The sequence below is a fragment of the Tamandua tetradactyla genome, chromosome X, assembly GCF_023851605.1.
Source record: "Tamandua tetradactyla isolate mTamTet1 chromosome X, mTamTet1.pri, whole genome shotgun sequence".
NCBI lineage: Eukaryota > Metazoa > Chordata > Mammalia > Pilosa > Myrmecophagidae > Tamandua > Tamandua tetradactyla.
The window spans coordinates 2,023,982-2,096,070 of record NC_135353.1 but is presented as its reverse complement, the minus strand read 5'-3'; the positions used below and the strand labels follow the sequence as shown (position 1 = coordinate 2,096,070).

General features: G+C 42.0%; 1 protein-coding gene and 1 long non-coding RNA gene across 2 annotated transcripts; both read right to left on the bottom strand.

Moving 5' to 3' along the window:
* Window positions 1-40,759: 40,759 nt before the first annotated feature.
* On the bottom strand, window positions 40,760-60,260 carry LOC143671226 (uncharacterized). The gene is made up of 3 exons (XR_013169508.1): window positions 59,675-60,260; window positions 58,600-58,658; window positions 40,760-51,615 (listed from the first exon to the last, which is right to left on the bottom strand). It is a non-coding gene; the product is annotated as an uncharacterized LOC143671226 (long non-coding RNA).
* A 4,113-nt stretch (window positions 60,261-64,373) lies between these two features.
* LOC143670177 (heat shock transcription factor, X-linked member 3-like) lies at window positions 64,374-66,116 on the bottom strand. Its single transcript, XM_077144817.1, has 2 exons — window positions 65,518-66,116; window positions 64,374-65,047 (listed from the first exon to the last, which is right to left on the bottom strand). Exons 1-2 carry the CDS (start codon window positions 66,007-66,009, stop codon window positions 64,481-64,483), a joined length of 1,059 nt encoding a protein of 352 aa, XP_077000932.1. The 5' UTR covers window positions 66,010-66,116; the 3' UTR covers window positions 64,374-64,480.
* Between the last annotated feature and the right edge of the window lie 5,973 nt (window positions 66,117-72,089).

Here is a 72,089-nt window from a genome sequence, read left to right as displayed (position 1 = left end):
GATAACTGCTGTTCCCAGAGATGGATTGCTTCTTCAGCCTGTGTCCCAGAGAATAAAAAAAGACTTGGATAGAGCTGCAATTGGCCGATGAAGGACATATGACATGAGTAAGAAAGAAATCTTGTTGTAAACCATTGCTGTTTTGGAATCATTTGCAATTACAACATAACGTACTAAAAACAAATGCACTTCCCATACACCTTTACTTATGAAGCTATCAGAGCACTGCTACACAAAATGAATTAGTAAATTTAAAAAAAAAGGATGAAAGAAGGGGACTCCGAAAACTAGGGCCCTAACAAAAGAAACTGGCAAAGGGAAGTCCAAAGCCATATTGGACTCTCTAACCTCTGGCTCACACCATCCCTAGGACTGAGGGTCATTGTTTCAACTTTAATAGCTTTCTCTTTCACCTTCCATTAGACTAAACAAAAGACTGAAGAATGTCAACAGAACTGTTACCTTGGATCCAACATCCTAAGTTTAGGGGATACCAACATACCCTCTGAAAGCTAAAAGTCTCAGCTCTTCAAAATCTGACCCTGATCTACCTTCCAGTCTTTTCTCCAGTCGCTTCCCGCCAGTACCCACACCACACTCCACCACGCCACATTATTCTTGTTTCCCTGAACAAACCACTGCACATGCCAGTACCTTGACCTCAACTTTTCTGCCCAGCTCTTAGACTGTTAGAGTTAGAGTTGTGTGTCTCTCTCCCACTAGACTGGGAGACAACGTGGGAGCAGGAACTGTACATTTTACATCCCCAAGCATCTAGTACAGCACCTAGCTCAGAAAAGATACTCAATAAAACCAGTTGAATAAATCTTAAAAGGCATCACAAACGATTTGCTGATGCTTAAAGTAACAAATATGCCAAATGAAGCCTACTAGTCACCATGCTGCCTCAAATAGCCGTGTATGTGAGTTAATGAGCAAAAAAAGCCAAAAAAAAAAAAAACTAAACTAAACAGAGATCATCTCAGAGCTCAGCCTTTTAAAAAGGGTGAAACCACCTCTCCAAAACTACTTCAGTGTGGTCAGAAAGCTGGAGGTACTCCTGGAAGCCTTCCAACTCCAAAACAAAAGTGCAATGTATGATTTTGGACCCTCCATGTATTCTGGGCCTGGAACAAATGTTCTGCTCTAGATAGGATTCTGTTCCTCACCTGGGCATTGAGAAATATAACAGGAGGAGCACAGGCAATGTTCTTAATTAAAGGGTCTGTGACGCTCACTGTGTGAAACAAGCACATTGTATGAAACAACTGCAAAATATGAGGGAACAAAACATACTCTTGGGGAGAAGCTCCACCAAAGGATGGCTCAGGAGTCAATTGAAAAAGACCAAGTGTCAACATTTACTACACCCACGGGGAAGAAATGCTACATTTCTCCACTACTAATTGCTTCAAGGGCTAAGCACAACAGATGTCATTAAGAATTTAAAAATTAGATAGGCTGTGGATAATCTACAATTATATGATGGAGAACTGATGGTTGTATAGATGAAATGCCACTCTACTTCAGATACGTTAGGCACAATTTTTACAGAAAGGCTTGGAGTTCTTTCAGGAAAATCACCTACAATCCTATATGGAAGTAAGTGGGAGGTGTGGGTGGGATGGACAGCAGGTTGATTGCAATCAACAATGATTTGCATAATTGGATTTATCTGGCCTTCCCAAAGACCTTGAAATAAACCTAGCTGCCAGAGGACAGAAGCAGCAGCAATTCAAGTCCATTTACCAGCAAGGTGGGACAAATTCTATGGGTAAAGAAACCCATTTGATCTCCAAAGAGGGACCTGGGAAGAGCAAATATTAAGAAAATTAAAAAAGTAAATGATTTTTTAAAAAGATATGTGGCAGTGCCTCTTTAATTATCACAATATCCAGAGATGAAGGTGGATGGTATTTGGAAGATAATCAATAACCTTCCTTAACAGCTTTCAGGGAAAATGGTGGTAATCCTTTTGTTGGCTTCTCCTCAGCAGTGTACCAATGGCACACAGCAGCTCCAAACTTCTTCCAATGACAAGTCACCCCCAGAGAGTCTAATTAGCAATGGACTACTAAGGAAAATGAAAATTGTCCAAAAGTTAGAGCTGCCAAATTTTGTTAATAAATCTGGACAGTGAGTTGTTTGGTATCAGCATTTTATTTCATAGGAGACTTGCAAATCCTCCTGCAACTTCTCTGAGGGAAAAGTCTAGCAAATTTTAGAATGGATGCTAGAGTGCCAGACAAACAGAATAGCCTTCAATAGGGTCCTGGAACACAAATCAGAAGCCCAGTTATCCCAGCTTCATCCACACCACAGTGTAAGGAGGAAGACTGCAGACTGGTGAGCCTTTATGGGCCCCAGGGCCTTTTCCTGGGGGTGCTTAATACTAGAGGCAACGGACTAATTCTCATCACTTATGGTGCTCGGGGAACTTCTACTCCTGCTAAGTTTAGTTCTTCAGTCTTCTGGTACAGGGAGGCACTGAGTCTTCATGCTGCTGGCCTCGAGTGCCCACACCAGATCAGAGCTGGGACAGTCAGAGTCCAACGACCTGGTAGGTTTAGAATGTGAGGTCCATCAGACCACTGTGCTCTGATGAGAAGATCATCAATCCACTGTGCAGGGAATGCAGTTCCATGTAAGAGAATGGAATTCAGCCTTTGGTCCAATGACCCAGGGCACTGGCTCGCATTATATCAGTATCTAAATGGTACCAGTAGATAAAAATCTAAATGAACATTTTAGTGTCAATGGTCTCAGAGAGAGCTTCAACATATGTACCAGATGGATTCACTCTCTTAGATTTAGTTCCCTTCTCACAGCAAACTCCTCCAATGCCAAAGGAATAATTACCACTCAGTGGAATACTGCAGAGTGCTAGCCAAAAATAAAGTCACATCAATTTAAAACAGCAAATATGAATTTTGGGAAGAGAAATGAATTCTCTTTCCAGAGGCAATTATTTGTCTCCAGAATTTCTTGCCAATGTTAAATCCCCCTCCCCCACTCATGTTACTCAGAAAGGAGAATCATAGCAGTGTATCTGCTTGGATGGGGCTGGTGGGTGCCAAGCAGGGGGACAGAGCTGGCTCAGTGCAGAGCCTGGTGCATGGCCACAACTTGAAAGCTGCAATGCTAAGGTGAGGATAGCATAAACCGAAACCTCATATACAGCTGAAGGCACACTCACAAAGTAAAGACAGCAAATGGTGAGTGATGCTCATTTCTTCAAGTGTACCCCCACTTGACAGTTACAGAGCACTTAGATCCCCACTATCTCAGTGTCTCTGCCAGGTAAAAACAGGTAAGGACTGTTAAAGCCATTTTACTGATAAGGAAGCTGACATCATAGCATCTCCCAGGTGGCAGTGGACACAAAATGACAGACTTCACCGCTCCACTGGCCACCCCACCAACCATGTCAGCCACTGCTCTTACTTCATCAAGGAATACTGCCTGTTTATAGGAAACTATTCAAAACCCTTCACACCAGCATCTACCTATTTCCTGCTGGAGGCTGATAGCTGATTGAACTGAGTTTTCAGCAGGCACTATAGGTGGTATCTTCATTGTATACTGTCTACAGGTAGGTCAACAAATGTGTCTCCCTAACTACCAATGAGTTTGCTTACAACAGTTCACTTTGATTTTCTCTTAAAGCAGTAATGCCCCACCATAACTTCCGAAAAACCCACAGAGCCACCAAGGTGCTGGCAACCATCTAGCACCTCAAGGAAGTATGAACATTACCCATTCCATCCCCATGCCCACAGATATTTAGGACATCTTTCAACAGCATTACATTTAAATTCAGACAACCAGGTTCCTTCCCTAGTCCCACCTTCTAGAGGGCCTTGCTCTGGCCATCCTCCAGCCACACCTCTCCCCATAAGGCAAGGAGTCTATGGGTCCAAGACTGTTTTGGACTTGCCAACCCAAAGCCCATATTTCCTCTTCTAGACTACTCTCAGAATATCCAAGACTTTTAAATTCCCTGCACGTATGTCCCAAACATGCTTCCAGGGCTGGTGTAATCCTCCTGTGAATCATCTAGGGATCTTAGTAAACTCTAGATCCTGATACCATAGGCCTAAAGTAGGACCTGAGAGTCTGCAGTTCTAACCAGCTCCCAGCTAATGCTGATGCTCTGGACTGGTGTCCACACTTTGAGGAGCAAGGCTGGTGTCTACAGGCATGTGTGGAAAGTCCTTTAGTATAAGGGACAGAGCCAGGAGGTTGGAGAGGAGGGGAAGGTAGAAGTGAGCCTCCATTTCCACTCTTGCCCCAGACCCACCAAAGTTAGGGGTGGCTTTGCCTTTCATCATGCTAAGAAGTATCAAGAGTATGCCCACCATCTCTGGACACCAAAGGAAAATTGAAGGAAGGACAAATGGTATCTCCCACTTGACTAAGCCCCTATATCCCTCCCATTCCTACCTTCCATGCCAGAGATTGGAAGCCTACCCCTGGTACTCTTCCAAATCACATCATCAATTCCATGGCCTATCAACATCAGCTTCCTTCCATGGAAATACAGTCTTTTGCTCTACCTCAATGCCTGGCCTTCAGAAGTCATACATTGAATCTTGCTCACCAATAGTCAGCACCAAAGACCAAAGATGGGGAATTCAAGTAAGCCAGAGCAGAGATACTACATTCCCAATTACAATGCACACTCCACCAAGCAATCCCCTTAACTCCTTGGCATGAGGGAGAGCAGGATCTGTTAGGTGGGTCTGATCCTCCCATACTAACACATAGCCAAGAGCATAAACCCCAGCCTCAGGCACTGGTCCACTAACTAGTTCCAATCTATATTCAAATTGTCATGCCCACATGAGGAACCCTGGATGTTTCCTACATTTTTATTATTTCAAAGAAAAGGGCAAAAATAAAAATAAGCACATAGGGTTTAACAAATGAGTATGATTGCTGAATCATTATACTGATTTCTTTTTAGTCTCCAGTATCTTAGAGCAGCTAGAAGTAAAAACCTAAAATTTTGGAATTTGTAATCCATACCAAACTCTGAAATCTGTTCCACAACTAATTGTTGCGATGTGCTTTTGAAACGTATTGCTTTTTTGTATATACATTATTTTTCACAAACACAAAAAAAGAAAAATATTTATTTCTTCTAGCCTCCAGTGCTTTGGAGCAACTGGAAGGAAAAATCTGAAATAGTGGAATGGTAACACATGACAAAGTCTGAAATCTGTTCTGTAACTACTTTTTTGAAGTGTACTTTGAAAATCATTGCTTTTTTCTTTCTTTTCTTTTATATATGTTACACTTAACAATAAAAATGCTAAAAAAGATTAGTACAAGAACCTCAGGTATATTGTTTATTGGAATATTCAACTCAGGGAACAAACTACAAAGTGTATTGCTAAGACACAGTAGCTTTTAAAACCTTTTCAAAATGAAATCACTTATTTAAATCAAATGGTACTGGGAGCCCATATAAAACAGATTAAAGCAAAGCTATCTGGCTGAAATGGGGGTTGGCAGCTCAAGGTACGCAGCTCAAGGTACTATTTACTTGGTAGCCCATTGATCACTACACACAGAAGTGCCTGAGGCAGCTCTGAGAAATCCCGTGGTGCTCTGAGGTGCCAAATTTGAAAATCACCACTGGAGCATATGTAAATGTATTAAGTTCAAAACTTTCTTCCTAATCTCACTGATTAGCACTCAGGCACAAGAGACGGAAAAAATGGTCAGATGAAAGAAGGAAACCCTGCCACAGTGGTCCATGGAGCACGTCAGAGAGCTACCAAATGTTTTAATAACACATTGGAATGAAACCTTGTGATCACTCAAGGAGTACACAGACCTGGGTCTGAGTCCTTATTCTACAGCTAACTTACTCTGTAACCTTAAATAATGCCCTTTCTTTTTCTAGGTCTCAGACATAGGATCCAGACAGCCTTTGTCCAACTCTGACAGGCAGGGATTTTATGATATTTCAGGATTCATATTTAAGTGAAGATTCATGGTCAAATCATCCATCACAGTTGATGTTAGAGGAAAATAAAGAAAGGAAACCTTTATGTTGTTCCTGCTGGCAGTTATGTAATTTCATTCAGACCCTCAAGGTATTTTAATAGCTTATTCCATTGGATCCGTAGCAGAAAAACAAAAAGGAAATTAATCTTGAAGAAATCATATCTAAAATATTTGAATACCTCTTACTCAGTAGGTTCCAGCTATTTCTGCACATGGCCAGTTCTTACTGACTGTGGGATACAGGAAGAGAGACAGTATTTGAGGTGGTCTTTAGGGAATAAGACCCAAGGGGCAGGGAGACCAATCAGGAAGCAAATGCAGTAGTCTAGAAAAGAGATGCTGAAGACCTTAACCAAAGCCATGTTAACAGAAGTGGAAAGGAGAACATAGATCCAAGAGACTTTCAGGAGGACACACTGACAGAACTGGGTGCTGAAGTGGGGGAAGTGGAGGGAAGAATGAACGTCCAAGGTCTTACTAGGTGGTGAGGTGCACAACGATGTCTAAGGTGGTTTGGAGTTGTGTGCACCCCAGAAAAACATGTTCTTAAACCTAATCCATTCCTGCAGGTGTGATCCCAATATAAGAATGACCTTTTGATGAGGTTACTTCAGTTAAGGTGTAGCCTACCTCAATCAGGATGGGTCTTAATCCTATTACTGGAGTCCTTTATAAACAGAAGAAAATTCAGGCAAGAGAGAAAAAGTCACAGGAAACAAGCAGCTGAACATCCATGGAACATGGGAGAGAAGAAACCACAGACACCACTATGTGTCTTACCATGTGACAAGCTGAGGACCAAGGATCACCAGCAGCCAGCTCCAGAATGCCAGTCTTCAGGAAGAAAGCATTGCCTCTGTGATGCCCTGATGTAGACATTTTCTTAACCTCAAAACTCTGAGCAAATAAATTCCCATTATTTAACATGACCCGTTGCATAGTATTTGTTTGATCAGCCCAGGACAACTAAAGCAGTACCATCAGCCAAAGTATGATTCCAAGGAAGGGAAAGAGATTTGCGAAGCAAGAGGATGAACTGGAGATTGGAATGTTGTCTACGAAATGCCTGTAGGTCATCAGGTGGGGGAAAATTCCAGCAAGCATTTGGGTATACTGTCATAAATTACGCAGGCCTAGGCAGGGTCCAATGCTAACACAAGATTCATTTGGAAGTCCTCAGCATATAGGGCCCATGCCTCCTTGAAATCCCACCACCTTACCTCGTTTAGTCATATAAGTATTTAGAGTGCCAATTGACTTTACTAAGCAAGGGGATCCACAGGTGAATAAAATGACAAAGTCCCTGCCCAAGTCTGGTAGGGGTGGGACAATTAACAAGAAAAAAATATAGGTATAATTTTAAATTGTGATAAATGTTATGAAGGAAACAAATGGGTACAGTGATCAAGAATACTAAGGGGAAGAAAGTAGATCTGTCTGAAAAAGCTTTTAAAATGAGATTTGAAGGGTATTCCTGGACAAGGGAACAGAATCTAAGAAGACCTAGAGGCAGGAAGAATTGAGTCACAAAGTGGGACACCGACTACTTTGATTTCTATGGAATGCCTAGAATATTTACTGCTGTCATTACTGATATTTAAATTCTAATAATCAAATAGTACAATAAGACATCATAAAATTGTACCAAAGCCGAAACACTTTATGCCTATGGAATAGTGTTTAACAATTGTATGCTGTCTCTGATGGACCAGGATACAGGTGGCTACATTTGTCAAATATAATAATAACTTAAAGAAAACTTTGAATAAAATCGTTACAGAGCTCTGCATTCTATTACTGATAACTCTCAGCTCCTTAATCACACCAGCATGTTGAAGTCACACTCTGGGCAAAAATCACCATAATGAAGGATTCTAGTCAAAAGCTGTTATTGAGGAAACTTTCCTTTTGGTGATTAAAGAAGAGAGCTGGCACAAACTGCAAAACAGGAAAAAAAAAGTAGCCTACATAGCTATTAGGGAAAGGGTAAGTAGGCTGTGTTTTGTCATTCTTGCCTGGCAGACTTACAATTATGCCATAGCATGGCAGCTAAAATACATAAGAAATCACTTACCTGAATCTCAATAATAATTAGTCCAATATCCTTTATATGTTCACCATGAGTTTTGTTGACCTCTCCACATGGAAAGATTGAACTTACCCACTTACAGTTCTAAGTATTTATTCCCTGAAGGCAAACAAAAGTATGCTAGGGTTGAACAATTTCTGGTCAGCAGCATGTATTTTAACTTGGATGTTTAAGATGCATCAGTTGAATAATTAATATATAAATCTTAGCTAGCTGGGTGAGGAAAATGAAAAAAAATTACTTGTTATAGACAGAGATTTAATTACATTAAAGTCTTTCTGGTTTTAAAATGAAGCTGCTATGTCAAAAAGCCAAGAGAAAGAAATACTCTTGTTTGTAATGCAATTTAAAAGGTAAATTAACAAATTCTGTTAATTTGTTGTGCCTGCAATTTAGTTGAAAACTGTGGCACTGCAGTATTACAATTTGTGTGTGTAATAGCATACAAATGAAGAACCCACCAGCACTTGTTCACGATTCACTTATTCCCTCATTCACAAAATTACTCAGAAATGTGTGGCCTACCTGTGGTAAGCTATAATGAAGACTATTTTTTTATAATTAAGGCCTACTTTTAAATTAACATATTGAAGTCCACTGGCAGCCTTATGTCTCTGATCACACACTGGCAAGGACCAACAGGGTGAGCTATTTAGAAAGGGCACTTAAGCTTATCGTGTCCCCCAGCCAATGAGCTATGTGTGTAATTCTGGCAAGGGACGAAAGGTCTCCAGCTTGCTGGTGGTGTGTGCGGCACTAAGGGCGCTCAGACCCATCGGAGTCCCAGAAACACAGCAGACCTCTAGTTTAGGCCCAGTATGTGAACGATTGAAATCACAGAGGCCGGGGAGCACAACTACTCAGCCCTATTTCAGTTTGCCCAACAGAACAAATAGTCTTCAATACTCTCGCTCTAACAAATCAGAAAAGTGCTCACTATTTATAGTTTGACTTGGACTTTCGAGTTTTCCATAGGTTCAGCTCAGTGCAATGCCTAGGGTGTATTTATTTTTTCTCAAGGCCAATAAACCAAATGCTAAAGATCACGGAATGTTTTCTACCCTTTAAAACTCCCAAATGATGGATGTACTCCTTGATCCTCATTACACTTATGGGAAAACTGAGGCCCTGAAACAGGTTAGATGACTTGCCTAAGATTCCATGGCCAACTAGTGGCAGCAGGCCTCGGCCCTTAGGCAGGGCTCTCTCCAGCACACTACAATGACCCCTGAAGTTGGGCTGCTAGAAGAAGTCAGGGCAGTGAGTCATATGAAGTAATGTGCAGGTCTAAGGAGAGATCTATGGGATTGGAAGTGAACGACTCCAAGGCTCTTACAGAACCACCTAGTTACTGAGCTTCTCAGCCTCCCTCTGGGGTCAGACCAAAGCATAACAACCTGGTTGCATTGAGAGAGACCCTGAGGAGCCACAAAGGAGGTGGGACACCATGGCCCAAAAAGGATTTGTCTGGCTCAGTCTTTGATTATGCCCCATTGTACCTTATGTCTGTTCCTGCTAACTGACCCATTACTATCCTTGGCTGACCCCTGTGGCTTGTTCTCTCTTTCTCCCTCCCTCTGAATTTCCTCCAACCTTGAATCTCCTACTTCTGCAGCTGCCCCACCCTGCTCCTTCATCGGGGGATTTGAAGGCCTCCAGAGTCAAATTCTTTCCCTACACCCCTCAGGCTATAAGTTCCAGTGGAAAAAGAGAGGTGGGGAAAGAAAAGGCAAAAGTATTTAAGCACTTTCACTTTCACTTTTTAAAAATATCAATGATATTTATTACAATAAAAAAGGATAATCAAAAACTGACCCTGGGGCCTTGCAAAGATCCTGGAGGGCCTGGTGAATCATCAGGAAAAGATGAAAGTAGGTTCCACCCACAATTAGGTCTGACTGTATTTCTTATAGTCTTTGCGTTTCAAAAATGTTCACGACTATATGGTTTATAGTAATTTTTCCTAGCCAAAATATTTGCTTAAAACTTTGCTCTTTGTATGACGTTATTATCATTTAGGAAAATTGTTTTGGTGATGTTTTTGAAAGAGCCAGAAGTCATTTCAACTATCATAAAGGTAATTCCTCATAAAACAACACAGGTGGAAAACTTTCATTTAGAAAAATAATCTTTGTGTAGAGAAAGTTAGCAAGAAAATTAGGCCTCATTTAGCAAACGTGTGTTACAACAGTGATTGACACCAAAATAAACACAGAAAAATGTAATTCAATTTAGACTACTTTGAAACTTGCGATAATCCAATCATGGGGGGCATCTTTTTGCCTTTCCTCTATCCATTAAAAAACAGCAACAAGTTTCTGAGTAAATAAGAGTATAAACATGAGCTCTTAGGGGATATTTAACCCAGTTAAGAGAACAAACTATTAACAAGCTCCCTGACAACATTCACTTGCATACAAATATGTATACATATTTCAAATGATCTTTACCTACTCATTAGCACGTACCCAGTCAAGACCTCTACTTGGAAATATTTTCTTGGCTAGTTTATATTACCATTTCTGCTTGAAAATAATAAAAATTGATCTTTTTAAAGTAGTCTATTGTAGAGAGCCGCTTTCCGGGTTTGGCCTAGTGGACACGCTGCAGCCTGCTCTAGAGTTCCCCCCGCCCATCGAGTGAGCCAAGATGGCGCTCACATCCTGCTTCCGCAAATGACGCACACGCCCACCAACCCTATCTTCCAATCACCTCTGTATACGTGGCACTAACCTATTGGGTTTGGGCACAGTATATAAAAGGTTACCCGGACGGGGTGGGTGGAGACGACCCACAGGGAGCCGTGCCTGACGGCCGCATAGAGGTTGCTCCCCCGCGGGGTATCCTGTCCCGCGCGGAACCTGTAACAGAGAATGCAAGCTTAACTCCAGTAAAGGTCTGTGCTCACAACTGCTACGTGTCTTGGATCTGTGTTTCTCACCAGCGCGGATTTGTCTGCGTCTGTCTCTCTCTCCTCTGTCCCCTTCGCCGGCCGGGGGCTTGACGCTGAGTGAGAAGTCGCGGACAGTCTATAAGTCAGAATTGTCACCTCTGAATGCCTAAGGCCCCCCTCATTAGAGAAGCCTACCTGCACTACAGACTGCCTGCCTTTCAGCACCCACCAACTCTTCATTAAAGAGCATTTAAATGTCTATAAAAGTCCGGAGTAGTGAGATCCTGGAGCAGTCTGCCCAGTTATTAAGGGTATGTAAACCAAAATCCCATGTAGGAATCTAAATGGTGCTTATGGCACCCCACACCCCCAGCCCAGCCGCAGAGTTGCCCCTGTCCCAAAGCTCCTCCCCTCATCCAGCAGCTGGAAGCACTAGATACTTTTTCCTTACATTGGGCCAAAATCTGCCTCCCTGTATTTCCTCCATATTGGTCCACGTTTCTAAGAGGGAAAAGCACTAATGTTGGAGAAGCCATAAAATATCACTACCATGGCTGCCGTGGCTGATGCAAGGCAACACGAAATGGCTGACCTGAACTCTGCCCTCCACCCTAGCAACAACAGTGACCAATCCCGGTAATCTGCCCTCCAGCCTAGCAACAACAACCACCAATCCTCATCCGACACATGTCCCTGCCTGCTTCCCAGCCTATATAAGCCTGTGCACTTCCTGAATAAAGCAGACGCCTTCCATTTTCCCCTGCAGGTTGTCTCCTGAGTCGTGTGCTGTGTGTCTGTGTCTGTGTAAGTGACTCAGTACGGCCGCTTACCCCCAGCCATCAGCTAACCAGCCACCAGAGAGACAACACACTGATGTTCTTGTGGTCCTTGACATGGCACTTTTCACACACATGATCTCAATGGCCCTTCTCAATAACCCTGTGAAGCAGATATTATTAATATCCCTGTTTTATACATGAAGGCCTTGAGGCTGAGAAAGGCTCAATGACTGCTGAGGATTGCAGTGTGGTAAAGTGGCACAGACAGGGCTTACACCCAGGTTCTCTAACTCCACCTCTTACGCCATTTTCACTACCCTACCTTGCTTCTTATCCATTTTAAAATTAAAAAAAAAAAGGTGGCTCCTGCTTCCCAACAAGGATAGATCTTAAAAGCAGGAATGGGTAAAATAATTTAAGGTACCCTGTCTACCCATTCTCCCTGAGAGATCTCTGCTAATCATGGGTCTTTTAAAAACCTTATGCGGAGGGGTTCAAATCTAAATTTCCAGACCAAACACTTTTCCTGAGCTCGGGAGCAAAATGACCACTCTCTATCTGTGTGTCTATTTTGGGTGTCCCATTGTACCCTAAATTCTGCAGCTTCCATGCTGAACTTATCAACTGTCCCCCATTCTCTCCCTACCCTCCATTCCTGATGTCAGTCAGAAATACCACCCTCTACAGAGACAGCCATGCCTCTCTCTTTCTCCCACCTGCCCCACAACATCATAAGGATTCTACCACTTTGAACTCATTATCTAACTCTTGCTCTCCATCCCCACTGCCACTACCTTCCTCATTCTACCATGATATCATATCTATGTGAACTCAACAGCCTCCTAAATGGTGACTCTGCCTCCGGTCACATCCTCCTCAAATACACCCTCCTATGTAGATGGTCACCAGAGTGATCCAATATGGTAATCTATGTCCTTCCCCTGCCACCAAACCTTCCAATGGTTTCCGGTTGCCTCCAGAAGTGACTCTCAAACCCACCTGATCAAGAAAATCACTGAGTAGCTCAGACATCTGTATATATATTTCTTAAGTTCCCCAGGTGATTTGAATGATTCAGCCATGTTTTGGAGCCAATGGTGTAAAAGGCAAAGTACCTCCTCGATGATCTTATTCCTGCCTCCAGTCATCATCCCTCTTGCCAATTAGCACACTAGCATTCCTAGAGATATACCATATTGGCTCATACCTCAATGTCCATACTGGGGCTGAACTCTTAGCCTAGAATGTTTTCTTTACCCTTGGCCAACCTCTACCAAGTTTCAAAACTCAACTATGTCACATTTTCAGGAACCCTTTCCTAACCTCATCAGACTGCATTAGGTGCCCCCATACGTGGCATTACATGGAAATCTCTATCATAGCACTTAGCACTTTGTGTTGAAATTATTTACTTATGTATCTGATGCCCTGATAAGCCTATAAGTTCCTTGAGTCCAAGGTACATGTTTATTTTCTCTGGCAAGTCACATAATAGATGCTCAGTAAAAGTTGACCTGAAATGAGCCTGATTTCAAGTCCAGGCTCTATACTGACTAACTGTAGCTTTGGAATTCAGGCAAGTCAATACAGCTGCTGGGGCCTCACTTCCCTCATCTATAAAACAGGCATAATAAATCCCCATGCTCATTCATACAGAAAACATGTAACTGTGCACTAACTGTCAGGCACTGAATTCTATGAAGACTGAATGAATCAATTAATGTAAGTGAGGCTATTTTGTAAACTATCACACAGTATCTGAAAGGTGTTTCTGCAATTTTGGCTTTCACTTAGTCTTTCTAAACCAGAAATAACAATTTCTTTCCATGCAACCAAAGTCTCCTAAGCTTTAGTCTCCATTTGGCTCACAAAGGTATCAAGGCAAGAAAGTCACTTAGCTCAAAGGGAAGAGGAACCCATTCCCACGCCAACAGGGGCACCACTAATCTCCCATAGACAAGGGCTTCACAGCTGAGTATCATTGAGGAAAGACCACAGAGTCCCCACCCTTCTCACTGACTTCTGCCTGCCTTCTGCTTGGGTTTCCACAGTAATGGGTGGAACCAGATGCAGCAGGTTGAACTGGGCTCAACAAGCTGACTTCCTGAGGCTCATCCAGGTCTTCCTAAAACCTGTCTACTCAATTGAGTACTGGGTCTCCTGAGATTTCCCTGGGGAGGTCGTTCTCAGGGGCATCAGTCTTAAAGGTCAGCTCACAGAGCACAGGGAAATCAAATTGGTGTACAGACCCTAGAGAACTTGAGCCTGGAATAGCTCTGGCTTCTTCTTGACCAAACTACTACTTCTGTCTCTGAAATCCTGTATCCTGCAGACCCATAGGGGGCCATAAAACTCCCCAAATCCTTAGATTAAAGGTTCTTGGGCCTGTCCTGAACTCCCACTCTCTCCATAGAGCTGTTCATTCTCTTAGGGGAAGTTTCAGTCCATAAACTGCTTCTCAGAACTCCAAGCTCTACAGGGATCTAGCAATGACATCATATAACCATCATACCCCACTAAGCACAGGGAACATATTAAATGTCTCACAAGAATATCAGTGCAGCTCTGAGATAAGGTGGGGAATTAAGGAATCTGATTCCTCCTCCATCCAGAAGTGACTCCTAGAGCTTAGGAGCTATGAGAAGTTATACCAAGAGAGGGGCAAGGAGGGGATGGAAGCACTTCTTTTATATCTAGAACCCCCAAAAGGTATCAAACAAATTCTTATCAATCACCTCCCCTGGATTCCAGCTAAGTGATCATCCTTACACCTAAGAAATCTCAAGGTCTGGAGCTTTTTGGTTAAGAGAGAAAGTACAAAAGATGAAACCTGTTTGACACCAATGCTCAAGAAGGCCACCAATGCCCACTTTGCAGTAATCATGTTAGTTCATACTTAATGCCACAGATAGTTAAGCTTGAGGTATCAAGTTCAGTACATGGGACATCTGAATCATTCATTTAGTAAATATTTATTGTGCAACTACCATATAAGTGATAAATCACCCTTCCTTGGAGAGCTCACATCCTAGTATGGAAGACATATATTTACAAAAGAGTTCTATAAAAAGTACAGAAAAAAGCCCAGAGCTGGATGTAATTCATTGTTCCTAGAAGCCTCAGAAAATGATTTCCAGAAGAGGGGACAAGGTTTTAAGGATGAATGGTGGTAGTTCACTAAGCAGGCAAGGCAGGAGGAGGGGTCCAAGCAGAGGGAACACATTAAAAGTCTCACAAGAATATAAGTGCAGCTTGAGATAAGGTGGGGAAGTAGTGAGAGAAGAGGCAGAACAATAGGCAGGAAGCAGATCAATATGCCAGGCTAGGGAGCTTGAACTTTATCCTTTAGAAAAGTGTTTGTCCTTTGCAGTGAAATAGCATGACCAAATTTTCAGTCTGGAAAACCACCTGTGTCAGTGGATTGGGTAGAGAGGGTTGTGAGGACATGGTAAGAGACTAGAAGAAGGGAGGAAGTTTAAAAATCATTGCAATAGTCTAAATGAGATATGATAAAAAGCTTGGACAAAGAAGTAGCTTATGGAAAAAGGCAGTAGGTTTCAGATAATAGTTCCAATCTTGGGATTGGCCTAAATATCCTATAGTAGCAGATTGGCCAAATAAATTGTGGTATTTTCATACAATGGAATGTTATGCAGCCATTGAAAGTGTTGTAGAATAATAATTAACTTAAAAGGATACATTCAGTGAAAAAGCTTATGAAAGAGTATATAGAGTATAATTCCATTAAATGTATGCATGTGAGTATATCTACACATATTATCATGTCTTTGTATAGAAAAGAAGATTGGGCGGATATAATAAAATGTTGATAGTGGTTATCTGCAAATGGTAGCAATATGGGTGGTTTTATATTCTCTTTTTGCATATCTGTGTTCTCTAAATTTCCTATAATAAATATGTATGTTTTGCTAAAGAAAAAATTTGAGAGCCTTTTAACGTTCATATCCTTTAACTTCGAAGTTTCACTTCTAGAAATTTATCCTGATATTCAGACATACACAGAAAGATTTATGTACAAGAATATACATTGTTTGTAATAGCAAAAAAGGAAACAACTAAATGTCTAGCAACAGGAATTATGAAGTATGATACAGCTAGAGGATGGAACACTGAGCAATATTAAAAATCATGAGGTCAAAGAATATTTAAAGACCTAGAAAATTAAGTGAGAAGGGCAGATTATAAAATAGTATCTACAGTATATATGTAATTTTAAAAAAAACAGAAGGGAAGCATGCCAAATGAGCATCAACTATCACTGTCTCCAAGTGGCAGGACCGTGGTGATTTATTTTCATATTTCTGCATTCTACACATTTTCTACAATGAAGTTTCAAACCCCCCCAAATCTTAAGTTTGCATTTGAGAAACAAGGAGAGAGAAAAGATAGAATAACATAATAATTCTCTCTGTTGCCATTACACTGTGAGATATTTTTTTCCAAGCATGCTGGCTCCCATCACTGAAACCAAGAGCTGGTCCTATGTGGATGGGAAGGATCACAGATTAAAACAAAAGAGAAAATAGTCAATGCGTCAGTATGCTGTGTAGTTTTTATAAAGTAAAAATGTAGAAAAATCTGGAAACTAATATATCAAGTTGTTTATAATGGCTCATTCTTGTTGGTAGGAGCATGGATGATGGCTAATTTTTTTTAGTACAATTTTCTGGGTTTTATTTTCCAAAAAAGGAAAAAAGAACAAGAAAACAAAGCCAAACGAGGGAGCTATAGAGATTTCTACTCATTGGTTCTGAGGCAGTAGTGGCACATTTGATACTCTCTACTTCAGAGACCATGGGAAAGCCCAGTCAGTTCTAGGATGGGAGGGAGAATGTGTGGCTAGTGCTTTCCTCCCCTGCTCTCTGTAGATGAACACAGGCCATGATGCTAGTCTCTTCAATTCCTGCAAGTCAAGGAGACCCTTACCATATGCCAGTAGCCCCACAAATTAGGGTCATGGACCCCTAGGGCTACAGAGCCTCCAGTCAGTAGCATTCTCCCCCATGCCATAGCTCTTCCTCTTCTCCAGCTCTTTTGTCATCTGCCCCTACCACTAGACTATGAGCTCCTAGCAGGCAGAGACTGTGGTTTAGCTCAAATCTTCTTTCTGTCCCTCCCATAGTGCCTCATGTAAAGTAGGTGTTCAATGAACACTTATGAGAGTTTGAAAGGCAAACAGGTATGCAACGGCATCTTCATGCCTTACTTGGAAATAGATGACAAGGATACCAGCAACCCAGAGGTGTTTCATTCTCAGGAAAGTCCAACCCAGCCCACCACTCAGTCAGGTCTTGAAGTGCACGCAGCTGCAGGAATCTCATGGGTAAGACTGCCACCTAGTGGAAGGAGGCAGGCATAGGCAGTGATGAAAGCAGGTCAAGGAAGAAATAAAGGCTGGTTCAAACGGATCTTTTTTAAAATAAAAATATAAAAATCAACACAATATGTGAAACAATGGGCACCAGATGAAACTGTGTAAGGACACGACAGCAACAAAGTCAATATAGCATTAACATACAAACTTACCTAGGATAGATCAAGTTTCCTCTTTTTCAAAGTTAAGGAACACATCTCATCTCACTGCCAAAGACTTACAGACTAACCCTAATGGTCAGGGTCCAGGTCATCTACTCAAGGTTCCCGTGGATGCTATGGAAGTCCCATAACTTTAAAATTATTCTACCTTTTTTAGACATTATTTCTCTTACTTAGTAGGGAGATGATGGAAGTTGTCTGTCAGAAGAACCACATAACAGGAGAAATCTCCTTTGCTAAAGGTTCAGATGAAGCTATAGAAAATCAAATTTCTCCATTAGAAATTAATTCTTCAAATATACAATCCCAAGGCACTATAAAATGTTCTTTAGAAAGCTTTTAAGGGGGGGTGCAAGGGTAGTTCAGTGGTAGAATTCTCACCTGCCATGTGGGAGACCTGGGTTCTATTCCCAGCCCAAGCATTTCCCAAATAAGCAAACAAACGAACAAAAAAACAAAACAAACAACAAATCAACAAATGGTGCTGCAATAAGGGGGCACTCACATGGAAAAAGAATTAACTGTGACCCCCACCATACAGCGTATGAAAAAAAAAGCTTTTAAGAACAGAGAAATTCAAGTTAAAACTACACAGCACTTATCTTTCCCCCTCAAATATAAGCCAAAGAGTGGCTGTCAAATTCCTCCATTTCCTCTGTCTAATATCATACTGGAATGTGTCCCTATTGCTCAAGCTCATACAGAACAGGTCTGAAGACCTGTGTGGGTTAAATATCTCAGACTCGGTCAGTCTGAGTGATGTTCTCACTTTCAACATGATAAACTGGAGGCAGTCAATCTGAACTCGGACCTTCATGAAACTCACAGACTTGAAACCAAAAGCACTACAAGCAGCTTGAGAGGCCCATTCTAAATGAGAGCCTTTGCAATGCAAGGCAAAGGATTGTTCTCTTTTTGGTGGTTGAGCCAGGAGAGATCTTAGCCAGTATAACTAGAAAGAGCCCATGGATTTCAAGAGGTAGCATTTCTCCTACTTTTTAACACTAGTACAGTAACAGAGCTCACGATGAAGTTGGTCAACCTCCAAAAGGCTTTTTACTCAGATTCTTGCAATAGTTCCCAAATGATCTGTCTTCACTCATCCCAGTTTGGCCCAACTTACACATTCTAACCATACTAATAATATTCCTAGAGTCTAAATCAGTTCATTTCATATTTCTCCTCCAACCCCTTCTCAAAAATCAATGACTCCTTATTTCCTACTGAACAGAGTCAAAACACCTCAGGATGGCTTTCAAAGGCCCAAAAATGTGGCTCCAACCTACCATGACAAATATATTTTACATAATTCTTCCATCATCAGCCTGTTCTCCAGCCAAGACAAATTGCTCAGTTCAAGAATATCAATATATATTTTTTCTCTTCTCTAACCATAAAAAAATCAGGTCACCCCCAAAAGACTAGGATAATTCCCAAGTGCTATGAGAAACCTGCCCAAAAGAGAAGCAGCCTCAGAAGTGCAATCACATAAAACATTGCCTTTGAAAAAACAGATCCATGGAAGGTAACTCAAGAGTTTATACCTCTCAGTGCCTAATCTGGTTTATTTTAATGCTTGTTAGAATACTGACCAGCCCACTGCTTTCCAAACATTTTTTTGAGTTTTGCCATTTCATTTTTTCTTACCCACCCCTAAATGCTACAACTTTTTAAAAAACAATTAAAGTGAATTTGGCTTTGAGAATTTTAGAGCAATTTTGTGAGGCACCTTGAGAGCCTATAGGACACTCTGCAATGTCACTAAAATGGAGTTGAGAATCACTGGTTAGACAAACACGTTTTTGCTCCATGTTTTGTTGTTTCTTCCTACAAAATGGAAACTAATGGCACTCCTACTTTCTCCCAAGCTTCTTGGCCTGGGATATACAGAACACATGCTGTATATAAAACACTTTTGTTTTCCCCAGAATAAATGCATTATATATAACCCAGGTAAAGCAATTTAGGTATAACCTTAAAATCTTATGATAGTAAACATTCCAAATATTACTAGCAAAATATAACACATTATAACATTTCTCAATAACAGATATAAAGTGGCTACCGAAAGACATTTATGTTTCTGAACTTACATTTGAGATAGTTACCACAACACTTGGCAAGATGTGCAACCAATGTTCCAACAGAACTGCCCTTGGGAAGGAACTTACTTTTAGGGATGGCTTTAGCTTCTGTAAAAGAGGAGTCCTTTGTGAGGTAGGAATGGGAGTTCAAGATTTTCAGAAGATAATATGTCTAAATTTTTACTTGGTTCTCTGTTGAAATGTTTCTTTCTGCAGAAGAATTAGAAGTGAAGCATTGGGAGGAAAGGCTGGAAAATAAACATAAGGCTCCCTTGTCAGGAGTACATTTTGTCCCCACAAAGCTATGTTGTTTGCAATCACAATTCAGCAAATTCTTTTTGATGGAATTCCTTTACTGCGACTGTCTCCAAGAGGTGGAACTTCTCTAAGCAGCAGTCTGTAGAGAATTCCAACATTACATTGCAACTGCATATGAAAGTTCTACAAGTCACCAGAGAGTCCTACTTCCAGACTAAAGAAAAGGGGACAAGAAGCCCATCCCAAGTAGACTGGAAAAGAGTCCAAGTCATTCTAAATGAATTACAGGAAGGAAGAAATTCAAGAATTGAAGACCTTTCTTAGGGCCAGAAAAAAACTCTAGGGATCACTTTTTGAAGGCCCTTTACAGAAAGCAAAGGTATTATGCTAATTTCATGCAGGCCTAATGTTTAGAAGGTATCATTTGACAACTCAGATGAAAATAAATTACATGAAATAAACATCACACATTGTACAATCTCAAAAAACAAAATAATTTATTAAGTACCTATAGCTATTTTTTGCTTACAAAAAAGGTTAGCGTAAATTAGTCAGCTAACCTGGAAGTACAAAACAATCTTGCTTCTTAAGTATTTGTTTTTCCCCTTCCTGTTGTGCAACCACTAAAGGCCTCCAGCTCTTACCCAGAATCACAGATAACTTTAAACTTTCAGGGGAAGAACCTTCCCAAGGATAAATATACCTTACAGGGATGGACTCATACTTCATATTCTCTAGGAATTTCCATGCATATAGAGAGGTGACTACACATCTCAACAGGAGACTACAAGTTCCCTGGGTCACGAGCTACGCAAAACCAAACACACAGCATGGCTCTGGGCTACTGTACTCTTCACTGTTTCCCCTTCTCAGCCACAGTTCCCCAGAAGCTTCCCAAGACTGGGGACTTAGGCTTGCAGGCAAGTACAAGGGCAAGCTACCCCATTCCTGATAGAGTTTGATGTGTAGAAGCTAGAAAGCCACCTGTCTGGGACATTGAAAAGGTAATTACTGCATTGGATAAAAGAAGGGATTCGACCTCTTCCAGTCCTGGGACTCCAGGAACATTCCAAGCCCTGACAAGCATGCTATACACTGAAATTTATAAATGACTCTCCCCTATTAATTATTACAGTGTGATAGCAATTGATCTTCACAATAACCATACCAAGCCAAAATTGTTAGAATGATTTTAGAGACGTGGAAATTTGTGCACAAAGAGGGTGAGTGAGTGGCCCAAGGCCATGCAGCTGCTGAGTAATAGAGCTAAGTTCCAAATACTCTTTTCATGGCAATACAGGGCCTGTGAACAGAAGATAGTTCCCAGTTTTTCTATAGCCCTATTACCATTTCTGGAGAGTCTCCAGGATGAAGACTTTGCAGGAGTCACAATTTCATCTTCTCTTGAAAACTCTCTGCACAGCTGTGGAACAGAGAGTCAAGTGTGTCTGTGGCGCCATGGCAGAGAGCATGATGACTAGCAGAGTAAATTCTCTCAGAGTTCTCCTTCCCTGGTAGATTTCTCAGCATGGAGTTCTCTATCTCCAATGAGATAAATGGCTCCTGTGAGGTACTGTTAGTGATTTTGCCTGAGTGCTTGAAAGCCAGGTAGTGCTTGAAAGATTATTTGATTTACATCAGGACAGTTAATACACCAAGAGGAAATAACTTTGAATAACAGCACTGTGGACTTCATAATGACCACAGAGTACCACTGCCTCATTCATTCAGACCCTAAAAATGGAAAAATTAGGACAATGCTTATCGCTGCAGTTTCTATGAAAAACTAATTTGGTAACCTAATTAAACTGGTATTAACATAAATAATTCCTTGCCATTTCCAACCTAAAATGGTGATCAGGGAAATGATACTATAGTGTAACAATCTTCCTCACTCGCTACCATATTTGTTCATTTTTGAGAGTCTTTCTTCTTGAAAGGAAGTGAAGAACTTATTCCAAAAGGAATCTCTTAAAACATCTCTCTTCTTCAGCAATTTCTACAGTTCATGAAAAGTAGATTTGACTTGCAAATAATTAAAAGGCAGTGTGAAACTCAGCTTCCGGGAAGATGATGGAGTAAGTTAGGCTGGATTGACCCCTGCTCCATACAATAACATAGGGGACAGAAAAAAATGATTGGGCTAAAGTCCCAGGGAGTGAATAATCAAAGAGGGTCTTCAGTTTTCATGGGGAGAGCAGGGTGAGGCTGTTAGGCTGTGACCCCCACCAGGGGTGGGCGGCTGCACAGGGAAGTACAGATTAGATGGAAGTGACCAACTGTCTGCTCCAGCCTGGCCCAGATGCTAGTTGAGACCTCCCAGAGGCACACCTGGCCACCCACTGCAAGAGATGGGGCCCCAGCACTGAGATGAGTTGCCCCTCCAAACATTGTGACTAGCTGTCCTGTCAGGCACAGTGAACAGCACATCCACTGGGTGCCAGACGCTGTGATCAGTTGCTTAGCTGGAAGCACCAATCAGCTCCCCTGTCCCTCATGCCAGGAATGGACATTCCACCACCCTGCACCTGGAGCAGCGACCCTGACTGATTGCCAGCCAGCCACAGCAATGGGAGAGGGGTGGGCCTGAGGGGAGGAGGTGCCTTAGGAGTGCCACCTGCTGGTGAAAAGTAGTAAGTACAGTCTGGCAAAATCCCTATCTGCTGAGGTTTTTTTCCCCTTTAAATATATTTGTATATATTTTTATTAGTAATATCATTAATTTTATGTTTTTATTTATATATTTATTTAAAATTATTTTTCTGTGGACACCCAATATACCTTGCGGTGACAACTTCTGACATCAGGGCCTACTATTGCTAAGGTGTGGGGTATTTTGTGGGGGCTGCATGGACCAAGAGCAAGTCCAGGTCTCCCACATAGCAGGCAACCATGTGCAAAAGGGAACCTTCAATGAAAACCAAAGTAAATACAAAACATTAGACAAATGAAGGAAACAAACTTGCAAATTAACCTTATTAAGATAATCAAATGCCCCAAACACAACAGAAAATCACAAAGCACATGAAGTTCCAGGCAGAAAAGGCCAAATGACCAAATCAAAACACAGGAGGAGACACAGAATGTAGAACAACTATTCAAAGCTATTTGCAAAGAAATAAAGGCAATCAGGAAGACATTAGAAGAGCATAAAGAAGAATTCAAAAGATTAAATAGAAAAATGGCAGATCTCATACAAATGAAAGATTCAGTAGACCAAATTAGAAATATATTAGAGACACAATAGCATATTTGAAGAAACAGAAGGAAGAATAAGTGAACAATTCAACAAGAGAATACAAAAGGACACAAGAGTACACAAGGAGAAGAGAAGAGTAAATGGCTGGAAAGGTTAGTTGAAGACATAATTGGGGAAAACTTTCCAACCCTTATAAAATGCATAAACATGCAAATCAAAGAGGACCAATAAACTCCAAATAGAATAAATACTAATAGGCTTACTTTGAGATACATTCTAATCAGACTGTCAATTGTTAAAGAGAAGCAGAAAGCCCTGAAAGCAGCATAAGAAAAGTAATCTATTACATACAAGGGAAGTCACATAAAACTGAGTTCAGAATACTCAACAGGTACCATGGAGGTGAGAAGGCAGTGGGATGATATCTTTAAGACCCCGAATGAGAAAGAATTCATTATCCTTCCAAGCTGTCCTTCAAAATTGAGGGAGACAGAGTGATTTGAACAATGAATAAAGAAGTATTTGCACAGTCCCCTTGGGAGAATGGTGATAAAGAAGGAAAATTCAATTTCCCCAAGTGGAGAATTTCTGATAATCTCACAAGCAGTGGGAACACCCAAATCAAGAGGCTGAACTCTCAACCTTGGGGTCTGTTCATATGAAACTTATCACCGCAAAGGATAGGCTAAGCCTACTTAAAATTAGGTCTAAGAGTCACCCCCAGAGACCCTCTTTTGTTGCTCAGATGTAGCCTATTTGTCTCTCAACCAACAGGTCAAGCAAACTCACTGCCCTCCCCTCTCTCTACGTGGGTCATGACTCCCAGGGGTGTGGACCTTCCTGGCAATGAGGGACAGAAATCCTAGAATGAGCTGGGATGAGCATCAAGGGATTGAGAAAACCTTCTTGACCAAAAGGGGAAGAGAGAAATGAGACAAAATAAAGTGTCAATGGCTGAGAGATTCCAAACAGAATCGAGAGGTTATCCTGGAGGTTATTCTTATGCATTAAGTAGATATCACCTTGTTATCCAAGATGTAATGGAGAGGCTGGAGGGAACTGCCTGAAAATGTAGAGCTGTGTTCCAGTAGCCATGTTTCTTGATGATGATTGTATAATGATATAGCTTGCACAATGTGACTATGTGATTGTGAAAAAACCTTGTGTCTGATGCTTTTATCTATGGTATGGACAGACGAGTAAAAAAAATATGGATTAAAAATAAATAAATAATAGGGTGAACAAATATTAAAATAAGTTGAGTAGATTGAAATACTAGTGATCAATGAAAGGGACTGTTAAGGGGTAAAGAAAAAAAATAGGGGGAACAAAGGTTAAAATATATTAGGTAGATGGAAATCCTAATGGTGAACAAGAGGGAGAGGTAAGGGGTATGGTATGCGTGAGTTTTTCTTTTTTATCTCTTTTTCTGGAGTGATGCAAATATTCAAAAAAATTATCATGGCAATGAATACACAACCATGTGATGATATTGTGAGCCATTGATTGTATACTATGTATGGAATGTTTGTATATTTAGAATGTGTTTGTATGTTGTTTTATTAATAAAAATATATATATATTTTTTCTTATATATTTTTGTATTTTTTATTTTTATTTTTATTTTTTCTCTATATTATCATTTTATTTCTTTTTCTGTTGTCTTGCTATTTCTTTTTCTAAATTGATGCATATGTACTAAGAAATGATGGTCATACATCTATGTGATGATATTAAGAATTACTGATTGCATATGTAGAATGGAATGATTTCTAAAAATATTTTTTTTAATTGAGGGAGAGATTAATATCTTCAAATACAAACAATGACTGAGAGACCTAGTCAACAAGTGTGCTGGTTTGAAATGATGTATGTCTCCTAGAAAAGCCATGTTTTAATCTAAATCCCATTTCATAAAGGCAGAATAATCCTTATTCAATACTGTATGCTTGAAACTGTAATTAGATCATCTCCCTGAAGATGTGATTTAATCAAGAGTGGTTGTTAAGCTGGATTAGGTGACATGTCTCCGCCCATTTGGGTGGGTCTTGATAAGTTTCTGGAGTCCTGTAAAAGGGGAAACATTTTGGAGAATGAAAGAGATTCAGAGAGAGCAGAGCAGAATGACATAGCCACAAGAAGCAGAGTCCACCAGACAGTGACCTTTGGATATGAAGAAGGAAAATGTCTCCTGGGGAGCTTCATGAAACAGGAAGCCAGGAGAAGAAGCTAGCAGATGATGCCATGTTTGCCATGTGCCCTTCCAGATGAGAGAGGAACCCTGATCATGTTCACCATACGCCTTTCCAGATAAGAGAGAAACTGACTGTTTTTACCATGTGCCCTTCCACTTGAGAGAGAAACTGTGAACTTCATCGGCCTCTTGAATTAAGGTATCTTTCCCTGGATGCTTTAGATTGGACATTTCTATAGACTTGCTTTAATTTGGACATTTTCTCAGCCTTAGAACTGTAAACAAGCAACTCATTAAATTCCCCTTTTTAAAAGCCATTCCATTTCTGGTATATTGCATTCCAGCAGCTAGCAAACTAGAACAACAAGAGACCAGCCCTACAAGAAATACTAAAGGGAGTCCTGTCAGCTGAATAAAAAAGGAAAGAGAGGAAAGTCTGAAGGAGAACAAAAAATTGAAGAGATTCAGTAAGGGCAATTTAAAGGTTAAAAAGAGAGAGAAGGAAAAGAATATATAGATCTGACAAATAAAAACTAAAGGATTACTTTGAAAACTAATGCTTTTTTCTTTCTTTGCTTTGTATATATGTTATATTAAACAATTGAAAAAGTTAAAAAAACAAACAAACTAAAGGGTAGATGGTAGATTCCAGAACTGCTTTTACAGTGATAACTTTGAACATTAATGGACTAAATTCACCAATTGAAAGATACAGATTGGCATAATGGATTAAAAAATATAATCAATCTATATGCTGTTTACAAAAGATGGATCTTAGGCCCAAGGACACTGAAAGTGAAAGGATGGAAAAAGATGTCCTAAGCAAGCTGTACCCGAAAGAAAGCAGGAGTAGCTTTGCTAATATCAGACAAAATACACTTTAAATATAAAGATGTCATAAGAGACAAAGAAGGACACTACAGATTAATAAAAGGAACAATTCACCAAAAATAAAAAACAATAATAAATGTCTATGCTCCCAATCAGGGAGCTCCAAAGTACATGAGGCAAACATTGGAAAAACTGAAGGGAGCTATAGATGTTTCAACAATAATAGTAGGAGACTTCAATACACCACTCTCCTCTATAGATAGAACAACCAACCAGAGGATCAACAAGAAAATAGGGTACTTAAACAACGCAATAAATGAATTAGACCTAATAGACATATATAGTTACACCCCCAAACAGCAGGATATACATTCTTCTCTAGTGCCCATGGAATATTCTCCAGGATAGATCATATGCTGGGACACAAAAAGTATTTATAAATTCAGTAAGATTGAAATTACCTAAAGCACTTTCTCTGACCACAATGGAATGAAGCTGGAAATTAGAAATCAACAAAGAAGCAGGACTTTCAAAAATATGGAGATTAAATAACACACACTTGAATAACCGGTGAGTCACAGAAGAAATTGCAAGAGAAATCAGTGGAGACAAATGATAATGAGAATACAACATTTCAGAACTTATAGGATGTGGCAAAGGCAGTGCTGAGAGGGAAATTTCTTGCCCCAAATGCCTATACTAAAAAGGAAGAGCAAAAATTGAGGACTTAACTGGTCACCCAGAGAAATTAGAGAAAGAACAACAAACTAACCCCAAAGCAGTAAAATATGAGAAATAGCAAAGATTAAAGCAGAAAAACCACATGAAAAAAATTACATTTACAATAGCAACCAAAAGAATTAAGTATTTAGGAATAAATTTAACCAAGCCCACAAAAGACCTATACACAGAAAAATACAAGAAATTGCTTAAAGAAATCAAAGAAGACCTAAATAAATGGAAGAACATTCCATGTTTGTGGATTGGAAGACTAAATATAGTTAAGAGTCAATTATACCCAAATTTTTTATAGATTCAATGCAATCCCAATTAAAATCTCAACAACTTACTTTACAAAAATAAGAAGATCAACAATAAAATTTATTTGGAAGGGGTGGTGCAATGGTGGCTCAGTGGCAGAATTCTTGCTTGCCATGCCAGAGATCCAGGTTCAATTCCCAGAGCCTACCCAAGCAAAAAAAAAAAAAAAAGAAAAGAAAAAAATTATTTTGAAGAACAGTGTGCCCTGTATAACTAAAAATATCTTGAGAAAGAGGAACAAAGTGGGAGATCTCACACTAACTGACTTTAAAGCATATTACAAAGCTAGAGTGGTCAAAACGGCACTGTATTGGTATGAAGATAGATATGCTGACCAATAGAATAGAATTGAGTGTTCAGAAATAGATCTTTTAATCTAAGGACAACTGATCCTTGGTAAGGTGGTCAAGCCAACTCATCTGGAACAGAGTACCCTCTTCAATAAATGGTTTGGAGAACTGGATATCCATAACCAAAAGAATGAAAGAGGACTCCAATTTCACACTTTATGCAAAAATTAACTCAAAATGGATCAAAGACCTAAAAATCACGGCTAAGAATACAAAACTTTTAAAAGAAAACGTAGGGAAATATCTTAAAGATCTTGTGATAGGAGGTGGTTTCTTAGACCTTGTATTAGTTAGGGTTCTCTAGAGAAACAGAATCAACAGGGAACACTTGCAAATATAAAATTTATGAAAGTGTCTCACGTAACCGTAGGAGTGCAGAGTCCAAAATCCACAAGGCAGGCTGCGAAGCCGATGACTCCAATGGATGGCCTGGATGAACTCCACAGGAGAGGCTCACCAGCCAAAGCAGGAATGGGACCTGTCTCCTCTGAGTCCTCCTTAAAAGGCTTCCCATGATTGGATTTAGCATCACTAATTGCAGAAGACACTCCCCTTTGGCTGATTACAAATGGAATCAGCTGTGGATGTAGCTGACATGATCATGACCTAATCCTATGAAATGTCCTCATTGCAACAGACAGGCCAGCGCTTGCCCAATCAGATGAACAGGTACCACAACTTGGCCAAGTTGACACCTGTCCCCAGCCATGACAGACCTTTACACCCCAAGCACGAGTAATAAAAGAATCGATAGATAAAAGGGATCTCCTCAAAACTGAACACTTTTGTGCATCAAAGAACTTTGTCAGGCAAGTAAAAAGGCAACCTACACAATGGTAGACAATATTTGGGAACCACATATCAGTTAAGGGTTTAGTATCCAGAATACCTAGAGATTCTTCAACTCAACAACAAAAGGACAAACAACCTATTAAAAATTGGACAAAAGATATGAACAGACACTTTTCAGAAGAGGAAATACAGATGGCTAAAAGGCACACGAAAAGATGCTCGACTTCACCGGCTATTAGGGAAATGCAAATCAAGACCACAATGAGATATCATTTGATACCCACTAGAATGACCATTATCAATAAAACAGAAAACTACAAGTGCTGGAGAGGATGTGGAGAAAGAGGCACACTTATCCACTGCTGGTGGGAGTGTCAAATGATACAACCACTGTGGAAGGCACTTTAGTGGTTCCTCAGGAAGTTATGTATAGAATTGCCATATGATTCAGCAATCCCATTATTAGGTATATATTCAGAAGAACTGAAGGCAAGGAAACAAACAGATATTTGCACACCGATGTTTATAGCAGCATTATTTATGACTTCCAAGAGATGGAAAAAGCCCAAATGTCCATCAATGGACGAGTGGCTAAACATGCTGTGGTATATACATACAATGGAATATATGCAGTTGTAAAACAGAATAAAGTCATGAAGGATGTAACAATGTGGATGAACCTTGAAGACATTATGCTGAGTGAAATTAGACAGAAACAAAAAGATAAATACTGCATGGTCTCACTAATACAAACTAACATTAATGAGTGAACTTTGAGAAATGAAGTGAAGAACTCAGGTTATCAGGAGATAGAAATAGCGTAGAGATTGGGCAATTGGTGCTGAAGGAATACAGATTGTACAATAGGACTGATTATAAACCTCAGAAATGAAAAGCACAATACTACCTCATAGCACAATAATAAAAGGACACTGAATGAAGCTGAATATGAGTACAATTGAGGTAGCAGGGCTGGGGGCACGTATGAAACCAGAAGGAAAGATAGAGGATAAAGACTGAGATGGTATAACTTAGGAATACCTAGAGTGTACAATGATAGTGACTAAATGTACAAATTAAAAAATGTTTTTGCATTAGGAAGAACAAAGGAATGTCAGTATTGCAGGATGTTGAAAATAGATGGTGTTCTAGTTTGCTAGCTGCCAGAATGCAACACACCAGAGACGGACTGGCTTTTAATAAAAGGGGATTTATTTTGTTAGTTCATCAGAGGAAAGGCAGCTAACTTTCCACTGAGGTTCTTTCTTACATGGAAGGCACAGGATGGTCTCTGCTGGTCTTCTCTCCAGGCCCCTGGGTTCCAGCAACTTTCCCTGGGGTGACTTCTTTCTGCATTTCCAAAGGCCTGGGCAGAGCTGCAAGTGCTGAGATGAGGAATGCTGAACTGCTTAGGCTGTGCTACATTGCGATCTCTCATTTAAGCACCAGCCAATTAAGTCAAATGTCACTCATTGCAGCAGACACGCCTCCTAGCCGACTGCAGATGTAATTAGCAACAGATGAGGTTCACGTACCAATGGCTTATGTCTGCAGCAACAAGACTAGGTGTGCGCACCTGGCCAAGTTGACAACTGAATCTAACTAACACAGATGGTATATAGGAAAAAGTACAACCGATGCACGCTAGGGTCTGTAGCCAACAGTAAGACTGTAATATGCTCCCACCGAATGTAACAACGGCATTATACCAAAACTAAATGTCAACTGGTGAGGTCACAGAGGAGGGGTATGGATTCTTTGTGGAAGAAAAGGAAATGTCTTCATACAGATTATGGTGGTGAAGGCAAGACTATTTACTTAGGTTGGATTGTATGATGTGCAAATAAAACTGTTTAAAAATGAACAGAAACATGTGCTAGAGAAAATATGGAGAAAGAGATGTACCTATTCCCTTTTAGCAGGGAAGCTGAGAGGTGTAGCCCCTTGGAAGGCAGTGTGGTGGTTCCACAGGAGGCTGTGGTGAGGTTGCCAGATGATCCTGAAACCCCATTGCTCAGTATATGCCTGGAAGAACCGGGAGTGGGGACCCAAATGGACATTTGTATACTGGTGTTTCTGGTGGCAGTGTTCATGATTTGCAATGGATGGAGGTGGCCTACGAGTACAACTGCTGAGGAATGGAAGGAGGAACTATGGTGTATACATACAATGGACTACTGAGCGGCCACAAGAAGGAAAGGGAGTTTGAGGCATACAACTAGGTGAATGAACCTTGAGGACAGAATGTTAAATGAAGTGGCAGAAACAAAAAGACAAATATTATTATGCCTCAGTCATATGGACTAACTATAATATAAAAACTCAGTGAAGTAAAGTCAAGAGCATGAATTATCAGGTTGGGGCCTATTAAAAAGGATCTTAGATTTTAAGTTCTTATAGCAGTCACACATATTCAGGAGTTGTAACCGTTATTTCTAAATTCTGAGAAAATGAACTGTTTGTATCTAACTTGGTCATTTTCAAAAACTTAGGGTATTATGTGATAATTGAGAGTCAGAGCTCTGAAGCTATGAAAGGCAGCACTACCCCATGCAGGAACTGACTAAAAAGTTGAAAAAGGGATCAGACCTCAACTAGAGATATGAAGGAAGCTGATCTGGATAGGACTAAGGTAGATCAGAACACAGGGTCAAGGATGATATCATCCATATCTTAAAACATCAATTTCTGTGTGAGACCAAGGGGGAGATGTTTATTTGGTGAAAAATTTTTATTTTGGGTAGTGCACTACCTAATTTAACTTGTACAGTCAGTTTAGTTGAACACCGTATAAGTGCACAGGCTCTAGAATAAAGCAAGAGATTTTGTTGCTTTGTCCAAGTTAGTGTGATGCCTCAATATGAATAAAGTATTTGCAAGTCCTCTTGAGGGACTGGGGAGAAAGGAGGAAATATTCAACCTCCCCATTTGGAGAATTTTTGATATTCTCACAAGGAGTGGAGACAATCAAATTGATAGACAGAACCCTCCGTCTTGGGGTTTGCCCCTATGAAACTTATTCCTGCAAAGGAGCGGCTAAGCCTACTTAAAATTAGGTTTAAAAGTCACCCCCAGAGAACCTCTTTTGTTGTTCAGATGTGGCCTCTCTCTCTAAGCTGACATGGTAAGTGAATTCACTGCCCTCTCTACTATGTGGGACATGATCATAGGGGTGAAAATCCCCCTGGCAAGATGAGACAGAACTCCTGGAATGAGCCAGGACCCAGCATCATGGGATTGAGAAAGCCTTCTTGACCAACAGGGGGAAGAGAGAAATGAGACAAAATAAAGTTTCAGTGGCTGAGAGATTTCAAACAGAGTCGAGAGGTTATCCTGGAGGTTATTCTTATGCATTATATAGATATCCCTTTTTAGTTTATGGTATATTGGAGTGGCTGGAGGAAAGTACCTGAAACTGTTCAGCTGTGTTTCAGTAGCCTTGATTCTTGTAGACAGCTGTATAAAGATGTGTCACTGTGATTTTTTTCAATTTATTTATTAATTAAAAAAATAAAGAAACAAAATAACACAACATACATAATCAGTAATTTACAATATCATCACTTAGTTGCATATTCATTTCTTAGAACATTTGCATTAATTCAGAAAAAGAAATAAAAAGACAATAGAAAAAGAAATAAAACGAACACAGGAAAAAAAAAAAGATTATACCTACCATACCCCTTACCCCTTGCTTTCATCAATCACCAGCATTTCAAACTACATTTATTTTAGCATTTGTTCCCCCTATTATTTATTTTCATTCCATATCTTCTACTCCTTTGTTGACAAGGTAGATAACAGGAGCATCAGACACAAGGTTTTCACAATCACAGTCACATTGTGACAGCTGTATCATTATTCAATCATCCTCAAGAAACATGGCTACTGGAACACAGCTCTACATTTTCAAACAGTTCCCTCCAGCCTCTCCATTACATCTTGAATAACAAGATGATATCTACTTGATGCGTAAGAATAACCTCCAGGATAACCTCTCGACTCTGTTTGTAATCTCTCAGCCATTGACACTGTCTAATTTCACTCTTCCCCCTTTTGGTCGAGAAGGTTTTCTCAATCCCTTTATGCTAAGTCTCCATTCATTCCAAGATCTCTGTCCCATGTTGCCAGGAAGGTCCACACCCCTGGGAGTCATGTCCCACGTAGGAGAGGGGTAGGGTGGTGAGACTGCTCATTGTGTTGGCTGGAGACAGAGGCCACATCTGAGCAACAAAAGAGGCTCTCTTGGGGGTGACTCTTAGGCCTAAATTTTAAGTAGACTTGACCTATCCTTTGCGGGGTTAAGTTTCATATGAACGAACCCCAAGACTGGGGGCTCAGCCTATAGCTTTGGTTGTCCACACTGCTTGTGACAATATCAAGAATTCAACTTGGGGAAGTTGAATTTCTCCCCGTTCTCACCACTCCCCGAAGGGGGCTTTGTAGATACTTTTCCACTCACTGATCGAATCACTCTGGGATTCATCGGGGCATCACTCTGGACAAACCAGCAAAATCTCATGTCCTACCTGAGATTCCAAGTACTTATGGTGTTCAATCAAACTATCTACATAAGTTATATTAGGAAATGCACTAGTCAAAATATAATCTCATGTCCTACCTGAGATTCCAAGTACTTATGGTGTTCAATCAAACTATCTACATAAGTTATATTAGGAAATGCACTAGTCAAAATATAAATTTTGTAACAAATAAACATTTTTTGCTTTAGTCTCACACAGAACGTGACTTTTTAAAATATTAATTACCATCTATTTTCAGTACCCTGCAATAATGACATTCCTTTGTTCTTCCTCAGACTGTGTGATTTTGAAAGCCTTGTGTCTGATACTCCTTTTATTCAGGATATGGAAAGACAAGGAAACAAAATATGGATAAAAATAAATGATAGGGGAGATAAGGGGTAAAATAATTGGGTAGATGGAAATACTAGTGGTCAGTGAGAGGGAGAGGTAAGGGATATGGGATGTATGAATTTTTTCTTTTTTCTTTTCATCTTTTTCTGGAGTGATGTAAATGATTAAAAATTTATCACAGTGATGAATACAAAACTATATGATGAGCCACTGATTGGACATCATGTAAGGACTGTACATGTGTGAAGATGTGTCAATAAAAATATATTTTTTAAAATGGGGAAAAGACATGGACAGACACTTTTCCAAACAGGAAATACAAGTGGCTCAAAAACATCTGAAAAGATGTTCAATTTCACTAGCTATTAGGGAAATGCAAATCAAAATCACAATGCGATATCACCTCACACCTACTAATGTAACTATTATCAAAAAAACAGAAAGTTACAAGTGCTGGAGAGGATGTGGAGAAAGAGGTAGGCTTATCCACTGTCCGTGGGAATGCAGAATGGTGCAACCACTCTAGATAGCAGTTTGGCAGTGTAAAAGTTTAGCTTCCACACACAATAACACAAGAAAGGGCTGCAGGACAGTTCAACCCTGTCTTGCAGACAGGGAAGGAGAGTGCCTCTGTTGTAAGCCTAGAATTGGCACCAAATAGGTGGAAACAAGTTTAAATAAAGGCCAGGGTCACTGAAATATAAAGCATAATCAAAGGAACCCAGGCAGGACTCAGAATGGCAGTCGGCCAGCCAGGGAAAAGGGGAAGAGGTACTATAGAGTTCCCTGGGAACATTCCCATGGATAGTTCACAGGGAGAATGTTGGAACATTGGACTGTTAGTAATCAGACTAAGGGAAAGAAAAATGTACATTTGGACAAAAGAAAGCATTCTGCCACCTGATGTATTCTGGCCAAAATACGAGGCAGGCAAGGTTTGGCTTTGTGCTGACCTCATGCTTTCAAGAAGACAAGGCACAAATGAGAGATCTTTAAGGCCTCACTTTATCTAGGGGATAAAATTGGCTATACCCAAATCTCAGAACTTAAATAAAGCAGACAGCTTAAACTATCCAGCAATTTTTAGTCTTTAAAAGGGACTTGAAGAAGCCACCCAGAGTTACTGACATTCTGGTAATTTTCTAGTTTGTCTCCTTAGTTCAACAGAACTATTTCAAAGTGGTGTGTGACCACTTGATGCAGAGTCTGGGTTTCTCTAATAATAAATTCCTTTGCCAAATACAGGAGTTACAGACTTGCTACTAGTAAGAGTGAAGCAAATGGGTGAATAAAACTATCTTGATGTGGGAGCATTTTCCTGTAGAAGTTGTCAGTGCGGGAACTGGACTTGATGAAAGTGTCAGCGTAGGAATTGGACTCCTAGGAGGGTTATGGTGTCTTCTGATAGAACCCGCCAACTACTTCTGGGCAATAATGTTGGCATTATTTCAGGTGGCAGAAATGATGCCTGCTTTCTGATCTATTTTGCCAAGTAACTGAGCCAAGGAGAGGATGGATGATTAAAGAAACGCTAGGGATTCTTGGTTAAACTAAAGATGCATCTTTTCCAGCAAAATCTTATGGGCATTACACTTTTTTTTTCTTTTTGAGGAATGAACTCAAAAAAACTCCCTCTGCTTACCTGCAAAAGTTGAGGGACCAGGTGAGGAAATATTCAGGAATGGACTAGTCCTGTGGTCCACGGACATAAAGGGGTCTTGGACTGACATTCAGAAAAAGATCCAGAAAAGAGATGGGTGGAGGGATAAACCACTAGAAGTGTTATTGAGAGAGTCTCAAAGTGTATTTTAGTTGTGAGGTTTTGTTGTATTCAACTTTACTGGTGATGGTGACCCCTGAGACCCAATTGGGCTCCTTTCTTCGCTCCCACATTTTATTTTACATACGGGATCACCTGTTCCTTCTTTGGCACAGGCTTGGGCTTCGTTTGTTTTTCTGCTCCAAGGTGTTGTATGAGAAGGAGGTGGGGAGCAGGTGAGGGGGGTGCCCGGAACTGCTCAGTATCAGGGCTATGAAAGTATACACTGGAGCTTTCAACTTTGAATCTGCTCTGGGGAAGCAGTGGGAGAGAATCAGATAGTCACTGGGAGTCTCCTAGGTGCCAGTTACCAGGGGTCTTGTTTACTCAAGAGTGAAGCAGAAAAGAGGTGCTGAGAACAGACCCTGCTTGCAGTGGCCACGGGGCACATGCTGACCCTGGCAGCTCTGTAGCCATTAGCTATGTGCTCATCACTACTGAATGGAGGGAACTGCGGTCTCTGCAGAGCCCAGGAACACAGGTAAACCACACCTACCTGGCAGACTGGGAGGGGGGCAGAGGCACCAGGGCTGAGAGTGTGTGCTTGGCACCCATCCGGCTCCTTCCTCTAAGCCCCCAACCCCTCTGCCACGTGTGGCGCATCCCTGGGCTCCCAGGATTGTGCAGCTGCTGGCCCCTCTGGGGGTGGGGGCCTGTGCCAAGGATGGGCCAGCAGGGATGGGCTTGGCTGAGGGGCCAGTGGGAATGCTGGCTGGGTGTTACCCAGGCTGCCCGCTAAGTGCAGAAACCAAGTCATGTAGCTGGATGGCTTCCCCTGCCATGCCACTGGCTATTAGTGGGTTATGAGAAAGGAAGAGGAAAGCAGAAGCAACAAACTAAAGTCATGTTGAGCACAATCAACGATATGGTCAAGAAGGGATTAGAGATAAAGCAGGGAGGAGACAGACAGAGGTGAGACAGAGAAACGGTCTGGCCCAAAGGGGATAAAGGAGCAAGGAGGGCACAGAACTCAGCAGGGTGTTATCACTTTAGGAAACCTGGTCATTTCAAAAGGAATGCCCGAGTTTAAAGAAAAAAGGTCAAGTGATACCCCTAATGAATGTTGAGGATCAGGGAGGTCAAAGTCTCCTCATCTAAAGAGCCTACTGGGAGCCTTTGGTAAATCTAAATCTCCCATATCAGGGAGAAATTACATTTTTGGTGGACACTGGGGTAGCTCAGTCTTCTGCAACCCATATCCCAAATGGGATCAAATTCTCAGTAGCTCCCTCACAGTTTTAGGGGTAAAAGGGGAAAGATTGTGCCTGCCCATGACAAAAAAAAGGGGGGGGGTATTTAAAGTCCCCATTTTCAAACCTACTAATATCTATTGGGAAGATAACCAAATAATAAGCCCCCTGCTGTACATTCCAGAAGCTGGGAGTAATTTGTTGGGAAGGGACACATTGGAGGAAAAAACGGTTTCAGGGGCACAACTATGGAGGCTGGGGGTCTGAAGTCAGGAGGTCTTGGGCCAGGAGAACAGACCCACCCAAGCATTTGGAGAGGGTGATTTTGCTCCAAAGACAAAGGATAGGCCTTCCACTTCACAGTGGAGGACTGGTGCCACTCCAGGCTTGGAGAGGGTGGAGCACATTCCTTGAGGATTGGGGAAAGCCTGGCTGCTACCACATGGAGGGGTTGAGCATGTACCCCGGAGATAGCAGAGAGCCCGGGTGCTGCCCCAATGCTTGGAGAGGATGGAGCTGAGAGAGGTGTGGTCTCCCCAAGGTTGCATTCAGAGAGGAGCAGGCCACCTCATAGGCTCTTGGAAAGGGTGGGACTGCCGCTTTCTAAGGCCCCAAAGATAAATGACTCTTAGACTTTGAAATCTAATGGAGTTTGCCCTGCAGGTTTTTGAAACTGCTTGGGTCCTGTGTCCCCTGTGTTCCTTCCAATTTCTCCCTGTGGAAATGGGAATATTACCCTATGACTGTCCCTTCTTTGTATGCTAACAGCAAACAACTTGTTCTGGATTTTGCAGGTCCAGAGTCAGATCAGACCATGCCAGTAGCTGACTTTGCGAAGGAAAGAGATCCTGTCATCCCTCAGGCATCTTGGCTTGCTGGCTCAGACCCCACCTCTTAAATTTGCTGCCCATCAACACCAACCCGGCAGTTGGTCCTTATCAAATCATAGGAAGCATCCAAACTCCAACAGGCCTGGGAAGGACGTTGACAACTGAAGTGGCCATCTGGACAGCAGAGAAAGGCTGGACTCACTACACCCAAGTGAAAGGACCAATACCTGAGCCAGACGATAAGTACCCAACAACACAGGGTGATTCCTGGGAAATAACCCCAACTTCAGAACCTTTAAAATCACGTTAAAAAGACAATAGTTGGGGGGGGGGGTGGAAAGACAATAGTTGGGAGGGTAAAAGGGGTTTTTGGATTTGGAGTTTGGATTCTGTACTTTAATCTAACATAGTTAATTGTGACCCTGGCCAAAGAAAAGTCTTACCCAAGGAAGACAGATGAGGGATCTGAGGTCCAATTTAAACACGAGAATAATTATAATTATACTAGTCATAATGTTCCAAGTTAGGGATGCAACAAGCCCCGTCAAATTGGTAGTGAATATAACTGAAGGTTTAAAGTTTCAAACTGTTCAGTTTGATGAAAGGCAAACTCAGCAAACTCACCAAGAAGGAGGTGGGACAAGAGTTTAGGCAAAGGCTTTATTTCAGGGAAAAACAGTCATCCAAGCAGCATTTCAAGAGAAAAAGAAAAACGGTTGCCCAGAGGTGGTAAAGTGGGGGTGGGGGAGGACAGGGTTTTTTTCTTTTAAGGCTTAGTGTTAGGGAGTTAGGGGGCAAGGGTAAAGCAGGTCCCTATTGGCTAGTTTTCAGAAATAGGGGGCTAAGTTTGGAGTTGGCAGCTTTCCATTGGTAAAGTTTAAAGTTTAAATTCTGCCTTAGGCATGCAGGGTTATAAATGCTGGAAGGTATATAGTAAATAAGGGGAGTTTACAGAAGAATGCATTTGCTGGAGAGTGGAGGCTGAGTAATGGGAGGTCACTGCAAGAGGGCAGCTGATGGAGGGTGAAGGGTATGCCCAGCTGGGGCAATTTGTGGTAAGAGAGGCTTTCTGAAATATTTGACAGGGGTAGGTTACATTCTGGGGGGAAGGGGTCCTGTCCTCCAGGCCTAACAGTTGATGCTTGGCAAATAATACTGTGGAGACTTAACAAATCAACGGCAATTGAGTGGGGAAAGCAAGTACTTGTGTCCAGAACCAGGAGGGGGGTGTTACAGTGGAGTCCCTCCTCGACCCTCCTGGGATGATGTATAATGAACTACCCAGCTTCAAGGATGGACTGTGGACATAGGCACAAACCTAAAGGCAGTGTAACCTGGTGGTGATAACCAAGAAAGCAGACAAAGATCCAGCAGGGGGTGGCAGCAGAGATGCAATAGTAGTTGATAGACTATATGAGATCGGGGCAGACCTCACTGGAAAAGACCCTCTATGAAGGTTCAGAATACAAGTCTTGTCTCTGACACCAATAAGTCCTCTCCAGTTAACTCTTTGATAGCACCTAAGGACACTCAGTTAGAGGTTAGTTCTCCAATGCAGAATGACCCCAAAGTTGTTAGGGTGGACAGAACAGAAAATTTGGAACAAACTATAAGGATAGAGACAGGGTACAGAGATACAAATGTCTTGGTGGAGTGGATCACATATGCAGCCTGGAGTCTAAACAAAAGTAACTATTATGCTTGTGCAACAGGCTGACCCACTGCTCTTGCTGTGCCCTTTTTGGTGGGTATGAAGGAACACGAAAAGGAGTTCTAACGCATGGTATTCCTTCTTCAGAATACTACTCCTCGTGGAAATTGTAGTACATTGTTCTCTCTTTTCCTTCCAATCAGGGGTGGAAAAGTCAAAGCCACATTGGCTTCTCAACCTCAGTCCAGATAACTACTCTGCCTGTCTCTCTAGAAGGGGAGAAGGGCTCTAGGACCTTGGGACCATGGCCTTGTGTACCCAAGCATGGGATGTGACTAAGGATAGTACTGGCAATTTCTCCAGTTTAACCATACCCCAAGCAAGCCTTTGGTGGTATTATGGAAAGGGCATCCTCCAACCAGTATTACCTAAAAATTGGAAGGAGATCTGTGCTCTGGTCCAACTGGCCAACCCATTCACCCTGGCATTTGAAAGGGAGAAGGAAGTTCTAACACAAGGAAAAGAAAAGAAAAGAAACTTACTTGGTTCCTTTAATAACAGGGACGCCAAGGGGGAACCCTAGATGAGTTAAGATTAAGAATCAAGTAGCTGCAGGATTTGAATCATCCTTATTTTTCCGGATCACTATCAACAAAAATATGGAATAGATTAATCCAAGAACAGTTGGATGTACATTTATCCCCAATAACATAGCCCCAGATAGAGCTATCACCAAAGCTTTACAAGGTTTTACAGCCTTATCTGAGGAAAATTCAGGCATTGATAATCCCTTCATAGGATGGTCAGAAGGGATTGTCTAGGAAATGGAAAGGGGTGGCACTGTCCACACTAACTTCTTTAATCATCATAACTGGGGTACTCACAGCACATGGGTGCTGCATTATCCCATGTGCCCAAGGGATAGTTCAGAGACTCACTGAGAAAGCCTTAACCAAGCAAATACCTATTCAGTATGTGCAAAACACTCTGTAACCCCCTTAAAAAGGAAGATCCCTATGGTGAAAAGTGTGAAAAGGTGCTTATCAAGTTTGAAAAAAGACTAAAATGTGAAAACTAAAAGAGTTCACAAAGAAAGAGGGGGGATTTGTAAGAAAATTCAGTTTACCTTTCACAACAGATGGTACAAGAAGGGGCTGCAGGACAGCTCAAACCAGTCTTGCAGGCAGGGAAGGAGAGCACCTCTGATGTAAGCATAGAATTGGTGCCAAATAACGGCCAGGGTCATTGAAATACACGGCATAATCAAAAGCAGGAACTTTCTACCAGAAATTTGAATTAGTTAGATTATCCCAATAGGCTGTAACATCTGGAGTATCCAATCAGTGAGAAACGGGAGGGTCCTGTGGGTGAGGCTTAGGAGATAAATATCACTGCTTTCAGTTGCTCAGCATGCCAGCCACCATTTTTCGGCTAGGCTCTCATTCTTGCAAGAGCGTGAATAAATTCTTTTCTTCTCCACAATCAGGCGAGTGTTTATTCTCTTTCAGGTATGGCATTTTTTCTAACAGCAGTTTCTCAGGAAGCTAAGTATAGAATTGTCATATAATCCAGCAATTCCATTATTCAATATATATTTGGAGGAACTGAAGGCAGGGACATGAATGGACATTTGCACAGCAATGTTTGTAGTGGCATTATTCATGACTGCCAAGAGATGGAAACAGGCCAAGTGCCATCAATGGGCGAGTGGATAAAGAAATTGTGATATATACATATGATGGAACATTACACAGTGGTAAGACAGAATAAAGTCATGAAGCATACAACAATGATGAACACTGAAGACATGTTGAATATAATTAGTCAGAAACAAAAGGAAAAATACTGTATGGTCTCACTAATATGAACTAACATTAATGAGCGGTCTTTAAGAGCTAAAGTTGAAAACACAGTATACTGGTTTGTAACTGTTGTGTACCCCAGAAAAGCTATGTTCTTTAATCTTTAATCTTCATTCAATATTATTGGGTGGTATCTTTTGATTAAGTTGTTCCATGGAGACATGACCCACCCAACTGTGGGTGAAACCTGTTAGGTGGTTTCCATGGTGATGTCTCCACCCATTCAAGGTGGGCACTTATTGGAGCCCTTTAAGAGGGAATACTTTTGGAGAAAGCTTCAAAGCAGACAGAGCCCACACAGCCAGAGACCTTCAGAGGTATAGAAGGAAAATGCCCCTGGGGAAGCCAGGAGAAAAAGTTAGCAGACTTCCCCACATGCCTTCCCAGCTGACAGAGGCAATCAGAAGCCAAAGACTGCAGCAGATGCCACTCGTGTGCTTTCCTAGCTGACAGAATTATTCTAGACAGTATCAGCCTTTCGTGGGTGAAGGAACCTCTTCATGGTGTCTTGATTTAGATATATTCACAGCCTTAGAACTGTAAACTTGTAATGCAATAAATTCCCTCTTTAAAAGCTGTTCCATTTCTGCTATATTGCATTCTGGCAGCTTTAGCAAACCAATATACAGATTATCAGGAGACAGAGGCTAGATATTGAGCATTTGATGCTGAAGGAGTACAGAATGTTCAACAGGACTGATTATAAAGATCCAGAAATGGATAGCACAATACTATCTGTTGGTAACACAATAATATAAGTTCACTGAATGAAGCAGAGTATGAATGTGATTAAGAGAGAAGGGTGGGGGCATGTATGAGACCAGAAGGAAAGATAGAAGATAAAGACCAGGACCGTATAACTTAGTGAAACCTAGAGTGGACAATGATGGTGATTAAATGTACACATATAAAAATGTTTTTACATGAGACAAAACAAATATCAACAACGCAAGGTGCTTAAAATAGGATGGTATATGGAAAAAATATAATCAATGCATACTAGAGCCTATAGTTAACAGTAACATTGTAATATGCTTCCATTAAATGTAACAGAGGCAATATACCAAAGCTAAATGTCAGTAAGAAGGGGATATAAGGGAGTGGTATGGGATTTCTTGTGTTGGTGTTGTTTCTTTTTATTTTTTATTTTTATATTATTTTCTTATTTTTAATATCTTATTCTTTTTCATTCTTCCTCTTCCTCTTTCTTTGTGGAAGATATGTAAAGGTCCTCATATAGATTGTGGTGCTGAATGAATAACTGTGATTATACTATGAACCACTGATTGTTTACTTAGGATGGATGGTATGATATGTGAATAAAACTTTAAAAATAGAAAGACAAAAGAAGAAAATGTGAAGAGAGGGATGTACTCTTCCCTATTCACTGTTGGTAGGGAAGTAAAATGGTGCAGTCCCTCCGGAGGGCAGTGTGGTGGTTCCACAGGAGACTAAAGTATAGAATTGCTATACGATCCTACAACCCTGTCATCAAGTATCTGGAAGAACTGAAAGCACAGACATTATGGACATTTGCACACTGGTGTTTATGGTGACAGTATTCACGTTTACAGTGACTGGAGGTGGCCTAAAGGTACAGCCACTGATGAATGGAATGGCAAATTGTGCGGTATACATACAATGGAATATTGAGTGGCTGCAAGAAGTAATGAAACAATGAGGCATGCAACTAGATGAATGGACCTTGAGGACAGTATGTTGAGTTAGTGCCAGAAATGAAAAGCCAAATACTATAATGCCTCACTAATATGGACTAACTATAATGTGCAAACTCTGAGAATTGAATCAGAGAGCACAGGTTTTCAGGGGAAGGCTTACTGTAAAGGTTCCTACATTGTAAGCTCTCATAGCAGGCACATCTATTCTTGAGTTGTAATGGTTCTTTCTAAAATCTGAGATGCTGAGGTCATTGTGTATGAACTGGTCAGGCCTGGAATTTTGGGTATCTGTGTGACAACAGAGACTCAAAGTTAGAGTTCTGTAGCTCTGAAAGTCAGTATTCCCCCATACAGCAACTGTTTAAAAAAGCTGAAAAGGAGATCTGACTTCAATTAGAGATTTGAATGAATGAAGCAGATCTGGTTAGGACTAAGGCAAATCAGACTAAAGATTAAAGGATGATATTGACAGTGTTTTAAAACTTCAACTTCAATGTGAGACCAAAGGGAGAAATGTTTATTTGGTGCAAAATTTATATTTTCTGTAGCATACAAATTTATCTTGTATGATCAGTTATTTCAAATACCATAATTACATGGAAACTTGTAGAGAGAGTGAGATCTTCTTGGTTTGTATAAGTTAGTGTGATGCCCCAATACATCCCGGAGTAATCTGGGCAGTGAATAAAAAAGTATTTGCATAACAGGATACTCACATGGAAAAAAAATGAAAAGTGACCCTGCCATAGAGCATACAAAAAAAAGAAAAAAGTATTTGCAAAGCCCTCTTGAGGAACTGGGGAAAAATGTAGAAATATTAAATTTCCTCACCTGGGGAGTTTCTGATATTCTCACAAGCATTGGGGACAACTAATTTAATAGGCCTATCCCTTGCTCTAGGGGCTTGCCTTTATGAAACTTATGCCTGCAAAGGAGAAGCTATGACTACTTATAATTATGCCTAAAAGTCACCCCCAGAGAACCTCTTTTGTTGCTCAGATGTGGTCTCTCTCTCAAAGCCAACTCTGCAGGTGAACTCATTGCCCTTCCCCACTATGTGGGACATGACTCCCAGGGGTGTAAATCTCCCTGGCAATGTGGGACATGACTCCTGGGAATGAGCCTAAACTCGGCATTGTGGGATTGAGAAAGCCTTCTTGACCAAAAGGGGGAAGACAGATGAAACAAAATAAAGTTTCATTGCCTGAGAGATTTCAAATAGAATTGAGAGGTCATTCTGAAGGTTATTCTTACGCAATACAAAGATATTCCCTTTTAGTTTCAAGTACATTATAACAACTAGAAGGAAATAGCTGAAACTGTTAAAATGTAATCCAGTAGCCTTGATTCTTGAAGACTATTGTATAACTATATAGTTTTTACACTGTGACAGTATTATCTGAAAACCTTCTGGCTGACATTCCCTTCATCTACTGTATGGACAGATGAGTAAAAAAATAAGGACAAAATAAATAAATAATAGCAGGGATAAGGAATATGGGATGTTTTGGGTGCTCTTTTTAATTTTAATTTTTATTCTTATATGTATTTTTTGGAATAATGAAAATGTTAGAAAATTAATTGTGGTGATGAAAGTACAACTATACAATGATTCTGTGAACCACTGATTGTACACTTTTGATGATTATATGGTATGTGAATATATCTCAATAAAATTACATTAAAAACAAGACAAGTATGTCTACTGTCACCACTGTTATTCATCATTGTGTTGGAAGTTCTTGCCAGAATAATCAAGAAAAAGAAATAGAAGTCATCCAAATTTTATAAAAGAAGAAGTAAAACTTTCCCTATTCATAGACAACATAATCCTATATACAGAAAATCCTGAACTACAGCAAAGCTCCTAGAACCAACAAATGAATTCAAAAGTGGTAGGGTACAACACCAATAGTCAAAAAAATCAGTAGTGCTTATATACACAAGCAACGAACAATCAGAAGAAGAAATCAAGAAAAAAATTCCATTCACAATAGCAATTAAAATAATCAAACATCAGGCAGTGGAATGGTGGCTCAGTGGCAGATTTCTTGCCTGCCATGCCAGAGACCTGGGTTCATTTCTTGGAGCCCGCTCATGCAAAAAAAAAAAATAATATGGATGGTGCCCTTAATCTTGAGACTTACTCTTGTGAAGCTTATGTAGGTAGTGGAGAAGTTCAGACTACCCGTAGGTATGCCTAAGAGTTACTTCTGGAGGACCTCTGTTGTTGCTCAGATGTGGCCTCACTCTCTCTAAGCCCACCTCTACAAGCCTCCCCCTCTACCTGGGACATGACATCCAGGGGTGAAAGTCTCCCTGGCGACATGGGAGATGACTGCCCCGGATGAATCCTGACCTGGCACCATGGTATCAGCAATTCCATCATGACCAAAAGGAGGGAAAAGAAGTGTAATTAATAAAGTATCAGTGGCAGAGAGAGTTCAAACAGAGTCGAGAGGCTACTCTGGAGGTCGCTCTTACACAAGCTTCAGGTAGACCTTGCTACCTATCATAACCTACCAAACCCCAATCAGGACCATTCCAGCCAATCCTAAAGAACACCTAGAGCAATATATAAGATTCTACAAAGGTTCCATGCACTAGGGTAACTTTCTAGAGACCTACAATCTCCTGAAGGGTCTCTGGACCAGATAAGTCCCAAAACCTAAACAGCCCAGCCACTCTGGAACATCCAGAGAGTTCCAGCTCCCTACCCCATATTAGTGACAGACCCTTCCAACATTAAAAAGTTAGAATGGCCATAGCCCAAACACCCTAAAGAGAGATGTGGAAATATCAAAGGTGATGGTGGAGTTATACACAGAAGATAGGATTTACAAATGAATATGAATGCTGAATCATTAAATTCTTATCTTTTATAGTCTCCAGTATCTTAAAGCAGTTAGAAGTAAAAACCTAAAATTGTGGAATTGTAACCCATGTCAAACTCTGAAATGTGTTCTACAACCAGTTGTGGTGCTGTGCTTTGAAATTTCTTGCTTTTTGTAAATATGTTATTTTTCACACAAAAGAAAGAAAAAAGGCAATTGTGGTGATAAAAAAAAATATTTAAGCCTTCTAGCCTCCTATATTCTGGAGCAGCTAGAAGGAAAATTACGAGAGGATCGTATAGGAGCCCATGACAAACTCTGGGATCTATCTGCCCTGTAACTACTTGTTGAAGAGTGCTTTGAAAACTAATGCTTTTTTATTTCGTTGCTTTGCATATATGTTACATTATACAATAAAAAAGTTTTTAAAAAATTATATGGAAGGGTACATAAAGCGATCTTGAAAAAGAATGAAATTGGACTCACACCTCCTGATCTTAAAACTAATTATAAAGCCACAATAATCAAAACAGCATGGTACAGTCCCAAAGACAGACATATAGACAAATGAAATAGAATTGAGAGCTCAGAAATTAACCCACACATTTATGGCCAACTGATTTTTGACAAGGGGGCAAAGACCATTCAATTGGGAAAGAATAGTCTCTTCAGCAACAGTGCTGCGAAAACTGGATCTCCATATGCAAAAAAAAAACAAAAGGAGGACCCTTACTTTATACATTATACAAAACTTATTCAGCCATAAAAAGGAATGAAGTCCTGATACATGCAACAACATGAATGAACCCTGAGAACACCATATAGAGTGAAATAATCCATTCACAAAAGAACAAATACTGTTTGATTTCACTGAATTGAAATAATTAGAATAAGCAAACTCAGTCAGAATCTAGAATTTGGGTTACAAGGGAATGAACTGCTGATAGGGAATGGGAAGGTAAGGCTTAAAATATACAGGGTTTGCAATGGTTAGGTTTATGTGTCAACTTGGCTAGGTAATGGTGCCCAGTTGTTTGATCAAGCAAGCACTGGCCTCACCACTACTGTAAGGACATTTTGTGGACTTAAATCTTCAGTAAGTTGATTGCATCCATGACTGATTATATCTATAATCAACTAAGGAAAAGTGTCTTCAGCAATGAGAGACATTAAATCCAATCATTTGAAGGTGTTAAAAGGAGAAATGATAACTTCAGCAATCAGAAGAGAGAATTTTCATCTCTACTTCAGGCAGCCAGCTCCTCCTTGGGAATTCACTGAAAACGTTCATCAGAGTTGCCAGCTTACAACTGCCCTACAGAATTTGGACTTATGCATCCCCACAGTTGAATGAGATATCATATTCTTAAAAAATCTCATATTTACAGATATCTCCTGTTGGTTCTGTTTACCTAGAGAATTCGGACTAATACAGCTTTGGTACTGGGACTGGTTCTTGAGAAACAGAATGTTAAAAATGGGTTTTTATAATTGGTTTTCTACTCTGATTAGGTTCAAAGGCATAGTGACCCTATTTCCAATAATCAAGATGGCACTGACAGTGCGGTGTGAGTTGTAAATAGAGATATGCAAAATATCAACATTTGATTATCCTAAACATGTGCTTATATGAGGCAAGGCTCGGGGTGAGACTGTTTTGAACATCTTAAACAAGTTCTGTGGAGTTAAAAGGAATAACGATGTTGGCTGGTTGCTACTAGATATGCTGGATACAGTTATAAAAGAACTGGATGAGCTGAGGCTTCAGATTTGCAACTTAAGCATCATACGAAAAACGTAAATTTCTATGTGTGCCCTGAGAGAAAATCGTACTTCCTCTGGCTGCAGACTTGAGATCTCTGAAAACCAGACCCAGAGTCTCACTGTGCGAGTAGCAGATTTACAATGTAAACTAAATTCTCAACCTTACAAGGTGTTGGCTTTTAAAGTGAGGGCATTGATTGGAAAGGAATGGGATCCTGCAAATTGGGATGGGGACATATGGGTTAATAATGATGCCAATGGGGACAATGAAACCCTAGATTCTGCTGAGTCTCTGTTAATTAATCCTGTAATAGTCTTCCCTGAGGAAACAGCCACCGTACTTACAGCCTGCCCTGAGGAACAGCCACCCAAACTCCAGCATGCCCTGAAGAGTCTGCCATCCAAACTTCACCTGAAGAGATTAACCCTTTAGTGCCTGTTAAACCTGTAACCACTTCCCCTGGTAAAACACTCCTCATTCTTCTGTCTGGAGAGATTAAACCTCTTTTACCAGATTAAACTGCAATGGAACGCCCTGAGGTAATTGACTTGAAAAACACTCCCCATTCTTTTCATGACCCACACCCAATACCTCTCTCTTCTTGCAGACCATAGCTAAAGTCCCAACAGGTCCTGAAAGGCAAGGTACAATGGGTGACCCATGAGGCAATGTGCTACACCCCAAAAGAATTGCATGTGTTTTCCAATTTATATAGGCAGAAATCAGGGGAATATGTGTGGGAATGGATATTAAGGGTGTGGGATAATAGTGGAAGGAAGATAAAGTTTGATCAAGCTGAATTTATTGATATGGGTCCACTAAGCACAGATTCTGCATTCAGTGTTGTAGCTCAAGGGGTTAGAAAGGGCATAACAGTTTGTTTGGATGGCTGGTTGAAACGTGGAACAAAAGGTGGCCAACATTACCTGAGGGTGAAATGCCAGAACTGCCCTGGTATAACGTAGATGAGGGCATCCAGAGGCTTAGAGAGATGAGAATGTTAGAGTGGATTTATCATGGAAGACCTGCTCACAAACCCCAGGAATGTACAGAGGACGCATCTTTCACCAGAACCTTAAGAAATAAATTCGTGGGACTGGCTCCATCATCCATGAATAGCTCTGCAGTTGCCATTCTCTGTAGGTCAGATATTACTGTAGGAACTGCCATCACTGAGATGGAATCTTTAAACACAATGGAAATGACTGGATACCAAGTTGGCAGAACCAACTGGTAGCACTTCATTGCTGAAGAGAAGGTAGGCATGGCTACCATGAACATAATGGACAGCATAATGGATGGCAGATTCAAAAGATCAATCAAAATATTCTGACTTCCACAGGCCTATGACATTGGCTAGTAGATCATGGGGTACCTAGAAATAGATGGGAAGTCTAAATTCTTGCCGATCTGTGTGCTGGTTTGAAAGTATTATGTACCCTAAAAAAAAAAAAAAAACAGGTTTTAATCCTGATCCAATTTTGTGGAGGCAGTCATTTCTTTCTTCTTTTTTTGCATGAGTAGGCACTGGGAATTGAACCTAGGTCTCCAGCATGGCAGGTGAGAACTCTGCCTGCTGAGCTACCATGGCCTGCCTGGCAGCCATTTCTTTTAATCTTGATTCAATACTGTAGGTTGGAATCTTTTGATTAAAGCATCTCCACCGAGATATGACACACCTAATTGTGAGTGTGACTGATGGAGATGTGACTCCACCCATTCCAGGCAGATCTTGATTAATTTATTGGAATCCTTTAAAAGAGGGAACATTTTGAGAGTCAGAAATGACAGAAAAGACAGAATCCTCAGAGCTGGAAGAAACTTCACAGCAGGTCTGACACAGTTGTGGACACATGGAGAACAGAGACACAGATGTTTAGAGATGCTTGGAGCCCAGCAGACGTTGCCATGTTAAGCAAGCCAGAACCTGCAGAGAGCCAAAGGAAGCCAAGAGATGAAAGCCCGCCCCAGAGAAGCAAAGTAAGAAACCCCAACAGGAACAGAGGCTGTTCTAGTTTGCTAGCTGCCGGAATGCAATATACCAGAAACGGAATGGCTTTTAAAAGGGGAATTTAATGAGTTGCTAGTTTACAGTTCTAAGGCCGAGAAAATGTCCCAATTAAAATAAGTCTATAGAAATGTCCAATCAAAGGCATTCAGGGAAAGATACCTTAGTTCAAGAAGGCCGATGAAGTTCAGGGTTTCTCTCTCAAGTGAGAAGGCACATGGCGAACACAGTCAGGGCTTCTCTCTCGGCTGGAAGGGCACATGGCGAATATGGCGTCATCTGCTAGCTTTCTCTCTTGGCTTCCGGTTTCATGAAGCTCTCCAGGAGGCGTTTTCCTTCTTCATCTCCAAAGGTCACTGGCTGTTGTACTCTCTGCTTCGTGGTGCTGCAGCATTCTCTGCTCTCTCTGAATCTCTCATTCTCCAAAATATTTCCTCTTTTATAGGACTCCAGTAAACCAATCAAGACCCACTCAAATGGGTGGAGACATGTCATCCCCTAATCCAGTTTAACAACCATTCTTGACTAAATCACATCATCCAGGGAGATGATCTCATTACAGTTTCAAACATACAGTTTTGAATAGAGATTATTCTACCGTTATGAAATGGGATTTACATTAAAACATGGCTTTTCTTAGGGGGCATGCTTCCTTTCAAACCAGCACAGAGGCTGATAGCAATGGAGCCCAGGAGATGGGACCAGCAGAGGCCAGCTACGTGACTTCCTAGCTGACAAAGGTGTTCCTGACCCATTGGATTTTGAGTGAAGGTAACCTCTTGTTGGTGCCTTAATTTGGACACTTTCACTTCCTTAGAACTGTAAACTTGTAACTTATTAAATTCCCCTTTTGTAAAAGCCATTCCAGTTCTGGTATATCACATTCCGGCAGCTTGCAAACTAACACAATCTGTATAAGCAGAAGTGTTCTAGGTCAAGTGAAAAAAAAAATCTAACTTGAATTACAAAAACAGAGAATCAAGTCCTTTAATCAATTCCCAGACTAGAGATGCTTTACACACCCAGAGCCCTTGGGGAAGGACCTCGCTACTCTGCCAAAACTTTACAATTAACCTTCTTCCCAGCCTTCCCCCAAGGAGACCTATAGCCTTTTACAAGGGTGACTGTGCACTGGGAAAAAGGAAGTGATCAGATATTTTGGGGATTTTTAGACACTGGCTCAGAAGTGACATTACTTCCAGGAAGACCCAAGACGTCACTCTGGTCCACTAGTCAGAGTAGAGGCTTTTGGAAATCAGATGATTGATGGCGTTTTAGCTCAAGTCTGTCTCACATTGGGTCTAGTGGGTCCCCAGATATATTCTGTGGTTATTTCCACAGTTCTGGAAAGCATAATTGGAATATACATTCTCAGCAACTGGAAGAATCCCCACACTGGTTACCTGAATTGTGGAGCGAGGGCTATTATGGTAGGAAAGGCCAAGTGGAAGCCACTAGAGCTGCTCCTACCTACCTAGCAAAATAGTAAATCAGAAGCAATATTGGATTCCTGGAGGGATTACAGAGATTACTGCCACCATCAAGGATTTGAAGGATGCAGTGGTGGTGATTCCCACCACATCCCCGTTCAACTCTCCTATTTGGCCTGTGCAGAAAACAAATGGGTCTTGGAGGAATGTAATGGGTTATCATAAACTTAACCAGGCGATGACTCCAATTGAAACTGCTGTTCCAGATGTGGTATCATTGCTTGATCAAATCAACACATCCCCTGGTACCTGCTATGCAGCTATTGATCTGGCAAATGCTTTTTTCTCAATTGCTATTAGTAAGGACCACCAGAAACAGTTTGCTTTCAGCTGACAAAGCCAGCAGTATACCTTAATAGTCCTTCCTCAGGGGTATATCAACTCTTCAGCCCTATGTCATAATCTTATGTACAGGGACCTTGATTGTTTCTCCCGCCCAGAAAACATAACACTGGCTCATAATATTGATAATATCATGTCGATTGGACTTAGTGAGCAAGAAGCAGAAACTATGGGAGAATTATTGGTAAGGCATTTGTGTGTCAGGGGATGGGAGAAAAATTCAACAAAAAGAGAGGGACCTTATACGTTAGTGAAATTTCCAGGTGTCCAATGATGTGGAGCATGTCAAGATATCCCTTCTAAGCTGAAGGATAAGTTGCTGCATCTGGCCCCTCCTATGAGCAAAAAGAGGCATAATGCCTAGTTGGTCTCTGCATTTTGGAGACAACCCATTTCTCATTTGGGTGTGCTACTCTGGCCCATTACTGAATGACCAGAAAAGCTGTTAGTTTCGAGTGGGGACCTGAACAAGAGGAAGCTTTATGACAAGTCCAGGCTGCTGTACAAGCTGTTCTGCCACTTGAGCAATATGATCCAGGAGATCCAATGGTGCTGGAAGTATCAGTGGCAAATACAGATGCTGTCTGGAGCCTTTGGCAAGCCCCTGTAGGAGAATCACAATCCAGGCTCTTAGAATTTTGGAGTAAAGCTTTGCTATTCTCTGAAGACAACTACTCCCCTTCTGAGAAATAGCTTTTGGCCTGATACTGGACCTTAGTAGAGAATGAATGGTTAACCATGGGTCAACAAGTTACCATAAGACCTGGGTTGCCTATCATGAGCTGAGTGTCGTCTGACCTGCCAAGCCAAATAGTTACAGCAATGAGGACTGATTGTATTAATATTTCCTCCCTGCTTTGTTATGAGCATGTTTGTGTTTATACATAAAGCAAATATCTTTGTTTTCTTCTCTATCTTAACCTTTTACCATATAAGTTGTATTGTTCATGTCATAGTATTTAAATTATAGACTATCAAGTTTAAGAGTGAATATTCTCCCAAGAGACAACTTGTCTAGCATGAAATTGTGTGTAATAAAAGGAAAGTAGGCTGTAGGAGTTCCCAGGGGACCTACAGTCCAAGATAGCATGTAAGCCTCACCTGTGCAGGGGGAGGAGGTGCTGATGATGGAAAGAAGCAGCTCCTAGTAGGCCAGCAGCTGGGTGCAACCGTCTCAATAGAAACAGCTGAAGAAAGAGAAAAAGAGCAACAGTCTTCCAGGACCTTGCTTCTCACATTCATTTTGAAAAGAAATCATGGATTTCTCAGTTTTTGGTATGTGAGAACTGTGAGAGCTAAACAATTAAAAGCATCACTTGTATCATTAAAAAAAAAGAGAGAGTAATATTACCCAAGGACTTTCACCCTATTATGGAGAGAATTAGTGTATTTCTGGGTATACACAGAACAGTAGAGTATCATCAGGCAAAAAATACGGGTGTTACTATTTTTTATTTATTTAGAGATTAAGTATGATTTAAGGTGATATGTGTAGCGGCCAAGTTGACAAGGGGTGGACTGTGATGGTTGGATTTATGTGTCAACTTGGCCAGGGAATGGTGCCCAGTTGTCTGGTCAAGCAAGCAGCTTTTGTACCAGGGTTGGGGAAGGAGAGGTCTGGATGGGAAGGAGGACTGGGAAAAGAGATTCTTATGCTTTATAAACAGTGTCCAGGGAAGCCTCACTCACAGGCCCTCCAGATGTACCTGTGGCAAACTGAATATTTGGGGGAAGTGACAGGAACACAGGGCACAATGCATTCACTGTATGGCCTACATCAGCACCCCCTTGGTGCTGGGCTCCCATGGCCCCAGCCCTGCCACCCCTTGCCAGAAGTTGTCTCTCCCTCCTTAGAGCTTCCAGAACCTTTGAGTTTACCTTTCTTAAGGCCCCTGAAACTTTCATTCTTGGAGGAGGGAAAGGCCATGGCCCATTCCCTGTGTGTCCCCACAGGCCTGACACTGTAGAATCCTATCGACAATACCTCAGAACACATATCTACCTGACTGCTCTCTTCTCCAACTTAGCATAAAAAGAATATCTCCATGTTTTGATTCAGCCTGACATTCAAACCACCCTTCCTTTCTCAGTTGTGCACAGGCCATCTCTGCCCTCATGGGGCTTCTAAATGTAGGACCAGGGCAAAACTGCAAAGAGCACTCTGATCTTCTGTCATTTTGGTCATTCCAGAAATTGGGTTCTTCTTACCCCCACCGAAATGGGCTCCCCATCTTAGCCATGACATTGCTAAACTGAAACAGACAAATATTGACAAGCAAAGACCTATGATCTGCCAAACAGCAACTGATCCTCTGGCTGTTCACAGAGGACTCCCAAAACAGAATGTAGAAGAATCTGGCTGTTTGGAGAGGACTCCCAAAACAGAATGTAGAAGAAAAAGTGTTCTCCATCATTAGGGCACTCAATTCAGCTTCAGATCAAAAGGGTAGAGAACATTCACATAGACGCTTTGTTTTGGGTACCCCATTAGCCTTTGTAACCTGTTCATTAACTCTCTCGTAATTAGACCTCCTAAGAGACCAAATTTCCTAGAACCAAAGTGCAGCTCATCCTAATTGAATGGATAATTCAATAGCTTCTTAGCCCAAAATTGTGTTCTTTACAAAATATTTTACAAATACTTCATATACCCAAAGTTGAGAGAGAAACAAGTCCTTGCAGTCTCTTTCACATCCCTCAACAGAAATATTCGTTCTGCACAAGTTTTCAATATATGATATAATCAGAGTACCAGTAAGCAAGGAACTCAGAATCAAAGGACATGAGGTAAGAGGCATTCAGTGTCAGACTCTTGCTGGTCAAAATGTTGTTCACAATCCAGCTGCCTCAGCATCACTTGGAATCTGGTGAGAAATGCAGAATCTCAGGCACCATCAGAACTTGAGTCAGAATCTGCATTTTGACAAGATCATCAAGGGATCTAAATGCACACTAAAGTTTGAGATTTCCAAACTGTGCTCTGTGGTGTGCTTTGTGGGCCTCTAAGAGGAATGGTCTAAGGGGAGGTTAGGAAGAGGAAATGGTATGGGGAACAGACCTTGCTTCAACTGAGCAGCCTGGCTTTGATCTGTTTGGCAGGCTGAACATTCAGCCAGATTTCTTTTGATGAAAGCATTCCATAGCCACGAAGGTTTGAAACCATGATTCTAGACCACCTAACTCACTTTCTAGATGGTACAACTGAGATTCTCCAAAGAGCATAAGGGACTTTACCAAGGTCTCATTACAGTCCCTTGGACACTGTTAGAAAGCTCTGAAAGTTACAAAGCTCAAGAACTAAGAAAAATCTTCACAGTCAGAATACTTTCCAAACTGCAAATATACAAGCAAAGATTAAAAACCTGAGCATTGGCAGGAGAGAACAAGATGTGAAATGGCATGTTCTGGCAACACCCTGTAAAGCAAGTAGTTTACAAGAAAAGAGAAGGAGCTACAAAGAAATGAGTAACTGCCAAGGCCACACAGGAGGAGGAAGAGCTGGGGTTCAAACCCAGAACTGTGGGACACCAAAGCTGCCCAGGCTCTGGACTTTGTCATTATACAATATCAAGGCCACACCCACCTGCCCAGCCCCTCTGTGTGGTTCTCTACACATCGGTTCCAGCATATGAGCAATACAGACACATATCCACTCAAATGAGCAAGTGGCTCCATCAACATGGACCCACTGAATGTAAACAATGGGCTCCCTGGCCAATGCCTGGTCTGACTCAGACAGGCCTTTAGCAAGGAAAATACAGAATGTGCTGCTATGTTTTCATGTAATAAGCATTAGGAATCAGGTATAGGACAATACTTGATATATTATTTAAATATGCCTTAGGACAATTATAAAGATCGACAAGACAGAAATTAAAGGAAGGAAAGGAGAAACAGTGTACCATGTATCAACATATTAGTCTTAGCACTTCACTTTTTACACATACCACTCCCAAATTAAAAAAAAAAAAAAAAAAGCAGCGCATGGAACTTTTCACCTTGGAAGCAGCTTGCAGATGATGCCTCTGACCGCAGACTTTTTTAGTTAAAAGTGAAGTGAGATGACTCGGCCAGCAGATGGCACAATAAGGAATCAGCCAACACCTTATTAGGGTAAAATGCTGTCCCTTTATAAACAAAATGGACCTCTTTTCTAACACTTTCTCCAAGCATTCTTTTGTGAACATTCTAGCTGAGTGATACAATGTGCCAAAGCCAGCCTCCCTTCATCCTCTTATTGTCACAACCCACCTTCCTCCTTTAAAAGCAGCATTTCCAGAGGCCCTGGACACCACAGCAGCTCAGGCCAACACGTGAGCTGGCCTGGGGAATCATGCACCACACCTTCCTCCTCCAGCAGTCATACTTCTCCACACGTGCAATTTAGGGAGCCAAATGGGGAAAATCAACTTTCTGATGGGGGCCTGGGGAGATATGGCTCCACCACTCTCTACCAGCCCACCCCACCCCACCCCACCTCAATCCTCAGAATCTAGAATCTTAACATCATCTTCCACTCTGCAAACAATTTCAAAATCAGGAACAAGAGTCGAAAACCATCACAAGTCAGGAAATGAAGTGGCCAACTACCCTTAGGGAAGATTTGCTACAGGGAAGACCTGCTCATGCTGATAAGACTACTACTGAGGCAAAGAGGAGCCGCATCTTATTCTACACACTGTCTGACCCTTCAGAGGACTGACTGACCAAATGCATAAATCAATAAATTCTTCTCAGGAAGAGAATCAACAGTTGCAGGCAATGAAATCCAAGTAAGGGCACTTGCCTGCTACACCCAGAATATAGCCCATGAACTCGCACTACATGCTAATCTGCACGAGTCAAATCTCTCAATTTCCCGAATGCATCTAACCCTTTCAGGGTGCCCTTCCCCAGTTTTCCACCAAAAAAAAAAAATCTATTTTACCTCCAAGACATAGCTCCGACGCCCCCGCCTGTTAAGACCTCCTTGGCCCCTTACCCAGGGTTAGCGGATCCTTCTTCATCAAACTTACCTAACCTCATTCTGTCTTGTTTTAGAATCCATGATTCAAACATCTGCCTACAAGAAACTCTCTATGAGCCCTGAGTAACATAGAAGTGAGCGTGCATCTTTGAGGAGCCTCTTACAGAACAGGCGCTTACAGATATTCAATCAATTAAAGTTGCTTTCATATGATACTTTTGTATTCAGAATTGCCCCTTCCCATTAAGATGTGCTTAAACACTGATGCCTGGTTAGCAAATACCCTGGAAACAAATCCCCTTCACAACCAAGGCAGTTGCCTAAGCACAAAATAGGTCAAAACCCCATGCAAAATGCAAGCTGCGAGGCGGAGCAGGAGTTCTGCCTTTCCTAAGCAACATAATTCCTCTGCGGACCAAGTCATTCAATTACCATGGATTAGATGGCCTACTGTGTGCCAGGCACTATAAGGGCCTGACTGCCCATGTCCACTACTGGCCCCTCTAATAGGTTACCCTTGCTCTGCAACTCCCTATTGGGCTGACAGAGAATTTGTCAGGTCTGCATCGTGGGCCGAAGGGAAACCTTGCACAACCCTGCTTCCTGCTTGTTCCTTTGGTGGCTTACTTCATCTCCAATAAGGTTTTAGCAGTCTTAACTCCCTCTTAGAGTCTGTTTTCTGGAACACCCAATATGAGACAGTTCATTTCAGAGTAGTCCAAGAAAGCAGGCAATAAGATGGAGTCTTAGTACAGGACCACTCACAGCCTGCCTGGCTAGTAATGAGGATCTCATCCTTGGGGGTAGGTGATATGCAGGCAACCTGGACACAAGGCAGTAGGCCAGGTATTAGTACTTTTACAGGTGGTGAGCTGCGATGGCCAGAGGAATTTCCTAGCAAGTGATAAGAGCCAGGAATCGAATGTAGTGACAACTCTAAGGACAGTGGGAATGGATCATAGTGACTAAGTTGCTTCAAGTCCCACAGGGGATAATAAGAAGCTGAGAGTGATTAAGAAACAACTAAAAACTAAGCAGGACCACCAGAGACTCTCCTTGATAGCTTACAAAGCCGCGCTCATCTCAGGCAGTGTTTGGAAAGCAGCAAAACCTATAGATCAAAGCCAGGATTTGATAAGACCAGCTGCACTTCAAAGATGGTTGAACACTCAACTAAGGCAGGTCTGTTATGCCAACATCAGAAGCCCAGTTGGGACAACAGGTGGAACCAGGACATCTGGACTCTCCAGACATCTCTGAAACTACTGAGCCTACAGCAAGGACCCATCCCTTCCCATTAAAAGCCAATACATGCCTCTCAACTCCATGGGACAAAAAAAATCATGCAAGTCTTTTCCCCACAGATAGCCCCTCTCAGGAGCTGCTCCCCCCTCATTTCCTGGCTGCCAAGTAGGGCAGTCAACCATCCCAGTTGGCTAGGGTCAAGGAGAATATATGAGTCCTAGGGTCAAGGAGAATGTATGAGTCCTACAGTCAAGGAAAATATTGGGTCCAAAATAGCCTTGCAAAGAGAGAAGAAAACAAGCCTCCAAGGAACAGGAGATATCTGCAACACAAACAACCAACATGGGGTTAATACTCAGACTTCATAAAGAGCTCCTATAACTTGATACAAAAAGTAAAAACTCAATAGAAATATGAGGTAGTTCATAGACAAGGAAACCAAATTGGCCAATAAATACAGGCCAGAAAAAAACATGTATTTGGGTCAAACCAGTCCCAGACCAGTGGGGCTCCAAAACACTTGGCAGAAGCAAACTGGAACCCTCTCCAGATGAGGGTACCTGCATGCTGGACCTCAGAATCAAAGAAGGAAAAGAGACTAGTGGGGAGAGGGTGTGGTGGCAAAAGTCTAGCAGGGAAGTTGTAGTTCGTGTCTCAATACCTAGTATAGATGGAAGGAAAGAGAAAGGGTGACAGGCTCAGGGGATGAGAGGAGTTGCATAGAGATCACACTGAGCATAAAGAAAAGGCTTGGGAGGAAGAACATTTGGGTTAGAGGTTAGGTGTGCAAAGCCAAAGATGGTGAATACACAGAGGTCTGGTGCTAGTGAGTTGCCAGGTACAGCTGTAGCCCAGGAGGTGGATGGACCTTGGCAAGGAGGGCCTTAGAGAGGAGGAGCAGAAACCGTAAAGGCAGATGCTCAGAAGGCACTTCAGGGTGGACAGTGAGCTCTCCAAGATGCTAACTGGGGATGAGAACAGGAAGAAGATTCTGAGCAAGTGCTGCGGCCTTAGAACAGGAGGCAATATCCTGGTGGTACACTGCCTGGGAAAAAAGTAGTCCCTGGAAAGAGCAAGCACTTCATAAAGGGAAAATGGGTTGAATTATGAGAATAGAATCATGTCTAGAGAAGAAAACAGAGCTTGAGGAACAGACTCACCCCTAACCCCACGAGTTACAGAAAGTTGTGGAAGTGTCAGTTCTGTGAGGGAGCATAGGAAATGAATCATGAGGAGTCCCCAGCTCAGAGTAGCTGGCTGACAGCAGCACCACTAAAGGGGCTCTAAAGCACCCACAGAAGGGACATCAAGTGGAAGATGGGAGTGAAAATGGTTTGGGGAGACAAAGACTGACGTGCTTAGAGATGACCAGAGAAGGAAGGGAGTGATGGCCCATTCCCACCAAGACTTTGCCAAGAAATGGGAACAGCAGGTGAAGACACTGTTACAAGAAGATAACTACCAGAAATGAGATTGTTTTAAGGTTTGATGCTGTCTTTAATTTTTAATGAAAATCAATATTGAGTTGTAATCTGGTCTCGTTCATCGGGATAGCCAAATACCTCACCCTGCCCCCTAAACACATGGTGAAGCTATTCTTTCTAGACCCATCCACTGTGGCGGCAAACTGGCCTCGCGAGATAGACAGCAGTGTGTAGCCACTGTATTTAGACTTCTTCCCCCTTATCAGTCCTCAGTTGGGTCCTTTGCTATTCTAGCTTATTCAGCAAAGTTCTATTTCTTCAAATAATAGGGTGCCAAAGGAACAGCCAACCATTCCACGGGATCCTCAGTTCATGATTCAAACCTCCTAAGAGGAAGTTCTGGGGTGCTCCCTAGAAGCAGGTAACCACTCCTGGGCCTAGAGCCCTGCACTGAGGAGTTGGACCCGAGGATCGTTAAGGTTCCTTGCAGCCCTGAGACCTGAAGTCCCATGAGAAAGGTACCCTCTCCACCTCACCTCATGTTCAGCATTCATGTTTCCTCAAGCTTCACCAAGCAGATAGTAGGTGCATTTCACTAGAAAAGAAGAGAAAGCAGTCCTTTATTGATTTAAAAAGCATTTACTAAGCACCCAGCTTCCAGAAATGAGTAAGACATAGTCCTTGCTTTCAAGGAACTCAGAGATTCTGCAGGCCACACTCTTGAGAAAACATTACAACCCTAATGAGAGGAGCCTAATGAAGGAATGCAGGTGGAAAGGTACAAAATGCTAGGAGATGGCAGGCCACGGTGGCTCTGTGGCAGAGTTCTCACCTGCCATGCCAGAGACCTGGATTCATCTCCCAGTGCCTGCTCAAGTAAAAAAAAAAAAAAGCATATAATGCTAGGAGAACTCAGAGGCATAGTGCCTCATGCTGTGGGGGTGGGGTAGAGAAGGTGAGTAAAAATTATACCTTGAAGGAGGAACAATTTGCCAGAAGAGGAGGCAGGCATTCTAGGTTGTGAGAATCACATGTGTGAAAACTGGGTGGCATGGTAGGACATTCTAGGCTCGGGGAATAAAGCCTACAGAGCACAGCATGAACTGGAGGAGTGTTAGGCAATAGGGAAGGAAAGAGAGCTGGGGTAGACTGTAAGGCCCTCCCAGGTTCCCCGAAGTTGTTTGAACTTCAACAGGAAAAGCCTTGGCAGGGATTTCAATTGGGAATTGATGGGGATGTTTTTACAATTTAGATGACCAACTGGAGGGAGGAAAGACAAGAGGCCACATACCTATGAGGCCTCTCCTGTAACAGCACAGGCACCAGGCAATGAGGCCTGAACTCAAGAAGTAGCACTGGGGACACAGGAAGGGATGCGTTTATTTTTATCCAGAACTTCAGAGGCAGGGCCATAGAACATGGTTATCAAGTAAGTGTGGAGAGTGAGGAGCCAGGGAAGGGAAGGGGGAGAACAAGGCATGGCAGCACTGAGTGGAAGGCTGAGATGCAGAAGAGGAGAAAAAGCAGGTTTGACAAGAAAAATGGGTTGCGTTTTTGACATGTCAAATCCAAGGAGTGGCAGGATATACAAAGAGTGGGGATTTTTCTCACTTGCCAAAAGGCCTTATAAAGACGGCATCTCAGGACCTCACTGGCAATCACAGGCAGAGTGGCTTGAGGAAACGCGAGCTGGAGGAGGTGCGGCGGGGTGAGAGGGGTGGAAGGGGGATGCTCAGCCCTGCGGGACCGGACCCAGCCTAGGAGTTCGAGGATCCCAGCAAGTTCCCGCCTCTCTTCCAGCCCCGGTGCCCTCCGGGAAAGACACTGGGGGTCGGGTTGGGTCGCTGAGGGTCCTGAAGTTGCCACTGTGACTCCTGCCCATGGATGAAGTGCGGCCGGACACCCACGTCGCAGGGCTCAGAGGGGCAACAACCAAGCCCACCCGCAGCGCGCGACTCCCAGCATCGGAAGCTCAGTCCCCGCCAGCTCCGCCCCCAGCCGCTCCTTCCCCAGTTCTTTCCCACGGCACCGCCCTGCTCCTCCCCCAGCTCCTCCCCCAGCCGCGCCTCTTCATGCCCCTTCCTCTTCCTCCCCCGGCTCTTTTTCTTCCTTCCCGTCCGCCCCTCCGCGGCCGCGGCCTGGAGCCCCTGGCTCAGCCGGTCTGCGGAACGTCAGAGCCCGGCCAGGAGACAGCATCTCCTAGCGAGCCTGAGCGTGGCGTACGTGCGTACGTGCGTGCCTCCTGCGTACTGCGAGACGGCGTAGTGCACGCGCATGTACGTACGTGCGTGTGTACGTGCTTACGTACGGCCCCGCGGAGAAGGGATGTCGGTGGTTAGGTGAGCGCCGCACTTGAGAAATTCGCGGGTGCCTGTAAGCCGTCCGCAGCCAGTGTGCAGTGGCGCGTCCTGGCGCCCTCTCTCGGCGACCCGCGTCGCCTCCACCGGGCCATGGGAGGCGGTCGTCGTGGCGCCGCAGTCTGTCCTGCGGTCTGCGAGTCGGTCCTTCCCGGACTGTGGAGTTGGAAACGTGTGCAGGGTGGACCTAGGCTGCTCTTTCTTGGCCCGCGCCCCACCACCACCACCTTCGAGCCCTTCTACAGCGTCTGCACCGGCGGTGTACGTCTGTGTGTAAAAACGCAAGTATACGCGTCCACAGCGCTGGTCGGACCTCATATCCAGCCCTTCCCACCTGCCGCTGGGCCGTTACGCTGGGAGCTCACCGAGGCCCGAGGCAGCTCTGTGGTTTGTGGCACTATGCCCAGAGTGGTCGGTCCAAGTAGTTGAAGCAAATTAAATGCAGTGAAATGAGGTTGTGGGCCACCAAGGGTGAATCGTTGCCATGTGAATGGAAGGGGAGGTGTCATTTTTCTCTTCTTGATTCTGGGTCGATGCTCCAGTAGAATGCATCCAGTGACACAAGATGATTTTCTGTACTGCTGGCTGGTGCATCATGGATTCTTGACCCACGTTGTCCTGATTAGCAGAGCTGTGAGAGAGGTGACCATGTATGTTTCCCATCAGATGATCCTCCCATCAGCCACGCCCCCCTCCCTCTTCCCGGTTTGCATGCCCTGCTGAATAGAACACCTTTCTGGTACCATTAGACCACATCACTGTCTGTACTTAATGATCTTTTCTTATCATTCCTCTTGTCATCATGCAGGTAAAGAAGCTGAGACCGGTGGAAAAGTGGTTCCTCCTCAGACCACAAAGCAGGTACTCTCTGCAGCACAAAGCAGGAGGGGACTTAGCCCCCCACTTCTTGCCTTTACAGTTACATCAGTTCTCACTAGAGAGTCCACTCACACACTCCAGATTTGATCCTCGTGTTTTTGTGGCATTGAGAAAAGGGTTGGCCAAGAAATTGGATGGTGGAAACTAGGCAAACCTCCAGTCTAGTCACATATCCCAGTAGTAGAAATAGAAATGTCCTGGCCAGGCCAGGTGGGGATCATTCAAATCCAGTGGAAACTTCAGCAAGCAGCCCTTTCTCACCCATCAGGTTCCCAAAGATTAAGCATAGTGATGATGTTCAGGGCCTACAAGTGTATTAGGAAAAATCACTGGTGCCCATAGTTAGTGATGCTGACCTGGGGGGAAGGCTTTGTGAAAGGCAATCTGAGAGCATGTTTCTGAATTTTAGAAGTGCACACCACATGGTCAAGGCATCCTCCTGAACATGTCTTCATACAACAAATGCTTGTGCTAACATTGTTTATATAGGCAGAAAATGGGAAGCAGCTGGACATTCCAATAATAGAGGAACAGCTACATAAATTATGGGACAACCAGCAATGGGATACTAGACACATAGTGAAAAATAAGATAGATGAAGGTGTGCAGTCATGAAAGAATCTGGTTGACATTCTGGTAAATAGAAAAATCATGCTTCAGAAAGCAGCATGTATATGATACATTTGATCATACATATATTTTTTTGTATATGTGTAAGCAGCAGTCTGGGAGGATATACACTGAACCTTTAAGGGTGATCTCTGGAAATGGGGATACCAGATGAGAGTCCCTTTCCATACTGCTCTATATTGTTTAAAATTTCTATAGTGAGTGCATGTCCCTTTTATAATCAAAACAATGTAAACTTAAAAAAAATTAGTAAAGCTGTTATTGTATCAGGAAGAAGAGTAAAGGCCTCCAGCTGTGAAACATGCCATGCTCTAGTGAATCATCTGGAGCATATTATTTCTTCTTATCTATTAAGGCACCTCACAAGTTATCCAGGGGAGTCTTATTGCCTGTTCTCTCTTGCTCTTTCATTCATGCTTTCATTTATTTGAACCATTCGACAGACAGGCTTGTTTGGTGTTGGAGATTCAGATACAGATACTTCTCTCAGGTAGCTCCCATCTAGAGGAGACAGATATACAACCTTATGAGCAGCCCTCTAATTGGTAGAGGCACACATTGCTCTGTGAGCATAGGGCTGGGCACTAAAACCAGCTGAGGGAGTCCAGGAAAGCTTCCTGGAAGAGAGGACTTCTGAATAGAATCCTGAAAGATAAGGTAACTCAGCCAGGACAAAGGGAGAAAGTGTATGTCTGGGTCCCAAGGCAAGTGAGAACCTAATGCTTGCAGAATATACAGCTAGGGCAATGTGGCTAAAGCAGGGGTGTGGGGCCAGGGGAAGGAGTGGCCAGGTCAGAGGCTGGAGAAGTAGCAGGAGGTAGATGCTGAAGGTCCTTTGGACTCCTGTGAATGTACTGGGCCACCCTTGATGGGTTTAAAGCAGGGAAGTGGACTATCAGATGTGAGTCCTAGCCAGCTTATTTGGTGGGCAGTGGTGAGGATCCACTGAAGAGAAAAACCAGTCACAGGGAGTGAGGAGACTTGAAAATAATTCAGGTGAGAAAAGACATGGACTTCAGTAAAGTTGCAGCACATGGACTTCAGTAAAGTCGCAGCAGTGAAGGTGAAGAAGAAAGATTTACAAGGTGGGAAAGGGAAAGTTTCAGGCTGATGGGGGCACCCTGGGCATCCAGGGTGGAGGAGTTAGGACAGCTCCCAGGCTTATGCCTTGGGGGCAGGATGCCTGAGGGTGTGCTTCTCATTCGAGATAGGGAACCCTTGACTGGGAGCAGGTTGGAGGAAGACATGTTCAGTTTGAAGAATGTTGAGTTTGATGAGTCCATGGGGCATCCAAGTGAAGGTGCCTAGTGGACAGTTGCATCTTCGTGTCTGGAGCTCAGGAGAAAGGTCTGGGCACATGAGAGAGGTCTGCTGGGCAGTTTAGAAGTCATTGATGCCAGAGGAGAGTATGAGGTCAGACAGGGCACATGCATGGGTGGAAAAGGGGCTCTTATTCTGGGCCAAGGAGAGCTGGGAGGCCCCTGATGTGGTCTGCAAAATTTGTGTCTGTGTGTGTGTGTGTGTGTGTGCATGCACACGTACATGTGTGTACAGTTTCCTAGGGAAAGGTCCCTGGATTGCTTGAGATTTTTAAAGAGATCCAAGACACAGTGGCACAGAGGGAGAAAAGAGCTGAGGTGGGAAGCCTGGGAGACACTTTGAAGGAGTGTGCAGAGGAAGAGGTTCTTTGACAGGCTACTGAGCCCTGCTCCGAGAAAGACACCTGGTGTTAGAGAAGCCATGTGGGAAGATGGCTTCTGGAGGAAACAATTAGGGTAATGTGTGTTTAGTGCTGTCAGCGCAGTGGGCACCGGGCTGAACACTTCCTGGATTGTTACACTTGCCACTTACAGTATATATGAAACAGGAACTCATGTTGTGGCCGTTTTGCACCCAAGGAACTGAAGTTCAGAGAGATCTAGGAATAATCCAAGTGAGAAAAGACATGGACCTCAGAGAGACAGAACCTTACCCAAGACTGAATAGCCACTAAGGGGCAGTGCTGGGTTTATATCCAACTGTCTGACTCCAGAGCCCATCCTCCTAACCAGGGTATTATAACTGCCTCCCCGAAGCCCCTTGAATCTTGGCTACGGACATTCAGCTGCTAGTCAGAAACTTCCTCACAACATTAGGGATACCCATGAGGAAAAGAAACTGCTGTTTCAAGATGTATTAATAATGTGATACCTGTAAAGTGATATCCCCAAGGTTGGCAGCAAAGTGGTCTGTCTCCTGAGCACCCCAGGCAAGACTCATGGAATCAGATCTTCCTGGCTTGCCCTCAGTACTCCCTAGCAAAATCGTTTGCTGAGTATGTGAAAATGCTCCTTCTGGAAACCAAAGAGTACAACAGGGACCAAAACCTGTCTTGGGAAAGGATTTTTCTATCAGGCTTCTGTTGAGTTGTGTATAGAGCATGAGGAACAACACAGACTGGTGATTCTCATTAGATTGTTTATTTACCCTCCTGGGGTTTTGTTTATTAAACCGAAAATAGATTCATCGGTATAAAATGGTGATCCTTTTCAGTCACCAGCAGCCTGTGAGTTTATGGAGCTGGTTTGTCCTTGAATTGTTCACAGAGTGACTCGGAGGGACTCTCCTGCTGCTCGTCACAAGGCTCATTTGTAGACATGACTGAAAGGGCAGCCAGCAGGATCGAGTAACACGTGTTGTACAGAAGCATTACGGACGCACCATCTGGGTAAACTGTGTGGCCCATGGGTGGTGCCCCTGCACCTGTGGGTTCGGCAGTAGCCGTAGGTGCAGGCTTAGCATGCTGGGAGGTGCCCTCCCTGTTTGGGACATTTGGCTGATGAGGGGGACAATTCTTTATGGGAGGCCCAGCTACACCGCTCAAAGACCAGGTACGAGAAAACATGAAGTCCAGGGAGCCACTGGGTCCCTGAACATTTGGTGGTTTCTTCTGGGAATTTTGGATGGTTTCGTTCATGGAATTCTGGATTCCCTGGGAGGGTTTTGTAGTGTCCTGCTTCTTTCCCTTTGGAGTCGATGCAGAGGTCTCTGGCGGAGCGTTATTTTTGAAGCTAACTTTTCTCTGAATATTTTCAAGGAGCAGAACATTATCTCTCTTAAAATTGGAGTTGCAGTAAATCTGAAACAAAATTAAACATTTTATTTGTTTTTGGATAAAAATATTTATTCCCTTTTTTTTTTAACCCAAATCATAACACTTTCATTTTGCTATGGAAAAAAGATTTTTTGTTCTAAAATTGCTGGTAAGTATTTCATTATGTCCTAAATCATGAGCTCACTCAAGATAAATATATTCATAGACTAAGGAGTTTATATATATGTATGTATGTATAATACATATGTATGTATATATTAACTGGCCTTTTGGAGATTTAAGTCATATCTGCAGATTATCTCTAAGGAGGTTGTAGTTTAATATCAAATCTATACTTTTGAAATCTACAGTTTCATCTTTCCATAATGTCTCATGTTAAAAAAAAGTATCACCCATAGAAATGTAAACTCTTCTAATATATCATTCATCTTGATAGTCTATGAAGATACTCAAATAACAGATAAAATGGATAACAGAAGTAATTTCTACTTTACCATCATTCTTTTTTTCCCTGGAGAGTGATCAGAAGAGTCAGTTTGGCATATTTTGCTGAATCCATAGAGGTTAAGTTGTTGAATAAAAGTCTTCAAGCTGTCTGTTTCAAAAAATCTCTCCATGCCTCTCCGGTGGAGAATTTCCCTCTCAAAAAGATCTACCTCGATGATCACAGTGTCTCCACTGTCATTCCAGCGCACAGACTTGAACTTGTCATTCTCTGCTATCATCCAAAGCTTTCTTGGGAAGGGGAGCCTAAGAACATCGTTGCCTTTTTCCACATTTTTTGTGCTTTGGTTTTGGTCCTGTGATTCTAGGTTCTCTGAGGAGCCTGGACCTTGACTTGCAGCTTGGTCATTGTGCTGGTCCAGGAACTCTCTGGAATCCACATTCAGGCTAGCTGAAAAAGTAGATGGGGCCCCTTCTGGTTCTTCACCAATGGATGGGACCAGCTTGAATTTATATCTCTCTTCGTTACCCTGACTAGCCATGGAGCTAGATTAGCATCAGGAGCATTTTTTACGCAAGACCATACCACCTTTGTGTCAAGTAAAAAATGCCTTCTCTGAGCACAGAGATGCCCAATAAATAGTGCCCACAAAATTCTAGAGCCTCAGTAGTTAGGCAACCAGCTGTTTAAATCATCATCCCCTTTATTTGTCATGTGATGTCACAAAGGTGGCTCACAGGCAGTCTGGGAGGGAGAACCCTGGGTAGTAGAGGGAAAGGGTATGAGTAACAGGGCCCTCAACTTCTCTCTTTTCTAAAAATGTAGAAAGATAGTCATTCAAGTGGCCAAAAAGGGCCCACATTTACTGACAGGCACATTGTTTTCACGGGGCTAGGCCCTGGATGAGTTGAGAAATCATCATCTCTACCGTCACCCCTAAAGACAGAGGCCTGTTGATGGCCCCAGTGTGATGTGTTCACAGGCCAGCCTCTGGTTAGTCGTAGATTGGTTACTGCCAAGACTGCCTTAGGCTTTGAGTGACTGTGCTTCCCTGAATATGGTAGTCCCTACCAGCCTAATTGGCTTAGTCTCAGGTATTAGAACCCCTCTTCTCCCTCCACCACCCCCCATCTCCTTCTTGCTTTGGTCTCCCTCTTCCAGTGGCTCTTGCCAGTTCGTTGGTCCGTCTTAAGATAGGCCTAAGTAAAGTTTTTACATCGTGTGTTATTGCCTCTCAGTTAACATTGTACCCAAGCATAGTGAGCACTCTCTCCCTCAACCACAGCATTACCCAAAGCACCATAGGTTTCATAATAGTATGATCACATTCTCTGCTGCACTTTGGAGGCTCATATTGAGATGCTCTTAACGCCGAATCTCGTTACTTTACAAATTAACGACATGATTTACTTTAGTTTCCGTTTCTTCCCCAAATGCTGTTCTCCTTGTCCAAGTGTGCTTATTCTGTAATACCTACATTTAACTGCCCCTTCCAAATTACCTTCCCCAAATACTGGAGTTCATCCAGTGAGTTTTCTGTTGATGGACTGCCTTGTAGCTGCCTCTAAAGCCACGTGTCTTTTTTCAGTAGGGTGGCTTGGCTTCTGCTCAGGGTATTGGCTCACTTGACTCTCCGCCCAGATTTCTGTCCTCCCACTTCCAAGCTGGACCTGCTTTGATATGTCTCCTTTTCATTACACTTTAGTGTTTGGTGTACATTCTTTTGAAGCAAAGCGTTTTACTGATGCACTGCTCTGCTAGCCCCACTCCATACCCACCCCGTGTCCTGCCATTACCATTATGGTAGATACATGAAATAATCTTGTTCAAACTGTCTTTGCACTCCCCTTTTAGAAACAAAGGGGCTGACCCTCAGGGCAAATGATGCTCCTTGGTGGCAAAGTAGGGAAAAGGACCCAGGATCATTTCACTCCAGCACTTTTTCCACAATACCACTCTATTTTCCTGTAGAGTAAATATTAAGAACAAAGTTACTCAAGAAGGGTGGAGAACATGTATCACCAAAGATGTGTCATCTCATCTGAGGTCTAAGATGACATTCATATGTGGGTTTTTCCCCATCCCTCCCACTCAGACTCTCATCTGTTTTCAAATACATGTCAATGGGTATTTTCATGTTGGCTCCTTTCAGACACATCTAGCTAAATAGGTATTATTGGGCACACGGTAGTGGCTGTAGACAGGAGTAGCTAGGGAAAAATAATCTTACTCGATTATTAAAATCCTCTACTGAAGTCACCTTCTGTTGTGCTTTCATATGGGACGCAAATATCTTCATGTTTTTTGCCTACTCAGGTTTATCCACATACCTCTTTCCCAGACCTTTTTGTCACCAGTTTTCCAATCTGACTCCTCCCGAGTCCCTGATCATTCAGTCAAACCATTAGCAACAGCCCATGAGTCAGTCAGTATACACATGCACCTCTGGTCATTTCTCCAAGTAAAATGAACAACCAAGTGCACTGCTCAAAGCTCCACCCAGTAGGAGAATTTCTCCTCACCACTGTCCTTCAGGAATGTCCCAGAAAGGGAACGTAGTACTGCTGCTATCCACTTTTGGGTGGTACCTGTATATCATGCAGAACCATCTGTAAATTAGGCCTAGTGTTCTTATCCTCAGCTGGTCATAGAAAACTCCCCAAGAAGCCATAGTTGCAGGCTGGAGCACAAGAAGGAGTATGAGGCCATGGGTGTTTGGGTCACTTCTTCATGTAATTTATTGGTGCCTTTAAGGCCTATTTGAGCCCTATCTCATATTTACCACTTCTATTTTATGTTGGAGTGTTGCTGTGCATGCCCAACTTTATGGCTTGGCAGATCAGACAACACCAAGTTCGTGATAAGCAACGCAGGTCTTATGGTAACTTGGCCCATGGTTAAGTGTTCAGCCTCTACTGTAAAGGCCCAATAGCAGGCTAATAGCTGTTTCTCAAAAGGAGAGTAGTTATCTGCAGCAGATGGGAAGACTTTACTCCAAAATTCTAAGGGCCTGCTAAAGGCTCCAGACAGCATCACTATTTTCCACTGACACTTCTAGCACCATTGGATCTGCTGGATCATATGGCCCAAGTGGCAGAGCAGCTTGTACAGCAGCCTGGACATGTCGCAGAACCTCTTGTTCCAAACCCCACTCAAAACTAGCAGCTTTTCTGATCACTCAGTAAATGGGCCAGAGTAGTGTACCCAAATGAGAAATATATTGCCTCCAAAATCCAGAGAGGCCAAACTAAGCATCGTGCCTCTTTCTTGGTTGTAGTAGGAGCCAGATGCTCAACATGCCCCATACTACTGGATGCCTAAAAATTTCACTGATGTGGAAGTTTTTACTGGATTTTTAAATTTCTCTCTCACCTCCTGACACAAAGGCCTTACCAGTAAGTCTAGAGTAGTTGCTACTTCTTGCTCATTAGGTCCTATTGGCATAATGTCATTAATATAAGGGACCAACAGGGTGTCTTAAGGAAGAGAAAGGCAATCAAGATGCCTACAGAGCAGGACTGATTTAAAGATCCAGAAATGGATAGCACAATACTATCTGATGGTAGCACAATAATCTAAGTACACTGAATGAAGCTGAGTGAGTATGGGTGAAAGAGTAAGGCTAGGGACATGTATGACACCGGAAGGAAAGATAAAGACTGCAATGGTATAACTTAGCGATGCCTAGAATGGACAATGATGGTGATTAAATGTACAAATATAATAATGTATTTGTATGAGGGAGAACAAATGAGTATCAACATTGCAAGGTGCTGAAAATGGGATGGTATACAGGAAAAAATACAATCAATTTTACTAGGGTTTGTAGTTAACAGTAACGTAATATAATTTCACTCAATGTTCAAAGGCAATATGCCAAAAGGAAATGTCCTCATATAGATTGTGATGATAAAGGCATGGCCATGTGATTATACCAGGAACCATTGACTTTTTACTTAGGTTGGGTTGATGTGTGAATAAAACTGTTTAAAAATGAACAGAGATATAATTGCTGGAGAAAATGTGGAGAGAGAGATGTACCTATTCACTGTTGGTAGGAAAGCGGAGTGGTGCAGCCCCTCTGGAGGGCAATGTGATTCCACAGGAGGCTAGGGGTAGGGTTGCCGTATGGTCCTGTAATCCCGTTGCTAGGTGTATATTTGGAGGAACTGAGAATGGAGACACAAATGGACATTTGCACACTGGTGTTTATAGATAGATGTGGCCTAAGAGAGCATCGATTCAGGAATGGAAGGGGGGACTGGGGTATATATATACAATGGACTACTGAGCAAATGCTAGAAGGAGTGAAGTTGTGGGGTATGCAACTAGGTAAATGAACCTTGAGGACAGTATGTTGAATGAAATGTCAGAAACAAAAAGACAAATATCATACTGCACTCATGTGGACTAACCATAAGATACAAACTCAGATTGAAATTGAGAGCATAGACTACCAGGTTAAGCCCTATTGTAAAGGTTCCTAGATTGTAAACTCTTAAAGCATTCACATCTGTTCCACAATGGTAACTGTCATTTCTAAATTCTGAGATGCTGAACTATTTGTGTATAATCTGGTTGTTTTCCTGGAGCTTTGGGTACTTGTGTGACACCTAAGACTCAGAGTTCGAACTCTGAAACTATGAAAGTCAACTTTACCCCATACAGTAACTTTAAAAAGTTGAAAAAGTGGTCAGACTTCAACTATAGATATGAATGAAGCTGATCTGGATAGTGCTAAGGTAAACCAGAATACAGGGTAAAGGATGATATGGTCTATATTTTAAAATTTCAACTTCTGTTTGAGACCAAAGGAAGAGATGTTTATTTGGTGCAAAATTTATATTTGATACAATATCAAATTTAACTTGTATGGTTAGTTTATTTGTATACCGTAATTACATGGAATCTTGAACATGGAGTGAGATCTTGTTGGTTTGTATAGGTCAGTGTGATGCCCCGATACATCTCAGAATTATTTGGGCAGAGAACAAACAAGTATTTGCAAGTCCCCCTTGGGGGACTGGGGAGAAAGGAGGAATTATTAAACTTCCCCACTTAGGGAATTCCTGATATTCTCACAAGCATTGGGGACAACCAATTTAATAGGCTGAGCCCTCAATCTTGGAGCTCACCCCTATGAAACTTATTCCTCCAGAGGAGAAGCTAAGTCTATTTAAAACTATGCCTAAGTGTCACCCCTAGAGAACCTATTTTGTTGCTCAGATGTAGCTTTTCTCTCTAAACCCAACTTGGCAGGTGAACTCATTGCCCTCCCCACTATGACTCCCAGGGGTGTAAATCTCTCTGGAAACATGGGACATGACTCCCAGGAATGAGCCAGGACCAGGCATCATGGGACTGAGAAAGCCTTGACCAAAAGGGAGAAGAGAGAAATGAGACAAAAAGTTCCAATGGCTAAGAGATTTCAAACAGTCGAGCAATTATCCTGGAGGTTATTCTTATGCATTATATAGATATCCCTTCTTAGTTTATGGTGTATTGGAGTGGCCAGAGGGAAGTGCCTGAAACTGTTGAACTGTATTCCAGTAGTCTTTTTTGTATAACTCTATAGCTTTTACAGTGTGACCATGGGATTGTGAAAACCTTATGGCTGAAGCTCCCTTTATCCCAACTATAGACAGATGACTAAAAAATAAGGACATAAATAAATGGGAGGAGGATAAGGGGTAAAAAAAAAAAAGGGTAGATTGCAATACTAGTGGTCACTTGGCAGGAAAGGGGTATTTTATTTTGTGGGGGGGGTTCATTTTTTTTCTATATTTCTTTTTTTTTTCTTTATTTATTTTTATGGAGTGATGCAAATGTTCTAAAAATGATTATGGTGATGTTCTCGCCTGCCATGCCAGAGACTCGGGTTCAATTCCCTGTGCCTGCCCATACCAAAAAAAAAAAAAAAATTGATTATGTTGATGAATACACAACTATGTGATGACATTGTAAACTGTTGATTATATAACTTGAATGGACTGTAATGGTACATGAAGGTATCTCAATAAAAATATTTTTTAAAAAGATGGAACAAAAAAGATTCCTGTGGGACCTAGAGAACATTATGCTGAGTGAGACTAGCCAAAAACTAAAGGACAAATACTCTGTGGTCCCACTGATGTGAACCGACATTAGAGAATAAACTTGGAATATGTCATTGGTAACAGAGACCATCAGGAGTTAGAAATAGGGTAAGATAATGGGTAATTGGACCTGAAGGGATACAGACTGCGCAACAGGACTGGATACAAAAACTCAAAAATGGACAGCACAATACTACCTAATTGTAATGTAATTATGTTAAAACACTGAATGAAGCTGCATCTGAGCTATAGTTTTTTTTTGTTTGTTTGTTTTTTTATTTATTTTTTGTATTTTTTATTTTTATTTTTTCTCTATATTATCATTTTATTTCTTTTTCTGTTGTCTTGCTATTTCTTTTTCTAAATTGATGCAAATGTACTAAGAAATGATGATCATACATCTATGTGATGATATTAAGAATTACTGATTGCATATGTAGAATGTAATGATTTCTAAATGTTGTGTTAGTTAATTTTTTTTTAATTAATAAAAAAAAAAGATTCCTGTGGACTAGATTATAGCATA

What these genes read in the sequence shown, in the direction of transcription:
- LOC143670177 (XM_077144817.1), bottom strand. Translation starts at nt 66,009, where the DNA reads ATGGCTAGTCAGGGTAACGAAGAGAGATATAAATTCAAGCTGGTCCCA. An exon ending in CAGGGAAAAAAAGAATGATG is followed by an intron (nt 65,048 to 65,517) that starts GTAAAGTAGAAA and finishes ATTTTGTTTCAG; the next exon opens with ATTTACTGCAACTCCAATTT.